Consider the following 72,089-nt stretch of genomic DNA (forward strand, 5'->3'; position numbering starts at 1 on the left):
TGCAAGAAGGAATTCAGGTGGCAGAGGTAGTTCAGGTGGAAGAAGAAATTCAAAAACTAGTGTTGTGCATGAACCAGGTCCTAGCAGTAGCAAGCATCCAGATGCTGATCCAATCATAGAAGAGGAACAACCTGATGATGTACCAACAGATGATGAGGATGAATTAATGCATCCTGAATTTGTAATGGGGAAGAAGCCAAAGGGGAAGGAAGCAGCTCAACAAGATGATTACATTTCCCCTCCAGAGTTTGCTGAGACAGATTCAGATGAGAGAGAGGAGGACAATGACATGGGTTATTCTGAGAGTTCTGATGAGGCCAGGCCAGATGTTCATTTTAACAGAGATGATCCTTCTCTTGCAGAAGGAACTATATTCTCTGGTGTTGTAGAGTGCAGAAATGCGTTAGCCACTTATGCAATCAAGACTCAGAGTGAATTCAAAATTTACAAGAGTGAGCCGGGTAGGCTAACAGTACATTGTGCATATAGAAGGTGTAAGTGGAGGATGCATGCATCCTTTCTGAAAAATACCAAACTATTTCAGGTACACTAACATTTAACTGTGCATGTTCTTTATGATTGTATGTTGTTTATGATTCTGATCCTTGTTACAATGTTTAACTGCAGGTCAAAGTAAACAGAAATCCTCACACATGCCCACGTGTGACAAGAAGACAAAGGTTGAGATCAGCAAAGTGCAGATGGATTGCAGATGCAGTTAAGAACTGGATGAGAGAAAACTCCAATATAAGGGTCACACAACTTCAAATTGACTTGAAGAAGAAGTATGGATTGCAGCTGCCATACATGAGAGTATTTTATGGTAAGCAGATGGCCATTGACAACATCTATGGTAAGTGGACTGACAGTTTTCAATTATTGTACACATTCAAGGCTGAGGTAGAGAAAGCATCACCTGGTAGTGTAGTTCACATTGATAGGCACACTGTTCAGTTTGAAAAGAATGGTCAGAGCAGGTCAAAGAGTGCTTTAGGAGAGTGTTTGTGTCATTTAAGGCATGCTAGAAGGGTTTTTAGAAGGTTGTAGGCCATATCTGGCAGTAGATGCCACTGCACTCGATGGTAGGTTCAAAGGACAACTAGTCAGTGCTTGTGCTGTAGATGCAAACAACTGGATATTTCTAGTTGCATATGGTGTGCTAGAGGTAGAAAACCTGGAGAGTTGGACATGGTTCTTTGAGCACTTGAAAAACCTGATAGGCCACCCAGATGGTCTAGTCATACACACTGATGCCTGTAAAGGATTAGAGGCAGCTGTAGATGACGTTTTCCCTAGAGTAGAGCACAGAGAATGCATGAGGCACTTAGCTGCAAACTTCACCAAGAAGTTTAAAGGGAAATTTTTTGATGAGAACTTGTGGCCCTGTTCCCTAACATTTAGCTTAAAGAAACACAATTACCATCTCAGGCAGTTGTATAGCAAGCCAGATGTAAAAGATTATCTGGATGAACATCACAGCAAGATATGGGCCAGGGCACTGTTCAATGAGAAGTGCAAGTTAGATTATGTGAACAATAACCTTGCAGAGTCTTTCAATTCCAAAATCAGAAAATGGAAAGGACTACACATTGTAGACCTGCTAGACAAAATTAGGCAAGTCTTAATGGAGAAATTTGATCTAAGGCAAAGCATTTCTGCTGGCACTTATGGAGGGCATATCATAGTCCCCAAAGTGATGAAACAGTTAATGGCAAAATCAAAGACCTTAGATATGAGCATTGTTAAGAGAAGTACTCATGAGGTAGAGGTGACTGCAATTGATAAAGAGAAGAGGGAGTGGAGGTATCCTGTTGATCTGCAAGCACAAACTTGTAGCTGCAGAAAATGGCAAATCAGTGGACAACCTTGCATTCATGAATTTTACTCTGTGCATAGATTCAATCTTACTTATGCAGAGAATTTGCCTGCAATGGAGGGGAAGCAGCAGTGGGACATTGTTGATACTGGGTTTAAACTGTGTGCACCAGTGCAAAATAGACCACCTGGAAGACCAAAGAAAACTAGGATAAGGGCACAGGCAGAAGGAAAAGGTCTTGGAGGAAGGCAAAAGAAATGCAGTAGATGTGGCAGACTTGGTCACAGAGGCACCCATTGCAAAGAGTCAATTGATCCTGCATTTGGAGAAGATGAGCATTGGGTGCAGAAAATGCTCCAGAAAATGCTCTTACAACTGCTCCAGAAAATGCTCCAGAAAATGCTCTTACAATTGATCCTGCATTTGGAGAAGATGAGCATTGGGGTGCAGAAAATGCTCCAGAAAATGCTCTTACAACTGCTCCAAGCTCTCCACCATCTGCTACAAGCTCTCTACCAACTACTCCAAGCTCTCCACCAGCTCCAAGCTCTCCACCAACTGCTCCAAGCTCTGCACCAGCTCCAAGCTCTCCAACAGCACTTGTCAGGTATGTTTTCTACTACATGTTCATGCATTCTTTGTGTAACTTCATTATTTCATACTCATCTTGATTGTTTACATGCTTCTCAGTCCAAAGAAATGTACTAAAAGAGTTGGTGAGAGAGGAACTAGGTGGGGGTCACCACAGAAGAAGGCGAAAGGCGGCAACTTTGCTGTCAGCACAAGGAGCAAAGCTGCAAATCCTGCTGCCAACACTAGGAGCAAGAGGGCCAAACTAGTGTGATCAGCTTAATGTTGGTTCTGTTCAACTAGAGTGATGAACTTCTATGTTAGATGTAATGTGTTAACTGATGTGTGTTGCTTTGCATGTTGTCAAACTGTTGTGAACTCCTGTGTAATGTGCTCATATTTGTCATGTGCTACACTTCTATGCTCATATTTGTCACTGTGCTACACTTGTGTGCTCCTATTTGTCCATGTGGTACACTCGTGTGCTCAGATTTGCCCCTGTGCTATATTTGTGTGCTCACATTTGCCCCTGGATTGATATACATTTGTGCTCATATTTACCACATGGAAACATCACTAGCCAAAAGTACCTCAACGTGCATTCATACAGGATTTAAACCACATTAACAACATAACCATTATATAAAGGGACATTTCATAAAGGCTCCAGAACATAAAGGCTCCATTACATAAAGGCTCCAGAACATAACAACATAACCTACATCAGCAAACACTTCAATAGCCTAATTTGACCACACAGAAACAAGACTAGCCACAATGCTTATGCCAAGAACAATGACAAAGCACATTGTTTCCATCAGCTCATTCTTTTTCTTCAACTTTTGCTTCAACTTCTTGTTTTTAGTGGTAAGATCCACAACCCTCCTCTCCAGATTGCTTGCTTTGATCCAACTGTGTTCAAGGGCAGCATGTAAATCCTCAAAAGCAAGCCCAACATAGTCAGTAGGAGGGGGGTCAATCCATACAACCCAATCACATTCATCGGGAAGCTGCAAAAGCATAGTTCAAAAATAATGTCAAACTGAAACCTTAGCATCAATTCGACAAAAAAATATATCAAATTGAGGGAAATATAGCACTTACATCAACTGGACAACCCAAAAAACGTCTACCAGTGCTTGCTCCTCCCCAAGCTACACGGCGAGCCGGAACTAGCCCATGCCCTGGGCATCTACGCTTCGAGCGCTCCTCAAGGGCACAGAAGATGGGATTGGGAATGAAATGCTCTGAACTAAACTGCACAATGCCGCAACCATCCACCTACAAACAAAATCGGATGCACATGGCTAAAAAATTCCAAATCCGCACAAACCCTAGATCTAAAATCCCCAAATATGCAGACTTTACTAACCTCGTCCTCCGCGGCTGAAGTCGCCAAGCACTGAGCCGTCGAGGACATGGACGCCATCTTCCTTTCCTAGCTCTCCAGCACCGAGCTGTCAAAATCGCCTGAGCAGCCGCCTCCTCCTACACTTTGTTCTTAGCGTCGAGAGGAAGAAGAAAACCGAGAGAGATAACTGTTCGGTCAGCCCCCCACATGTAAGTAGGGGCAAACTTGTCCCAAAATTGTCCCGAAAATGGTCAAACCACTTTGACTGGACGGAAACGGCGCGGAGGGGTATTTCTGAAGTGGCACCAAACGGAAGAGGGGCAAAGTTGAGCACATGCTTTTTTTAGGGGTAAAGCTGAGACTGGGGCAAGATTAGGGGGGAAAATGGAATTGACCCTTTGATGATAGGCTTAGGCGAGTGGACTAGATATTTGGCCCAGCTAGCGCCCCTTCATCATATGGATAGGAGTAGTGGCATATGATGCCAAGACGGCGGATTCAGGCATATTGTTGTAATATTTTGTAAAGTCCTCGAGAATAATCAATAAAATGGCCGCATGCATCTCCCAGATGCAGAGGCCGAGGGTCATCCTTCTTGTCTAAAAAAAAGAAATCAGTGAAGACGGTTTGCCATGCGACTGCAACCGATACACACGGACTGCGGAGTAGCGATATACAGTACAGAAGAAGAATTAAACGGAAGACAAAAACTACATCCCCGACATGAAAGCTCCGCCAAATAACGACGATCGATCATCAATGAGGGACACGTACCGGAGGCGACGCGGACAGCCCCTGCTCTACTCCTTCGGTCTCCGGATGAAGCGACGACGTTTGAAGCCGTGGCAACGAGAGGGGCGGTGTGAAAAGGATGACACTAAAGTCTAGAAGCTGTGGATGCTGAGCGAATGAGAGGCGGAGACGAGTGAAGCGAGCACATATGATTGCAGGAGCTGTGTTTTCCAGTGATGCTTAGGAGGCGAGGAATATATAGGCCCGGTCAGAGCTGTCGCGAGTGCGGCGATAGAGCACACGGGCTCGCCTGGTCCTGGTAGCGCGAGCCAACAAGTCGTTGACGCGTGTAGATGGGCAGTGAATGCAATCGTACAACGTACGTATGGATGTCCGATTGCACAGGAGTATACGGAGACGTGCGGCATAGCTTCCGGCAACGCGGATGGTAGTTTGTGTCTGTTCCGTTGGTACATAATCCTAATGAAAACGGTACGCATGCCGTCCCATATAATGACCTCGGGACCTACACGTGGCGTCATTTACCACCCGAACGCCGCGCCCACCCCCCCCACCCCCCGGCCCCAAAGCTCACCTTAACTCGGCGATGCCTGGGAAAAAAAACTTTGGCCGCCACACGAGCTCACGAGATCATGGCTATGGCGATGGCGGAGGATAATGGCTTGGACCTCCGGCCAATACGTATGTCATTATTAAGATCCAGCAGAAGTGAGCACGGATCTAACACCAACGAGTCCATGTTCATGATTTGACAGGTCGGTTAAAGCTCCTCCCATGAGCTTGTGCAGAAAACATGGGCATTTTTCCTCCGGGTGTTGCTACAGTCCTTTCATTTGACCACCTATATCTCCTCCCATTACTAAAAATCTCGTTTAGCTTGAAAAGGTTAGGCTTCAAATGAAATCACCCCACCATCCTACCATCGATGAAGACATTGTCATTGTCCTGCAACTTGACAAACGGGTTGATGTCACCAAAAATGAAGCACCGAGTGGACAACGTGCACATCTTCTGAAGAAAAATCCAGCATGTCATATTTCGATGTGCGCCCATAAACATCCCTTGGTCCACCAGTCACTTCCTTTCCACTAGTTTCAGCAATGCTATGAGACTATTCGATGTGTAGCAAGGGCTGGACAACCCGACTACCCCATGGCCCGGTGCAAATAAGAATCCCTCCACGTGTCCCAACAGTAGGCATGAAGCAGGAAGACGCCATGTGAGCACCAGGGCAATCTCATAGTTGCCTTAGCAAAAAAAATGTTTTGAAAAAAACCACCGCTAGCTGTTAAAAAAAAAGGGGGATCGACGAGAATAAAACACAGAAATGAAAAAAATCCACACTAACAAGCTAGTACATCGCGAGAGCAACTAGTTAACGAGCGCTCCTTCGGGATCCTTGCAACGATCAGCGCCACTTGGCGTGCTCTCAGCCATTCGCCACGTGTCGCGCTCTGGGCGCTCCCTCCGGGTTTTTGTTTTTTAATTTTCCGCACGCGTTTTCGGCTTTTTTTCCAGTTTTTTTGACGTTTTGGTTTTCCACCGGTCTTCCTTAGCTTTTCGACCAAAAAAATATTGGATTTTTTTTTGCGCAGCAAACGTGTTTTTTTTTCTTTCGCAAGAGTCACGGTTTGCTTCTGCGAGAGGCACGGTTTTGCTTTCGCGAGAGTCACGACCGTGCCTCTCAAAAACAAAAAAAACGCGTTTTTTTTTCCTTTTGCGAGAGAGGCACGGTTGTGCTTTCGCGAGAATCACGACCATGCCTCTCGGAAACGAAAAAACGCATTTTTGTTTTTTTTTTCTTTTGCGGGAGTCACGATTTTGCTTCCGTGAGAGGCACGGTTGTGCTTTCGCGAGAGTCACGGCCGTGCCTCTTGGAAACGAAAAAAAAACGCGTTTTCTATTTTTTTTCATTCGCGAGAGTCACGATTTTGCTTTCGCGAGAGTCGCGGCCGTGCCTCTCGGAAACGAAAAAACCGCGTGTTTTGTTTTTTTCCTTTTGCGAGAGTCACGGCCATGCCTCTTGGAAAAGAAAAAAAAAACACATATTTTGTTTTTTCTTTCACGAGAGTCACAGTTTTACTTCCGCGAGAGGCACAGTTATGCTTCGCGAGAGTCACGGCCGTGCTTCTCGGAAACGAAAAAATAAACGCGTTTTTTGTTTTTTTTTCTTTCACGAGAGTCACGGTTTTGCTTCCGCAAGAGGCACGGTTTTGCTTTCGCGAGAGTCACGGCCGTGCCTCTCGGAAATGAAAAAACTGCGTGTTTTGTTTTTTTTCCTTTTGCGAGAGTCACGGCCATGCCTCTTGGAAAAGAAAAAAACACATTTTTTATTTTTTCTTTCACGAGAGTCACGGTTTTACTTCCGCGAGAGACACGGTTGTGCTTCGCGAGAGTCACGGGCGTGCCTCTCGGAAACGAAAAAATAAACGCGTTTTCTGTTATTTTTTTCTTTCGCAAGAGTCACGGTTTTGCTTCCGCAAGAGGCACGGATTTGCTTTCGCGAGAGTCACGGCCGTGCCTCTCGGAAACGAAAAAATGCAATTTCTATTTTTTTTCGCGAGAGTCACAGTTTTGCTTTCGTGAGAGTCACAGCCGTGCCTCTCGGAAACGAAAAGACACGTTTTTTGTTTTTTTTTCTTTTGCGAGAGTTACGGTTTTAGTTCTGCGAGAGTCACGGCCATGCCTCTCGGAAACGGAAAGAAAAACGCATTTTCTGTTTTTTTTTCTTTCGCGAGAGTCACGGTTTTGCTTCCGCAAGAGGCATGGTTGTGCTTTCGCGAGAGTCACGGCCGTGCCCCTCGGAAATGAAAAAAATGTGTTTTTTGTTTTTTTTTCCTTTCGCGAGAGTCACGGTCGTGCCTCTCGGAAACGAAAAAAATGTTTTCTGTTTTTTTCCTTTTGCGAGAGTCACGGTTTTGCTTCCGCGAAAGGCACGGTTGTGCTTTCGCGAGAGTCACGGCCATGCCTCTCGGAAACAAAAAAACGCATTTTCTATTTTTTTTTCTTTCGCGAGAGTCATGGTTTTGCTTTCGTGAGAGGCACGGTTGTGCTTCGGGAGAGTCACAGCCATGCCTCTCGAAAACGAAAAAAAAAACGTTTTCTGTTTTTTTTTCTTTCACGAGAGTTACGGTTTTGCTTTCGCGAGAGGCACGGTTGTGCTTTCGCGAGAGTCATGACCGTTCCTCTCGGAGACGAAAAAACGCGTTTTTTATTTTTTTTTCTTTCGCGTAAGTCACGGTTTTGCTTCCGCAAGAGGCACGGTTATGCTTTCGCGAGAGGCATGGCCGTGCCTCCTCATAAACAAAAAAAACGCGGTTTTTTTTATTTTGCAAGAGTCACAGTTTTGCTTTCGAGAGAGGCCCGATTGTGATTTCGTGAGAGACATGGGCGTGCTCCTTTCGGAAAGGGAAAAACCCTTGCTCCCGGTTTGATTTTTTCGTCCATTTTTTATAAAAAAATGGTTCATCAAAACCTATCAACATGGGATCTAGATTTAAAAATCTCGACGCAAGAAATCCAACGGTGAAAGCGGTTCGAGATTTGAATGCACGGTTTAAGAAATAAAACGTTTTGAATAAACGAATCTACGAAAAAAGAAAAAACTCCCGGGTTGCGGCAAGTGGCACACATACAGAGCGCCACTTGTCACAACCTGGGAGGTTAGAGTGATATTTTCGGTACATCGCCCTGTCTCATCTGTTTACCGTGAAAAAAAAAGTTGCACGCCATCTAGCAAAACAAAAATCATCGCATGGCTCGAGCAGTTTCCAGTCCGTCCGGCCCTCATCACAACCCAGTCTGAGCATCCGGTACACGTTACAACAGTGCATAACGTCCCCGCCGCTTCTGCTTAGACGGCCGTCACCACGCCACGCACAAACGCCGTCGCCTCCTCATTCCGTATATCATTAAATTATCCCCTGACTACTGTACCACAATACCACATGCGCGACTTGTACCGACGCTGATCAACGCCTAGCAATACCGAGACCATGCGAGGACGAGCGCTCCTGTGGATTTTCGCGGTCAGAGAGCCATTTCATGCAAGCTGCAGCAGTATAGTACGTCCCACTAACTCCAACAGGCTCGCGGTAGTGCGCCGCGCGCCGCTTTAAAAAAGTTTTGCAGCGTCGAAAGAGCGTTTTTATACGCGGAAGAGACAAACAGGTTTTTGAGATGCAAAAAACACGGCGCCCAATGCGGCGGCCCCATTTGCAGTAGTCCGTGCACACAATCCGGCGCTTCAAATTTACAGCCCAGCAGCTCGCACGCACACCCATATTGCTAAAGTTTTTTGAGCGCGCTCTTGCTGGAACGCTGTTTTTTGTCTTCGACCCACGCAAAAAACTGATTTTTAGCGTGTGAGCCAGCTTTAGGGCGCTTGTTGGAGATGCTTTAAGCAAAGCCAGTTGTATGAGTTGCAGACCAACAGAACCATCACGGTGACACGCCGGCCAAGCGTCGGAGGCAGTAGAACAACGCCTGCCCGTTCGGCCTGCTGATGAGCCGCGGTTTCACCGCGGTGGGTCACGTGAATCAACGTGGAACCAGCGCCACTGGCGCGCTCTCTCTCCGCGGTCAAACCATGACTTGGTTACTATAACAAGACAAGAAAAAAGTCTAAAATAAACCTTGAACTTGTAGACGAAAGCTAAATCAAACCCTGGACTTTGAATCCCTAAAATAAAAGCGGACACAGTTGTTGGCTGACAGTTTGTCTCCGGTTTATTCCGGGCTGATACAAGACCGCATTGGATAACAGTTCGGACGGCGCGGTTCTAAAGTTCGTTCCGGTTTAAGGGTTGGTGTTGAAGATGCCCTTAAAGCAACTCTAGCAGACCCCGTAAAAAAATGGCCCGCAAAACGCGTTTGCGGGTTCACGAAAATCGTTTTTGCGGGTCAAAAACATACGCGGCCGAGCAGAACTCGTATCTAAACCTGCATAATTTGAAAAAAATTGTTTCGCGGGAGAAATTGCACGAACAAAGTTCATCACATACTACATTGTTCATGGCATACTACATAATTCATCACAAACTACAAGCATAGTTATACTACATACTACATTAAACTAGTACTAGGGGGTCGGATCTGACGGCGGCGAGGTCGCGGCACCTGGACGACGCCGGAGAGAAGCCGGACGCTCAATCCTCCTCGCCGGAGCTGCAGAGATCGACGTACTTCTCCGACTGCTCCTTGCGGATGCGGCACCACTTGTCCGCCTTCTCGTTGGCGGCGACGTTGTCGGCGACCGCCTGCTGCCACTCGAGGGCTTCGAGCTCCTCGGCGATGGCGGCGACGACGGGGTCAAACTCCGCGACGTAGTCCTCGGGCCCGATGACTCCGCGGCGGCCGAGCGGAGCGGGCTCCTCGGGCTCCTCCTTCACAGGGACGAAGGCGAACGGCGCCGGCGGCTCCGGTTCCTCCGCCTCGTCCGACCACTCCCTCTTCACGGGGAGGAAGCCCGCGGCGGAGGAGGAGGAGGATCCGGCGTACGAAGAATGCGCGGAGGAGAACGACGCGCGCCGTCGGTCATACTCCACCGTCTCGCGGCGGTCGAAGCTCGCCGGCGGCGAAAGCCCGCGTTGGTCCACTTCCGCGCGCCGCGCTTCCTCGCGCCGTCGGACCGAACGCGCTGCTCGCGCTCCGGGTCCCTCTCCCGGCCGGATCTGCTGCCGGAGCCGCGTCCGGAGCTCCACATTCGCCCCCACATGGCGGCTGGAGGCGGGGTAGAGGGTCTCCGGCGGCGAGAAATTGGGAGAGGAGAAAGGGGAATCAGGTGGCTTGCGGCGGCGGGGGATAGGGTTTGGACCCGCAAAAGGGTCGCGGAACCGCACTTATAGCGATGAGGGGAGGGGGCGGTTTGCGGGCTGCGGCAAAAGTTTTTTACGGGCCGGGCGAGTATGCAGGGTCTGTTCTGGCCGCAAAATTGACCCGAGCCCGCATACACCGGAATTTTTGCGGGCCGGACGTTTTGCGGGGTTTGCTAGAGTTGCTCTTAAGACTTATTGTGGCGTAATGTTCTGTATGTGTTATCTTTTAAACAATCATAGTCGTGTATGTTTATATTGTTTGGTTATCCGCAAATCTGATATGTAAAGGTTTTTTTTGGCTGCCTTGTATGGTTCAATCGTACGTTTTGGTATATGCTTTAGAGCAACTTCAATGGGTCGATCCATTCCGTCTGCCTATGTTCGTTTGGGTCCGTCCGGACAAAAATATTGGTCCAACGTGTCGACCCATTTTCAAAAGCCGTCCGCTTCGTGTCTGCGCGGATCGATTTCCGGCCTAAAATTGTGCCAAAAATGTGTCGGTGCGGATGCGCCGCACGTCTCCTCGGTGTCCGCCGCAGTCCCACTTGGCGGCCACCCGTCGTCTAATTTATGACGACCACCGACACCGGGCCCACTAGTCAGCCAAAGGAAGCGTCGTTTTTTAACCCACGCGTGCGCGGGGGGAGGGGGGCTGTCTCATCCACTCCCGTCCGCATCTGGCCCCCACCACCCCTTTCGTGCTTCCTCGCCGGCGACACCCCAAACCCTAGCAATGGACCTCTTCGGCAGCAATTCCGACAGCGGCAAGGGCAAGGGCACCCCCGGCGCCTCCTCCTCCCGTGCTCCTCCTCCACCTTCGGCAGCGACGGATGTGCAGACGTTTATTTATTAAGAGTTTGTTTAAGTGGACTTTAGCCGGGTTTGACCGGCTATTTTATTTTTAATTATGATTATGCCTAAGTTTGTGTCACGTGGTCATAGATGGGTCGGTCTCCGGTTGAGCGCCACTGCCGATCCAAATGAAAAATTGGACGCGCCTGGCTGACCCAAATGGACGAAAGCCGACAAAGCACCCGTTAGAGTTGCTCTTATAAATAAAAGCGAGACGTGAGCTGTTTTATAGGAATGGTCTCCTCGAATTCCGCGAAAGCGAGAAATTTAAGTCACCGCGAAGCTCAAAGGGCAGGAGAGGACCATCCCGAGACCCAATCCCCCGAAAACCCAGCCCCCAAATCCTCAATCCCCGGAAAGCAGCCACCGACGACCCCTCTTGCCCCCCGCTTCCATGGAGCGCATGCCGGTGCACCGCATCTCATCTGGGTGACCTGAGGCGCACCGCATCTCCGTTGGCTCCCGCTTCAATGGAGCCAAACCTCTCCGACGCAGGCGCTGGAGGTGGCGAGGACCGCCTCAGCGCGCTGCCCGGCGACCTCCTCGTCCACATCCTCCTCAAGCTCCGCAACGCCCCCGCCGCCGCTCGGACCAGTGTCCTCGCCCGCCGCTGGCGCCGCGCCTGGGCTCTCCTCCCGGAGCTCCACTTCCCCCGCGGCACTCACCCCGACAGCATACGCGCGGCCCTCACCGCACATGATGCGCCGGCTCTTGGCCACCTCTTCGTCACCACCACCACCACTGAGGTCACCCTAGAATCCGTCGAGGCATGGCTCACCATCGCCGCGCGCCGCCTCTCCGGTGTCCTGAGCTTTCAAATCTCCAAGAGATGGAACATGGCCGGGGAAAGAGGCGCCTTGAACCTGCCTTGCTTCGAGAAAGCAACCAAGGTTGGGCTCACCCTATCCTCTAATGGCCTCGCCCTGCCGCCTTCCGGCGTATTTACTCGGCTTGCAGATCTGGAGCTGTTTGGCATCACGCTGCATGGTCCCTGTACCCTCGGTGATCTTGTCTCTACACCACGGTGTCCATCACTGCGCCGCCTTTGTGTTTACAGTGTCACCGGCCTTCTAGACAAGCTCATAATTCATTCGAAATCTCTCTTACAATTGGAGCTCAATAATCTGCCTAGCTTGGAGCTGCTCGATGTGGTTGTGATAGCTCTTCAAGATTTAGTAGTAAACTCTTGCTTCAGCGATCACAGTAGACCGGTTGCAACTGTTGGTAGTACTTATTTGTAAAGGTAGGACTAGAGGGGGTGAAAATGTAAAAGTGGCTGTGTATACATAGTGTACCTGAGGAACTAACGAGAACAAGTTTTCCAGAAAAATCTTCTCCTCTCTCTCTCTCTCTCTCTGTGTGACCTTGCTTCCACCCGAGATCCACCCAAAATCAACTTTATGGCATCAGAGCAGGTTGGGGATTCATGGTAGCGTCGCGTAGATTGGCGGGGCTGAGCACTGGAAGGCGAAGGCGGAGGCTTCGGGCCTGATTTGCGGCGGTAGAGAGCCGAATCGGGTCTGCCTTTGGTTGGTTGTGAGCCTACCTGCGGCAGAGCAGGGGACCGGTGGCGGCTGTGGTGGAAGCAGGGTGGCCAGCGACGAGCAGGGTGAACGGCGAACGGACTGGAGGCAGAGGTTAGTTGTGCCCAGGAAGCGAAGTACAGCTGCTGCTGCGAAGGTATGAGCAGGACTTCTTCAGGTGAAAGGTGAAATAGGTGAGCTGGTTATTTGGGTGCAAAGCTTCAGGGCTGATTTGAGGCCGAAGTTGAGGTGCAGCTAGAAGGTAGGGCTGCAGGATTTATTCGCAGGGGAGATTACCAGTTCCGAGTTGGTGATTGAAGGTTGTACAGTGTGACCCTGAAGAACTTGCAAAATGGGAGACAATGTGAATGCTCTTGCGTCAGTTACAGCTGGGGAACTTGCAGCTGTGCTACAATCTATGGATGAGAAATACAGGGCACTCTTTGATGCGATCAGCAAGCAGGCTGGAAGCTCTAGATCAGAAATTGAAGCCAAGGAAGAGATTCACCCGTTGCAAATACCACATGTGAAGCTAGATGGCGCAGAAAATTATTCCAGTTGGGCAGAGCATGTCGAGACCATCCTAGTCTCAAGGAGACTAGAGGGCTATATACTCGGAACAGTGGAGAAACCTACAGAGGAAAATTCGAAAGAGGGCCAAAAGTGGAAGACAACAAATGCATTGGTGAGAGCTTGGCTTCTAAGCTCAGTATCATCTCAGATTGCAAAGCAAGTTGAAAGGATCAAGGAGGCCTCAGAAATTTGGAGGCTCCTCAAGGGGACATATTCAGGAGTAGGAAATGAGATGTTGGCATGTAGGATTCAGAAGGAGCTACATGAGCTGGGCCAGGGTGAGAAGACTGTTGTGGAGTATGTGTCAGAACTGAAAAGGTTGTGGAGTGATCTTGATTACTATGACCCAGTTGAGATGGAATGTGGGAAATGTGTTGAGAAATACAGTAAGTTGACTGAAAGAAGGCGTGTTAGGGACTTCTTAAATGGTCTCCATCCTAAGTTCGAAAATAGAAGAGCAGCACTTTATGGTAGTGGGAAGTTGCCCGGACTAGATGAAGCTATTGCTGCAATTATAAGTGAGGAGACTCGGCTGAAATTGGAGGCAGCGGGACCTGTGGCACAAGGTGTGTCACAAAGGCGTTCAGCTCTTCTTGCTGCAGAGAGCGGGAATTATCCAAAACCAGGGAAAAATACTTATGAGAGGAAGTGCTTCGAATGTGGTCATCCAGGACACTTGAGGGTAGCCTGCCCAGAGCTGATAGGAGGAGGCCGTGGTAGAGGCATGGACTGGCGTGGCAGAGGTCGTGGTCGCGGGTTTGATGGGCGTGGTGGTGGTCGTGGAAGAGGTATGCGACCAGTAGGAAGGGCACACACTTCTGCTGTTGTTGAGGAAGTATCTAAGACTGTGAGCATCGAGATGACAGCCGATGAGTTAGAGAAATGGCGTCAATTCAAGAATTCGAGTCTTGGTGATCCGAGGTCCTCGGAGACACAAGCATCATCTTCATCAGCCAACTTCTCTGGTAACAACTCTTATACTGTGGGATGTAGTGATAATTTTACAACAGGGTCGCAATGGTTGATTGACTCAGGTGCATCTAGACATATGGCTGGATCTAATAGGGAGTTTTATGATTACATTTCTAATCTAAGAAGGGAAAGTGTAAAATTAGCTGATGGTTCTACCCAAGAGATTGTTGGGTCTGGAATGGTCAAACTCAGTCCAAATATGTCACTTTCTTCTGTCTTGCATGTCCCTGCATTCCCAATTAATCTTTTGTCGATCAGCTGTATTACTAAAGAGCTGAATTGTGTTGCTATATTCTTTCCTACCTGGTGCATGTTTCAGGAACTTGGGACTGGAAGAAAGCTTGGGATGGGGAGCATGCGTGATGGGTTATATTACTTGGACAATGAGATATTCCCTACTATGGCTGCTACGGTGTCCTACTCACCCCTAGAAGAATTTCTACTTCAACATCGTCGCATGGGACATCTCTCTTTTGCTACTTTGGGTCAGCTCTACCCAAATCTTTATTGTAAAAATAGCAAGGAACAACTAGTGTGTGATGCTTGTCAGTTTGGAAAGCAAACTAGGAGTTCTTATTTACCATCTGATAATAGAAGTGAGGTGCCACTACAAACTATACATTCAGATGTATGGGGTCCCAGTGGGGTGACGTCAATTAATGGTTATCGCTATTTTGTTACATTCATTGACTGTTGCACTAGAACTACTTGGGTCTATGTTTTGCGTCATAAGAGTGATGTGTTTGAATGTTTTAGAGATTTTCATAATTTGATCAGGACCCAATATTGTGCATGTGTGAAGGTACTACGTTCAGATAATGGTACTGAGTACGTCAATAGAGAATTTGATGAATATCTATCAAGTTACGGAATTATCCATCAGACTACCTGCCCAGGTACATCTGAACAGAATGGACTAGCTGAAAGGAAAAATAGGCATCTTCTAGAGATTCCACAGTGTATGATGTTTGCTATGAATGTTCCAAAGTTTTTGTGGAGTGAAGCAGTGATGACTGCAGCCTACTTGATGAACAGGATGCCATCCAGGGTGCTTGGATATAAGACACCAATAGAATGTCTTACTGGGAAGACTACATATGTGGTTCCACCAAAAGTATTTGGGTGTACATGCTTTGTGAAGGATTACAGGCCTTCGGTTGATAAGCTAGATCCAAAGGCATTAAAGTGTATATTTGTGGGATATTCTAGTAAGCAGAAGGGGTATAAGTGTTGGTGTCCTTCGGAAAGGAGAATGTTTGTGAGTATGGATGTGGTATTTAGAGAACATGAACCGTTTTATGGGGAACCAACAGACTTAACTGATGTGTTTCCTGATTTGTTTACTAATGATATGTTAGACGCAGATTGTGAGATAGGGGGGAAAGATGAAAACGATGATGCAGCATCAAAAAGGATGATCATTGGGATAATTCCGGCAGAAACAGAACAAGAACCAAGAAAGGGGGAGCAATTTGATACATCAAATGAAGCCCTCCGGTGGCCAAGACCAAACGAGGAAAGGGGGATTCAGGTGTATACACGAAGAAGGCGTACTGAGGAGGAACAAATGCGAGTGTTAGAACCTGACCAGCAAGAGCAAGAGCAAGAGGCTGACCAACAAGATGATACTCAAGGTCAAACTAATGACACCAAATCTTCCTCGGAAAGTGGTAACATCCCTTCTCAATATGGTGACCTTGATATTCCGATAGCTCACAGAAAGCAACCAAGATCTAATGCCAGAAAATTGCCATCTAAATTGGATCCTTATAAAGTCTCCAACTATGTATTTTATGGTACTGCTGGTCCTTCTTATGAGTCTTTTATCGCAGCATTGGATTGTGCAGAACCCTTACCACGGGACTGGCAGGAGGCAAAATTAAACCCAAAATGGAGGGCAGCAATGCTGGAGGAGATGGCTGCTCTTGACAAGAATAATACATGGGTAATTACTCCACTTCCAGCTAACAAAAAGGTAGTAGGTTGCAAATGGGTGTTCACCGTAAAACAGACACCTGATGGGAAAGTAGAGAGATATAAAGCCAGACTAGTGGATATAGTCAAACATATGGGATAGATTATGATGAAACCTTTGCCCCAGTGGCAAAGATGAATACTATTTGAGCTTTAGTGTCAATTGCAGCAAATAATAAATGGAATTTGTGCCAAATGGATGTTAAAAATGCATTTCTTCATGGGGATTTGCAAGAAGAGGTGTATATGGAAATTCCACCGGGTTTTCATAGTCCTGAAACAGAGGGTAAGGTCTGTAATCTGAGAAAATCACTATATGGGCTAAAGCAGTCGCCGAGGGCCTGGTTTGAAAGACTATGCAAGGAGATTTGCTGCTTGGGGTATCGGCAAAGCAATGCTGACCACACACTCTTTTTTAAGCATAATCATGATCGAATTGCAATTCTTGTGGTCTATGTTGATGACATTATAATTACAGGAAGTGATGAGGAGGAGATAAGGCGTTTGAAGAAAATGTTGTCAAGGACATTCGAAGTGAAGGATTTGGGACATTTACACTACTTCCTAGGAATTGAGGTGTCCTATGGAGCACAAGGTATCTTCCTCTCACAACGAAAATACGTGCTAGATTTACTTGCTGAAACTGGGATGCTGGAATGCAAACCTACTACAACACCAATTGAGCAAAATCATAGAATTACCTCATGTGTTGGTGATCCAGTTGATAGAGGCCAATATCAAAGGTTAGTGGGAAGATTGATCTATCTCTCTCATACTAGACCTGATATAGCATATGTTGTGAGCATTGTTAGTAGATATATGCATGATCCACAGTCCGATCACCTCAATGCCGTGAATCGAATTTTGCGGTATCTCAAAGGATGTCCTGGGAAGGGAATTTTGTTTTCAAATTGTGGGCATCTAACATTAGAGGGGTATACTGATGCTGACTTGGCTGGATGTTTAGACGATAGAAGATCTACGTCGGGCTACTGCATGTTTCTTGGGGGCAATTTGATTAGTTGGAGAAGTAAGAAACAGAGTGTAGTGGCCAGGTCTACTGCAGAAGCTGAACTGCGATCTATGGCTTCAGGTTTATGTGAGCTGATGTGGTTGAGAATACTACTAACAGAACTCCAGCTGTATAAAAAGGGACCACTTCAACTGTATTGTGACAATCAGGCCACCATAAAGATAGTTAACAATCCAGTCCAGCATGATAGGACTAAGCATATTGGAATTGATCGACACTTCATTAAGGAGAAGCTAGATGAAGGAACACTTCAAATTAGTTTTGTAAAATCTGGTGACCAACTAGCTGATGTATTAACTAAAGGTGTTAGTGTTTTATCTTTTGTAAAAACATGTAACAAGATGGGGCTTATTGACATCTTCGCCCCATCTTGAGGGGGAGTGTTGGTAGTACTTATTTGTAAAGGTAGGACTAGAGGGGGTGAAAATGTAAAAGTGGTTGTGTATACATAGTGTACCTGGGGAACTAACGAGAACAAGTTTTCCAGAAAAATCTTCTCCTCTCTCTCTCTCTCTGTGTGTGTGACCTTGCTTCCACTCGAGATCCACCCAAAATCAACTTTAGCAACCATCTCAGCCCCTCGGTTGGTGACACTCGATTGGAGCAGCGCTTACGATCCTAGTGTCATCCGGTTTGGCGACATGACACATCTCCAACAGCTGAGCCCCCATCCACTAGTGGTGCATGGACATAATGTATTTTCTCAAGACCATCGTGATTGGTCGATGCTTCTGAATCATTTTGACCACGTCAGCATTCTTAATCTCGGGCTTTACTATATGCCGGTATGTCATTTTTACATTACTGTAACATGCTAGCAAGTCAATAGGGATTATAACCAAACTTGAGAGTTAAACTTCGAGAATTTGTCATTTGGAAATTTAAAATGCCTACAAAAGTGAACTTGTTTAGTTGGAGTATATGTGTTTGTCACTGAGTAGAAAATAAGATGCTTGTGTCCTTATCCAATTGTTTATATGACTTCCTGTGAACCTACTACAGGTCATAGGTTACGGCCAATTCTTGATGAAAGAGATGACAAAGTTTCCTAACATTACCATCTTGAAGCTGGAAGTACTAGCATGTGGACATTCCTTTGGAGCCAGCTCGTTCCATCTTCTAAGGATGTCTAGTGGTATAAGAGAGCTGAAGCTTAAACTTCTTGACATGCCGAGGGGACTGGAGGTAACAATATACTTAGCTTGAGGCGACTTCCATGGCTTAGCTGCGAGTTGCCCTACTCTTGTTCTTAGTTAAGGTTACATACTCATACTGATGTGAATGCAACCTGGGTTATTGACTTTGTGATCGCTTTTATTTCAAAAGAGTAGCACTTACAAGTCTGTCTGAAATGTCAAAACAAACTGATGGGTCATATTTTTAGCAAAGAAACGGGGACCCTCCTTTGATCTTGTTCAGCAAATGCAAGAATCTTACTATTTTATATGAGAATTTTTGTGATGGCTATAATAATGTTCGAAGTACGATTTCCTATATGCATAGCGCAATTATACTTTCTGTAGAATGCTTGCTCCAAAATTAGTTTATTTTCTAGTAGTACTTTGTTAATTTTGTTGTTGACATATCTAAGAGTGTTCTATTCATGCAGTGTAATTATTTCTAGTTTCATCTCTGTCTTATCTCAAACTGTAAAAAGTTAAATCTTATTACTTATTAGAACTTATATGCCAATTGTTCCAGGGACAAATTGCGTGCCGATCAGGTTGCAGGTGTGTTGAGCCATCAAACTGGGAAACCAAGGAACTCGTGCTCCGTTGCCTTGAAGAAATAGAGATCGATGGCTTTATAGGAACTGAACATGAACTCGCTCTGGTGAGAAGGTTATTCAAGTGGACAACAATGTTAAAGAGGATGACAGTACATTTCAATGACTCGGTCACTCAAAGCAAGGGGAAAGAGCTTTGCCAGCTGTTACTGAGCTTCTCTACGCCAGAAATATGTATGAAATTTCTGCACTAAAATTCCTGCAAGGGCAAAGGACACCAGTTTTGTGGCTTGCAATGGTTGTCAGTTCATAACAGCCTACTTTCGTGAAACTGAAGTATGAGACCAGCAACTTGTTTCCACTATTTCTGAGGCTGTACTCTTGTAGCTTATCTTGTTCTACTAAAACTTGTTTTCAGTATATGTGAGACTGGACTATGAGGAGCAACTTGTTCAACTCTAGTAAGTTGTTTAAGACTATTCCCAGTATTGTGAGGTCGAAGTCTAGCAACTTGTTTTCATGTTGGAACCACATTTGTGATGGTTCCTGTCATCCAAAGCTTAGCTGCAGGTGTAAAGTTGTGCAAGTTACGACCTGATGTGATGCAGGGATGGCCATTTCAACTTCAAGTGCGGCACTAGAAGTTGAAATGGAATTCCAAGCCTAAGCAAGACAGAAGATCGTACAGCATAACAATTTGGTAGCACTGATTGGTCGCTTGAGTTCTCTGCACCTACGTCGCATGTCGTTGGACCAGCAGATGGAGCGGGACGAGGTGGGGGCGCAGAAGCCGCTCTTCTGAATCGCCGGCGCTTAGCCCCTCCTCTTCCGAGGTATACTACCTGCAGACTGCAGTTGTCAGCAAAACTATCACGGTGTTGCACAAACTTCACCTATACTAAGAAAACCAAATTAAAGGGGTTTCCCAGCAATAAAAAAAATGAGAAAGGGAGAGGCACATGAGAGTCGCTCAGATATGAAGAAGAGAGAACAGACACAAGACCAAAACAATATATTTGAACAATTCCCAGGTTTGAACAATCAATCCGCACGGAGATCATGGGGCGGACTGAATAAGTCAATATAGATTAGAATGTAGTGTACGTGTAGACAATACATTGATATCAGGTCTCAAGGAAACCATAAAGTATAGACAGAACTTGGTAGCCAACTGAGTCATGAAGCAGCAATGTGAACATGGCAGGACTGTGCCAAAGCATTACAACCAACATCAACGACCGTCCACTGGCCAGCGCCGTAGACCAAAGCACCCATAGTCTATCCAACTGATTGCAGGCTGAGTTGCATCAAGCACCGTCCGACCAAGCTCAGCCAGAGTCCAAGGTTCATCGGAGTCTTCCTGCTTCTCTGTCACATGATAAAAAGAGACAAATGGATCAGAACAAGTAACTCTAAGCAGTAAGGAAACCAGATACGGTTAAATTTATTGGGTGCCAATTATTCTCATTAGGTAATCTGTAGCAACAAGTTAAACTTCAATCACGGTGTAATCTTTAACGATTGAATTGTTGTAATCTTTTGTGTGCCAAAACAGATGTATATTGGTAGCATAATGTTTTCTAAAACAGAGTGGGCTTTCTAGTGTAGCCCCCAAATGAATAACATCAAATGGAGAGGACTCGTTTTCAGAGCACAGCGTGTGATGATAAGCTCACCTCTTTGTGTTTGGATCAGAAGCAAGAACTCTGAAGCCAACAGAAAAATATACACGAACTAAACTGTAAGTAATATGGTAGACTCTCACTACAGTACCAACTAGTAACTACTAAGCAGCAAGGAAAATGAAGAAATACATTTTATCGAGTGGTAATTATTCTCATAATATAATGTGTGTCAGCAAGTTAAACTTCAGTCAGGATATAATCTATGTCAACTGAACCGTTATAATCTTTTGATGCGCTAAAACAGATGCATATCGGTACCATATCATTTATGGCAACAAGGGCCTCTGAACTTGTCAAGCAAGTGGGCAAAGATTCATGTCAAAAGTACATTAAATCGTAAGTTTAACATTGTATCTCAAGTTCTCAGCAGATAATGTCAGCACAAATCATATAAGACACCACCTTTCATTCATTCATCAAATATGGCAGGAAGTGAGTATCATTGACGGCAGCAACTATGACCATGACCAAACCAACATGAGACTAATGATTGCTGCATTTTACATGTGTGTTTTCTCGATTCTTATTCAGATCCATGACTAGCAACAAGAGTTTACTGAGACAAAAGCAAATGGTAATTATACGTACATCACAAATTTTCGTACTCCAAACATAAATTGCAAGTTGATCATCCAACAGCTAAAAAAAATGTGAAGAAAGATAATTGTAACATAACTATGCCATCACCTGATCCAGGATACAGGTAAAATGAGCCTTCCACAAAACTCTTGACATAATAAACCATCTAATATGACTATTCAACAGAAGGGCGGTTTGGGTGCACTGATAAGGCATCCCGGAACGCAGAAACCATGGTTGCATCACGAGAGTAATTCTGATACAGTTTGATCTTCTGGAGGCATAACAGGTGCTCCATGCCGACTGGTATACTGCCACCCCACTCCGCGCTATTGAGAGCGAGGGTTCGTAAGTTGGGCATGGCCCCTGCCTGAAATCCCAGGTATGCCATAATGTCTTCCTTTGAGTGAAATGTGAAGTGCTCCAGAACCAGGAATAGTCCTCTTCCCAATATAACCCTTTCTTTAGGGAGATGCGACAAACTAAATTCAAGTTTGACGAGGGAGGGAAGCTCCCCAAGAAGATGAACCTCCTCAGTTGACGTCTCCTCCACACGCAGATCGAGGATACGAAGGCAATGGAGACCACCCATCCATTTGGGAACTCTATGGAAATTCAATACAGACCCGCGACATTCCTCGATATGTTGAAAAGGATTGGATAATGAGCCCAGCTGGTTATCGACTTTAGAATGAGACCCATAGAATCGAAGATATTTGAGGTTACAAAGCTGTCCAATGGAGTAGGCCAAAGCATCAAGTTTTGGCTTCTCAAAAGACCCCACATAGATTACCAGTTCCCTAAGATCGGTAAGCTCGCCAAGACCCATAATGGCCTTCATGCTCGGATTGGTCACCATACGATATATTATCAGACTGCGTAGTGATTTCATATCCCCAATCCATTCAGGCAGCCCTTCTTCCATACCAAAACTAAGATAGGACAAGCGAGACAAATGAACTATATCTGAGGGGATGCTCTTGAGATCTGCAAAAGGTATGGCCAGCGTCTCCAAGTAAATAAGCCCTTTAAGTTCAGCTGGGAGCTGTACAAGACGTGATACTGAAACATACAAGTACCTCAGCTGAAACAATTGGCAAATAGCGGTGAGGTCAAGGGTCCCCATGACTCCACTAGAACTGTCCTGATCAATTCTGAACACCCGGAGGTACTTGAACAACAAAAGAGGAGGCATGGAGTTTCCCGACAGTGCAAATGATCGAACTTGTGATAGGCTAACAGAAATAGTTGCTCCATCACCAACAAAGGATGTCAGAGATAATCGACGAATCTTGTATTTGCTGCCATGCCTTCATAATTGTATGCCACACTTACAAAGTTATCTTCAGCGCACTTGCTTAGGATCAAGTCAAGCATCATGTCGTGTACTCTGCAACACACCTCCTCCTCCTCATTTTCATAAGGCTGAATCATGCTTCTGTTGATAAGCTCATTGAAATAACTCCTACCAACATCCTCCAGATCTTGCACATGCAAACTACTGATAAAGCCTTCAGCTATCCATTGTCGAACCAGATCATCCCTTGGGATTTCGCAATCCTCAGCATACATACCAAGGTACAAAAAACATGCCCGCAGATAAGCAGGAAGATGCATGTAGCTAAGGTTTAATATACTCTTCATCTCTTCCAAGGTAGGATTTGTAGCAGACTGGGCACCCAAAGAATCCCTTATGCTCTCCCACCCCTTCCTTGATCTTTCTTCACTTGCTAATAGGCTAGCTATTGTGATAACTGCAAGTGGCAATCCATGACACTTCTTCAAAATCTCAGCCATGATGTCTTCAAGTTGGGGTGGACAACCATGTGCAGACCCAAATACTCTATTCAAGAATAACATTCTTGAGTTTTCTTCACTGAGAGGTTTCAATCTGTACATGCCCTCACGGTCATTCTGACAGGCTACGATAGCTACACCTTCTACTCGTGTTGTAACTATTACTCTACTTCCATTACCCTCTTCTGGAAAAGCACACTTAATAATATTCCAAGCTGATTCATCCCACACATCGTCAACAACAATAAGGTACCTGTTCAAATGTTTGTAAAGGTTAGTTACATTATAATATAATATGATTAATTCATAGACGAAATCATCAAAATCTTGACAAAGTAGGTTCAAGCAAAAAGGATATATGGAATTTTCTGAGAAGCTATGAATTATCATAATGAATGAAAAAGTAATACCAAAGCTTATAATTATCCATGTCTATCACAAAGGCCTAAAAAATAAAAACATTCACAAATCTTGCATGCATGGATGAAAAATCAGTACCAGATATGTGAACTGGACATCATAATTCAATCTTTAGATTAACTATTTTCACCAAAAAGAAATGGTATGGAGGGGTATGTTTATCCTAAATGTAAAAACTTTGTCAAAACGCCCTACCAGTTTAGCACATATGTCACATAGACATTCAATAGCCCGTCTTTTAGAAACACTCTTCTTACTGAAGGCACATGGGTTTAACATGTTTCTATTACCCTAGCAATTATGGCACTGGATGGAAAACATACCAATAATTTAATCACTTTTTTCAAAAGATGTATGTTTTACATCTTTTATTTCCGACTTTAAATGTCTATCATAAACACAAAGCACCAAACAGTCAGCTTGGATGGATAAATATCAGTACAAAATGTATATTAACCAATTACTTAGCTCAAATTTAACAAGTGTAGCCCATGCAAGTGACTGCTGATAGTGAGTAATACCTTTTCTCTTTCAGATGTTCCCTTAGCTCTTTAATGATGTCGTCAACCTTGCGAGCGTGAGATGAAACGGGGTCGTTCATCCCAAGTTTATATTGTAAATTGTTGAGTAGCTCACTCATATCAGGCCTCTGTGAAACTGAAAAGAATGCCTTGCAATCAAATTGCGAGTCAATCTTGTCATAGACCTGTTTGGCAAGTGTAGTTTTACCAAGACCACCTAATCCTACAATGGATACCACCTTGAGTTTCTTCCGAGTATCCATCAACCGAGTGACAACCTCCTCCCTTGGGCCATCAATGCCCACGAGAGTATCTGCCTCCTGATATACCGCTCGCAGCCGAGGGTCAACAGGCACATGGCCAGAGGCAGGCTTCCAATCATCAATCTTATATCTCTCACGTCGATCATTCGCCTCCAAGGCAAGAGTCTTGAGCTCTTCCATCCGGTCGGCTATCCGAAGGCGTTGTCGAAACTTCTTGATGAATTGAGTAATCTTCTCTATGAAGCCTGCCTTGGCATCATCAGCTCGAAATTGGTGCACGAAGTCGTCAATACAATTCTCCATGTCATAGGACATATCCCTAACATGATCCACCCAGTCCTTGACAGTTGGATCGAGCTCATCATCCATGAGCTCGAGCTTCTGGAGGGCAGCGTTCATGGCGCTGAGTTCCTTCTCAAGGAACGAAGCCTGCTTCCTGACCCCTGTGAACTTGCCGTACTCGTCACCCATGAGTGCTTTGAGCTTGCCGATGGTCACAATTTCGCCAGCCATCTGTGAAGCAAGAGTTACTGTGGGTTTTTTCGATGAAGACATATATTTTTCAGATAATACAACAACGTCTGTGAACTAAGGGAGTGTTCGGAGTCTCTCCACTCCAGACTCCACTCGCGGAGCCGACGGAGTTGCTGAGTTAGCCTGGAGTCTCTCCACTCCAGGCTAAATTAGCGGAGCAGCAAACTAGGTGCTCCGCAGATCCCTGAAATTTTGGGGAGCCGGTGGATAACCGAACAGGGCCTAAGAGCCTGTTCGGACTCCGTTCCGGAGCGGAGCGGCAACTAGTTGTAACTTATGGAGCAGCTAAAGCGATGCTCTGCTCCGCTCCGCTCCGTGACCGAGCAGTGGAGCCGTGGAGGGCTGCCAAACACAGCCTAAGTCTGCGGATAGGTCCATGACAATACATTTTTGTTGTTGTTGAATACACGCTCCATCCCCAAAATAAGTGTCACTAAATTTGAGATACTTATTTTGAGACGGAGAGTGTAGTAAAACAATACATAGGGTTCAGAAAAATATACTGGATTTAGATGGGTTCACAACAGTACAACTCAATGGATTTTCAGATGGATTTTTTTTTTGCAAGGGTTTTCAGATGGATTCACAACAATACAACAACACATTTGGGCATTTGGCAGATGGGTGAATTAATAAAGTGCTAAAATTTCTTATAAGCACTAAGTACAGCGTAAGTGGCACTGAATCTACTCATCTGAATGAACCACCTGATGTGGGCACGTAGATGGGGATGTCGGGAAGGCTCCGCGGATGAAGGAGAGGAGGCGGACGGGGATCGGGGAACGGGCGGCGGCGAGCCGGAAGCGGATGAGGCGGTCGGGGAAGGACGCGGGTCTGGATTGTGTGTGCTGGCAAGGAGAAGGGGAGGCGACGCTGGAAGGAACTAGGTAGGGGAGATGAGCCGGTCAGTGGGAGCGAGGAGTGAGTGGTGACTGGTGAGGAGTGCTTTCACGACAACCCCACGCGACGACCGACACGACGACTCGGCTGCCTCGCGAACCAGACCCACTTCCGCACGTTCTCCCTCACGGCCCAGCCCACTGACTAAATTTAAGAAACTGCAAATAAATCACGTAAGAACATTTCCATAGAAAAGAACGTAAGCACTTATACTGTATCATATCCCGTCAAAAAAAAATATACCAACAGATTAGAGCAAGCTGAGGGGATAAAAACTTAATAGACCATATCACTACTTTTTACAAAAAATTATTTGGTCCACCAGATAATTCTTCTGTTTCACTTAATATTCATAATCCCATTAGGATTCAAGAGGGATGTGAAAAAAAATTAATGGAGGAATTCTCTTTGGAGGAAATTAAGAAGGTTGTCTTTAAAATGGCACACAATAAATCCCCTGGACCAGATGGCTTCACTGCTGAATTTTATCAGCATTATTGGAGTAAATTGCACAAAACCACCACTTTGAAGACTAGATTTGCGAAAAACACTATAATACATTTTTTTTGCAAAAAAACACCATGTCTACGGTAATCTTTTTGCAAAAAACACTGATCGGCGGATCTTGCTCAGTTAAGTGAGTTTATGACAAATGAGGCCCGTCAGTCAGGCCAACATGGCACAGCCTAAGTAACGGCGACATTGGCTAAAGTTATCATTATGTGTGGCCCTGTGGGGTCCACCTGTCATTGAAACAAAAAGAAAAAAAACTGATTCGTCAACCTCCCGTCGCGCTCGCTCCTGCCGCGCACGCTGCTCGCCGCAGCCGCCGCGCCTTGCTGCTCGTCGCGGCCGCCGTGCCTCGCTGCTGCCGCGCCCGCTGCTCGCTGCTGCCTCCGCGGCCGCTACTCGCCGCCGCCGCACCTGCTGCGTGCTCGCTGTTCGCCGCACCTGCTGCCTGCTGCTCACTGCCGTTGAAGCCGCGCTCGCTGCCTGCTCGCTGTTCGCCGCACCCGCCGCGCCCGCTGCCTGCTGCTCACTGCCGCGGCCCGTCCCAACCCCGACCGAGGTCGCCCGTCCTGCCCCCAGACGAGGCAGAGCCTGCCATAGTCGTTGCACACAAATTGTTCGATGGAATGCCCAGGAGAGGCTTGTTAGGCTGACAAGCAGGCCCCATGTCCAGCAAACGTTTTCATGTAACGGTGTGAGAAATTGGTGCCACGTCAGCCTGACTGGCGGGCCCCATTTGTCATAAACTCACTTAACTGAGCAAGATCCGCCGATCAGTGTTTTTTGCAAAAAGATTACCATAGACATGGTGTTTTTTACAAAAAAAATGTATTATAGTGTTTTTCGCAAACCTAGCCTTCAAAGTGGTGGTTTTGTGCAATTTACTCGCATTATTGGGATCTGGTGAAACTTGATTTAAAAGCTTTGTTGGATAACTTTGCCAATAGGAAAATTGATATTAGTAGACTAAACTATGGGATTATAACCCTAGTTCCAAAAGGGACAGATGCTAATCAAATACAGAAATTCAGGACAATTTGTTTGCTAAATGTCTGCTTCAAAATCATCATAAAAGTGTTAATGAATAGGCTGAATTTGGTAGTTGATGATGTTATTTCTCCTGTTCAAACTGTTTTTATTAAGGGCAGGTATATTATGGAGAGGGTTTTGATCCTTCATGAGGCTTTGAATAGCATAAAAAAGAAAAAACAAAGTGCTATGCTTCTGAAAATTGATTTTGAAAAGGCCTATGACAAAATCAAATGGTTCTTTCTTTTTCAAATGTTGAAAGTGAAGGGATTCCCAAATAAATGGATTGATTGGGTCATGGAGACTATTAGAGGGGGGAATGTTTGTGTCAAGGTTAATGAGAACCTAGGAAAATACTTTATCACCCATAAAGGATTGAGACAGGGGGACTCTCTATCCTCTCTGAACTTTGACCTGGCTGCTGATGCCCTGGCAATTATGTTAGACAAAGCCAGAGAAAATGGGCTGGTGAAGGGGGTCCTGAATGAATACATACCAAATGGGGTCAATATGTTGCAATATGCAGATGATACCATCTTCCTATTGCAAGATGATACAGAAAGTGCACACAATTTGAAATATATTTTATGTCTGTTTGAGCAAATGTCTGGTTTAAAGATCAATTTTCATAAAAGTGAGTTTTTTTTGTTCGGAGAGGCTATTGATAAGAAAGATGAATATGCTAGAATTTTCACATGCCCAGTGGGTGCCTTGCCCATGAAATATGTAGGGCTGCCTATAGATAAGAATAGAATTTGTAACAAGCATTGGAAACCTCCAAAGAGTAAGATGGAGAAAAAATGTACAACTTGGCAAGGCAGATTGCTTGCCAGTGCAGGGAGAGTTACATTGATTCAGTCAGCTCTCACAGGCATCCCGTATTTTATGATGTCCTTCTATGGGCTTCCCATTGGGGTTGAAAAATGCATGGATTTTTTCAGGGCCAGACTTCTATGGCAAGAAGATGATCAAAAAGGAAAATACCATTTGGTGAAATGGTCTGAGGTCTGTAGGCCAAAAGATATGGGGGGCCTGGGGATCCAAAATCTTGCATGCATGAACAAAACATTGCTGAGTAAATGGTGGTGGAAATTATATACAACTGAGGGGCTGTGGCAGGACATTATTTGGAAAAAATATATTAAGAATAGAAATCTGGGCACTATTCAGGCCAAACAGGGAGATCCCAGTTTTGGAGGGATATACTAAAACATAGAGACCATTTTGTTTCTTTGTGCAAATTTAAAATTGGGAATGGAGATAGAACTCGCTTTTGGGAAGATTGGTGGATTGGCACTGGTCCATTAAGCAAAAATTTCCTAGGCTTTATGATCTTTGTTTTGATAAGAAGAAAGCAGTTAAAGAAGTTTTTGACAATGATCTAGATAATGTGCAATTTAGAAGAACTTTATTGGGGGACGCTAGAGAGCTATGGGGACATATTAAAGAAGCATGTAGATCGGTGACTTTGAATGAGGATAAAGACGAAATAAAATGGTCTCTGACTAAAAAAGGAGTGTATACTGTAAAATCTTTCTACATGCATATGATTGAAAATGGTGTCAAATATCCTCATATGTATATGTGGAAGATTAAAATGCCACCCAGAATCAAGGTGTTCATGTGGTTTGCTCTTAGGAAAAGTATCCTTACAAAAGATAATTTGCTTCATAGGGGTGGAAAGGAGATGATAAATGTCCTTTTTGTGGACGTAAAGAGAATATAAATCATCTTTTTCTATCCTGTTCAGTTGCTAGACTATTGTGGAACATTTTAAAATGTGCTTTCAATCTGAGAGACATTCCAGAAACCCTGAAAGCTACTATGAAAACCTGGGTAAATACATTTGGGAAAGATGAAAAAAGTTTGGTCATGATAGGTGTTTCAGCGATTTGCTGGACTATCTGGAAATTAAGAAACAATGTTATTTTTGACAACAATAGGGTAAATGACCCCTATGTTCCTGTTACTCTGTTTCTCAAAAATTTAAATGATTGGAATATTTTGCAGACAAATCCCGCAAGAAGTAAGATGATGGAGGCTGGAGTGAAGCAAGTAAGTATGGTGGCAGAAGAAGTGTTCAAAGCAGCCCGTGGGTGGCGCCTGGACTGGGAGAATCCAGGGGTGATCACAGGAAGACCCCGTTGCTGCGATGAAAGAGCTTCTGCCATTACTTCTAGCTTGCTTTCTTTTGCTTTTCAGACAGTTTATGGTCTTGTATGAATCTATGATAAGACTGTAGTCCTGATGTATGCCTCTGTTCCTAATAACAGAGTTGTAAGTGTTCCGGGGACTGGATTTCTCTCTGAATTCAGGCCTCGGACCACTCGCGTAGGTTCTTTTGCCTTGAGGGTTTCGGGAGGGGAAGGGATGGCTTTTCCTCCTTCCTTAGTTTGGCAATTGAAATTTCGTAGGGGAGTGGAGTGTTATGCTTTGTCTTTTAGTTTCTCTTTCTACCCTGTAGTAAGACATGATGATTTCTTTTAATGGAAATCGGAGAGAATGCTCTCTTTTGTCAAAAAAAATATTGTATCATATATTCTCAAAAAAGAAAACATACATTGTATCATGCTAAAATCACACATACTGTAGTCTATGATTTTTTTTCCTTGAGAAAGATGCACGACGGGTTTCATGGTTTCTTTAGCTTAGCTATCTACGGTTGTTGGTCCATCATTGGTCTTTGGTTCGGCCCTATAACCCTATTATGTGCACTTTAATAAAAAAAATATCTTTCTTTTTATACATGTGAATGTGATAGGTGTTGTGTTTCCCAAAAATGTGGTCTTGGTGAACATAATGACTCAAGTCGACAAGCACGCTTAATTTGGTGTGTAATTCTTTCTTTCTGTTGTGTTTTTTTTGTATTCCAATCCCACACATCAAGCAACATGGTCAAAAAGAGGTGAGGAGGTGTTCTACTCCATGTCTTGGCGAGATGTAACCCTGCAACACGTCTATGAGTTTGGCGACTAGCGACGCACTGGCGCGTCGAAGTTTATGCTTTTCCTTCATCATTAAAGTCTCTTTTCAGTTTTCAGCATGTTAATATTAATTTAAGGGTGTGGAGGTGTGTCTCCGGTGGATCTATTTCTGGCGGATTTGCTCGGATCCCGTCGTTGTTCGTCTACGTTCGTGTGTCTTCGGGTTGAATCCTTCCAACCTACGTTATTCTTCATCTGCGGCGGTTGCTGTTTTGGTGCGCTGGTCCTATGGCGCCTTAGCACGACGACTTCCCGACTGTCTATTACAACAAGTTGTGCCCGACTCCGATGATGAAGGAGTGATGATGGCGGCGCGCCTTCGGCTCGCTTCAGTGCTTGTAGTCATCGCTAGATGGTCTACGGATCTGGATGTAATTTTTATTTCTGGTGTTCGTTGTGCTGCCATGATTGAAGATGAATAGATCGAAAGTTTTTCGCAAAAAAATATATATTAATTTAAGGGTGTGGCTATGTCTCAACCAACTGAGCCTTAACCACATCAGCATGACGTATTTGGTTTGTTTGATTTTCCTACATCACATGGTTGTTGGGGGTTGTTGTTTTCATTTTTCTTTTGGGTTGTGCTGGTTGTCATCTGTATTTGTGTGTGCTGTTTCGGTGTTTTTTTTTGGGATGGTCTTGTTCACAAGCCTTTTATTTATTGTTTTATTTACCTTTTATTCATTGGAGTGTCGCCCATCCTGGACCGCCAACAAAAACCACGCCTCCAACTTGGGGCCAAGCAGGGGCGGAATTGGGCCTGAGGCAACTGGGGCTATAGCCCCAGGCTTGGCCCATCTAGTAGGCATACATTCATTAGTTTCTTTTTTATATTTATATACATACAAGGCCCAGCCCCAGGCGTGCAAGCACAGCCCCATGTTCAGCCCACGTAAGTTCCCACTTCCCAGCCCAATGGAGATGTCCTATGCCACGACTCGAGACCACCACAGTTGGTTTGGTTAGTAGCGATTTCTAAGGAATCAATCGTCCAGTGTTTCGCCTCATCTTTCGCCCAATTGATCAAAAAACGTCTCCGTTCACAGCTGTGTCGCCTCAGCCGCTCGCCGTTTCCCACGGGACAGATCGGCGTCCCGCGTCTGTACTTGCGCCCAGGCGGCTGGTGCTTGTCACTCAGAGCACGGATCATCGCCTCGTCGACTCCTAGCAGTGCCCTCCGGGCTCCAGCCCTTCTTCCTTTTCATCTTCAAAATCGGCTAGACAGCAAGACAGGACAGGTAATCTTCAGTTTGTTGTATCTGTCATCTAATTTTTCCTAGTTTTCTTTCTATTTGCCCAAGTCAATGAGTTTGTGACATTCAATTATATTACTTTAATCACTTCTATTTCATTGTTATTTGTTAACAGGAAATATTGTTCAAAATCCAAGATGAAGAGGATTCGAACAATTGAAGAGGAAATATTGTTCAAAATCCTTGATTCTGCTTTGTCACTATAGCAACCGTAGAAAGAGCTTTCTCAGCTATGAGCATTGTCAAAACTGAGTTGCGGAATAAGATGAATGATGAATGGATGAATCATCGTTTGGTGTGCTATATTGAGCGTGATGTATTTGCAAGCATTGATGATATTAAGATTATACAGTGCTATCAAAAAATGAGGAAACAAAAGGGGCTACTACCTCGTGCACTTCGTGACAATGGGTTTTTTTTTTGCAAAATATCATACGAACAATTGATTTAAGTATATGTCCAGTGTCTTAATTTTAAATACTCGATTTTATGTTTGCAGCTCCAGGTCTTTCTACTATTGCTGGTGAAGAAACAATTGCCTAGAATTAAGCAAGTCTTCATCAATTTGGTACCAAACAATGTTTGTAAAATGCACTTTGTTAAATTATTTGTTTTATCGAATTTTCTCTCATGGTAATAAGGAATTTACATTTCATCTTTAATGTGAATTTGTGCCATACTTCTAGCACATGTTGGTGTGCATGCTATTTGACGTTATTTTTAGTCAGTTAGTTTTAGCCCTAGGCTTTGAGAAATCCTGACTCCGCCTCTGGGGCCAAGCAGCTGAAAGTTAACGTAGTATTTTTCATTTGCGAAGTAGTCTGCATTGTTGGATAATGATAATAGATTAGTTATCTCGTGTAGTACATGAGTACTAGGAAATAGTATTGTGTGAGTATGTGGCCTTTTATTGGAAGTGAAATTTAGATAAAATCACAACTTTGACACCTTCAGGCTAAATTTTTAATAAAACATAAACTATTATTTTGCTTGAACAGAAAAATCATATGAGAATAAATGTTGTTAAAATTTTAAATATCTACCATGCGCATATTTTTTCCTGTAGGTAAAATATTGATATGAATAAATGAAATATTTCCCTATATTCCAAAAAGTGTTGTGAGAATAAATGTTTGTGCATCTGTAAACATATGTTCATGCACACACACACAAAATGTTCACAAATATGAAAAATAAGTGTTTATTAATTTTTCTAAATGTTCATGAAAGACTCAAAAGGTGCACATACATTCCAAAGAAATTTTATGAAATTTTAAAAGCATACTAGCATATTTTCAAAATGTTTGTGTAATTCTAAAAAATGATCGCCTTTTAAAAGTAAAAATTCATAAAAGGTTAGGTAAAAATGAAACAAAACACATGCAACCGTGGTTGCGCGTGGGTGTGCGAGAGGTGGGGTATTGTGGTTGCGCGATGGTGACTTCGTACAATCTCAAGATGCTATGCCGGCTAAATCTCTCGGATGTGCTCATAGGAGTACGGTGTGCGAGCGTGTGTTCATACGGGTGACTGTATGCTCGTGTATGTGAGCGACTTTGATTCTACTTTGTTAAAAAAAAGGACCACTCGCATTGCCTCAAAAAAAGGGACCACTCTTTTTTTAGGTTTAAAACAAAATAACACGTCCCGCCTCAGGGCAATTCTCGACTCACTTCTATTGGGTTGGTCCAGTAGCCGGTTTGTCTCCTTTTTCCTCATAATTTTATTTCATAGTTTGTTCGTTTGTTCATTTTCCTTCTTTTTTTTCTTTTGTCCTAATTTTCAAAATATTCAAAATATATATTGTCCAGAATTACTTAATAATAATGTTCTGGCCCGGTGATTCACAGTTAGAAAATGTTCATGCAGTGCAAAAAACGTGTTCACGCTAATTTTAAATTATTCGTACCACTAAAATAAGTTAGTGATATTTAACAAATATATGCGCATTTGAAAAAATGACATTTAAAATATGAGTGACATTTAAAATATTTATGCAATGTAAAAATGTTCATATAATTAAAAATGTACTTTTCCATTCTAAAAATATTGTGACTTTTAATAAAAAGCAGTATTATAACTTCTAAGAAAAAAATCGTGACTTTTAGAAGAATAATTGTGACATTTAAAAAATGAGTGACAATTACAATATTTATGCAATGTAAAAAGTGTTCATGTAAAATAAAAAAAAAAGTGTTATGTTCCATCCAAAAGAAAAATTGTGACTTTTAATAAAGAACAATATTATTAGTTTTAATCATAAACAATATTATGAATTTTAAAAGAATGTCCACGCATTTCAAAATAATAATTGTGACATTAAAAATAGGAGTGACATTTACAATATTTTTGCAATGCATTTTTTTCATGTAATTAAAAAAGTGTTTTGTTCCATTACAAAAATACTGTGACTTTTGAAAAGAATGTTCAGGCATTTCAAAATTACTTTTGTGACATTTTAATCAAATGTATATAAAATTTCGAAAATTTCTTAGTACCATTTAAAAAATTATAGTATTTCTCGAAAGTTTTTGTGTTCAGAAATATTTTCGTGATATTTTTTTTAATATATCTATGAAATCTAAGAAAGTTCTTACCTAATTGAGAAAAATAATCTTACAATAAAAAAATGTACACGAGATTTTAAAATATATTTACTGAATGTAAATAATGATTGTACAATTTAGAAATAAAATATTCTAATTTAAAAATATTAATACATCTTAAAAATTGTTCGAACACATAAGAAAATGTTTAGCTTGTTCTAGAAAAACGTCTATGGTATTTATGAAAAGCAGTTAACCATATATTTGGAAAATTTTCAATGGGTATTTGATAACTTTTGAATGTGTATTTCGGAAAATATTGCAGTGTGTAATTGAAAAATGTTTAATTTGTACCTACAATATGTTCAACCTATATTTCAAAAAGTTTGTATGTATTTACAAAAATGAAGAAAATAAGAGAAAAATGAAAATACGAAAAGAGAAGATAGAAAAATAAGAACAAAAAACCGTATGGAACCTTCTAAAACCGGCCCATAGAAGCTTCCGTAAATTGCTCCACAAAACTATTGTAGGGTGATATAATCATCGCGGGTCAGTCATGGTAGCGAACACGTGCAAAACCCTCTTGTCCTACTTCCCGAAAGAAAGCCTGTTTTAGCAGCACTGACCCAGGGCCTGATTTCAGTTGCAGCCGCGGATTACTTTTTTTTTTTTGCGTGGTTATTTTGCGGATTACTTTCTTTCGGTTTCGTTTGGACTGGGAAAAGAGTGAAAAAATATCAAATATGTCAAGTTATGAAAGGACAAAGCATATGCACATATATATAGTAGACAACACCATTGTGAAATACAGTAGATGGTAGAACAACACGATAAACTCTGGGCTGAAAGACAATAACAAAGTAGTTAGAAAATAGAATGACAAAGTTAGCTACTGTACACCAAGATAAAAATATCGCAACAAATAATTGGATAGTTTTTCTGCATGTGGAATCAATGTGATAATTGCTGCATGAACCTTCTTTCAGCTGTGGGGAAGGATAAAACCTTTTTATCTCCCCCAAAAAAGATATATCTCCATCGATAAGGTTTTTCGAAAATCTGATGGCGCGTGTTTATTCTTTATTTTTTGCGAAATCTATTATGATTGGAAGGGGTTTTGCCTTAGTGTGTTTCAGAATATATAGGTAGAAAATCGAAATGGTTTTGGCATTTTTCCGTAAGAACACAAACGAATATGCCCGGATTTTATTTTTTGACCGAGAGTCCGTCCTCCGTTCATGCGTGCGCTCGCCAGGTGGAAGAATGCACATCCAGAAGTTGTGCCACCATCTTACACAAGTTACATATACTTGGCGCTCAAAAAAATAAAGTTGTATATACTTGAAGTGAGATAGAATTAAGATGCGATGCATATCCAATTGGGTGCTAGTGACATACCCCATGGATCGCCGGCCGCACATAGCTTGGCCGCCACGATGATGCACATCTCTTCTTCACATCCATAGCTAGCTTCCCGAAGCATTCTCCTTTCTTTCTTTCTTTCTTTCTTCACCTCCATTTACCCTCCCGCGCAAATATCCCTAAACCTTCCCTCCCCATGGAGGCGGAGCACGACTCCATGGGTGTAGCTTGCAAGCTAAGCTACACTTCTTCCTACCTACACGTATGCATCCATGCATGGTCGGCCGGGTTAATTCCATACAGCAATCTCGTCCTTCCTCCTTCCTCCTCAGAGCCCAAGCTTCGAATCAACCATATCGCCATGCCAACACCTTCATATATATACACGGCGCATCATGCCAACCATCCCCTCTCATCTCCCCTCTCGATCATCAAAGCGCCACAGAGCTAGCTAGCACCACTCTCAGGCCAACGCGATTCCTTGCCTACGCTTCTTCATGGCGGCCACCGGTACCAAGCAGCAGCAGCCCACGGCAACACCGGTGGCGACGGTGGTGGACCCCAAGTTCGAGTGGGCGGAGAAGGAGGGCAGCTACGTGCTCCGCCTCACCCTGACGGGATTCAGGAAGGAAGACTTCCGGGTGCAGGTGGACGGCACCGGGAAGCTCACCGTGCGAGGGGCGACCAGGCCGAGCGCCGGCGGCCCGGGCTCCTCCCTCTACAGGGTCTTCCAGCTGCCCGCAACCGCCAGCCTTGATGACATCGCCGGCCGCTTCGAGGCCGGCGTGCTCACGCTCACCGTGCGCAAGCTCGCCTCTTCCGGTGCCGGTGTGGCCAAGGACAAGGAGGACGGTGCGCCGCCGACGTCCACCGAAGAGATCAGGAGCAAGCCCACGAAGGAGGCTGCCAAGCCGACGCCACCCGCAGAGGTTGGCGGCGCCGAGCCCAAGGAGAGCGTGCTCAGCCGGACGACTCGGCAGGTCGCCGAGCGCGTTCAGCGCATGGAAGAGGAGGCCAACAGACGCAAGCAAGAGGAAGAGAAGAAGCCAGCACCGGCGGCGAAGAAGGACCAACACCCGAGGCCTAAGGCTCCTCAAGCGGCAACAGCAGCTGCGGCGACACCCGAGAAGCAAGGGTCTGCCATCGGCAAGAAGGACAAGGCGGCAGTTGACCGGGAGAGCCTGGAGGACAGGGTTAGGTTGTGCGGTGACGGCGAGGAAGTGAGGGCCAAGGCAGCTGCCACGCCGACAGCCATGGACGCGAAAGCGGAGCACGAGAAGAAGGCGGCGGCGGCGACATGCACCGCCTGGAAGGAGCGCATTGTAGGGGAGCTGAAGGGGCTGACAGACATGAAGTGGGCGGACAACACATTCGAGATTGCGAGGAAGAACAAGGAGGTGGTCGCCGTCGGCGTCGCCGCCTTCTCGCTAGGCTTCTTCGTCTCCCAGAGGCTCTTCGGTAAGTGAGCAGCAGCAATGCATGCGAAGGATGACCATCTCACATACACCAACAGTTGGCACGTAATATGTACAGGCTATTGTTGTGTTAGTAAAATGTACATTAGTGACTCAACAACCATGTAAGCTATTGGTGGCATCAATCAAAGTGTGTACAGCATCAAAGTATATTTGTGGAACAATTCCATACCACTTGTTAGAATAAATCCGAGGCGCTTCGTCGATCTACCGAGGACCAAGCAATCACACAAGCACGACACCGAGATTTGTTAACGAGGTTCACCGATATGGCTACATCTCCGGGGCCTGACTACGGGCGCTCCTTCCCATGACACCGTCACAATACCGCACCCTGGCCGCCCAGGCGCCGGCACACGCCGCCGGCTCCCCCGCGTGCCCGTGCTATTATGTTGGCATAGGTTACATCGTGTGTCTACTCCCGCTATATGAGAGGCCTAGGATACAAGTGTCCTACTAGGACACGACTCCATATCCTATCTAAACACAATACAACTACAAGTCCAACTGTAACCTACCTTGTACAATAGTATTCGACACAACTCTAACAAACTCTACCTTGGCGAATATTCTCCACCACCTTGAATTCGTCCATGCGTCAAACCTCCATGTACATTGGACTTGAGATACACCATGAGCACCGCTACTATTCCCAGACTCCATGTGACTCCACCTGCAACTGTAGTCCCTTCTCGTCTTCTTCACAGTCAATACTTAAGCAAAATTAAGTTCCTTATTACTCTACTTTGTGCTTCCAACTTCTGGAGAATCCGTTCAACGCCATCACACACCGACCACTGTCTGCGTGAAAGTGAACAACTCACATATTGGATGCCACATATAAGAGTTACCTGAACTCAACGTCATCACTCTCCTTAACTGTATGTCTGAAACTTGAAGGAATTTCACCGTCACCCTGTGTCATCCTGAGTCAAATTCGCAGTTGTCTCATCCTTTTTTTTCCCGGATAGTCTCTGGCATATCCCACAGCTATAGCACTCCGCCTCCTTCTGTACTTGTCATCCGCACTTTGCCATGTGCACCGAACACCACAGAATATACGACCATGTACTCTCTCAGCTTTTGACAATTTCAGACTCTCCGCCACTTTCTCAGATTCTCCATGGTCAACTCCTATCCATCTTCCGGCACCGATAGACCCAGTCACCAACTTGAATCCGGTACTCATCAACACTGCTTCAGCACCCCTTGCACAATTTGTCTGACCACATGTCTGACCATTAGTGCCTTGGCCTGTCGCTGTGTCACCGTGCTTATTGCACGCCTCGCCCCTATCACCGCGTCGAGCCTCTGCTGTCCTGGTCGAGTCTCCCGGGTAGCTAGCCCCCACTGCCTCAACCCCCACTGCAGAGAACCATCGATCATCACCGACCGATGCCGAGTATCACGTCTCCATCAGACCACTGGTACCCAGTCCGATCCACGTGTCTCTCACTATCCCGCTGAAATAGGCTTCGACTCTCCGTTAACTTACGCCGTAGCCCCTCCATCAGCTCAGAGTGAAGTCATCCATCAGACTCCAGCTCCACCTTCAACATGACTCCATGTAGCTGCGCCTTTGCTACCCCGCGCCTTGTCGACTTCAAGCTCTCATGTGTACACTGCCTTGAATCAACCCCGCGCCTTAGTCTTGTCGAAACCGCACAAGCCCTCAAGCCTGCACCACGTGTTTCCACACCCCAGAAGTCGGCCACCATCAGCATCACGCTCCTATGTCATCGTCGCTGAAATCACCGCCGTCTTCTGTTTTGACCGACATCCATCAGACTGTCCAGTCCGACCCAGCCGAAATAACCCGACTGCAACCATGCTCTACCCTGCGTGGTGTCCGCCCACACATCTCCGTGCATTGCTTGATGCCCTGTGTTTGCATGATCTTGCCACGACGCGCTTCAGACTCGATCCTCCAAGCCTTATACGCACGTCGCCATCCTCGTCGCACACATCCATCTTCATCAACTTGGCGTTCCGCTACACAATCAAGCAATCAACACTTGAGAAAACATGTAGCCATCAGACCAAAAAATAACCGTGGATCCACCCGCCAACTCCTGTTGATCTTATATGAACATGCGACGCCGCGTCTCGACACACCTTCATGCTGCCATCACGTACAATCCATGTACAAAGCAAAGAAAGTCAAAACAACATCCCTTGTAGCCTTCTCCGTGTAAAGAATTCCATGTCCACCACACCTGGCTACTGTAGACTTGATTTACTATCTTTCCTGCTCATCAATGCACGCATCATGGTGTTCTTTGACACCCTTTTTTTCCCAACAAATCTCATGCCTTGCTCCTGTCAGACCAATTTGCTCGCAGCCGGCTTCCCACGCGGTGTCTTGCATCACGCGGCTCCCAAACAGCCCAGCCTGGGCCTCGCAGCCATAGGCCATTGTGCCTCATGCCTTGCCCGCCCGCCGGCGACTAGGCCTCACGTCCTTTAGTGCGTCGGTCACGCCCGCACCTGAACCGCGGACTTGCCGCATGCCTGGGCATCGAGCGTTCGGCGTACACACCCTGACAAGGGAGTCCGCACGTGCCGCCAGCCAACATCGCATCTCGCCAACAACAAGACGCCGAGAAGTTCAGCTTCAGCACGATTCTGCCGAGATCCGCATCTAGCATGCTGCCGCTGCAATTGTCGCCTGACAAACGCATCCGCCTCGTGCGTCCTAATTGCTTTTCATCTGACGATCTCCGAACGTTGCCGAGGTCCTCCTGAAATCGTGCGAACCCGCACGTTCACCGTGACCATCCGCCGGTCTTCGTCGCTTCCTCTAGATCAAAGACTCCGCAATCTCGAACATCGAACCTTGCTCATGATACCACTTGTTAGAATAAATCCGAGGCGCTTCATCGATCTACCGAGGACCAAGCAATCACACAAGCACGACACCGAGATTTGTTAACGAGGTTCACCGATATGGCTACATCCCCGGGGCCTGACTACGGGCGCTCCTCCCCATGACACCGTCACAATACCGCACCCTGGCCGCCCAGGCGCTGGCACATGCCGCCGGCTCCCCCACATGCCCGTGCTATTATGTTGGCATAGGTTACGTCGTGTGTCTACTCCCGCTATATAAGAGGCCTAGGATACAAGTGTCCTACTAGGACACGACTCTATATCCTATCTAAACACAATACAACTACAAGTCCAACTGTAACCTACCTTGTACAATAGTATTCGACACAACTCTAACACCACTCTCTCTGCTATTGCTTTTCAGCAGCTAAATGAACTTGCACCAATTGTGCAGCAACTTGGAAATTCTGCTGATGCATGGAGTTATGACTTATGAGTGGAAGTCTGGCTTATTTTCTGTCAGTAAAATGTATAAGCAAATGATAGGACCCTCGGAGGTACACCACCTGTTTAGGGACTTGTGGAAGGCTGCAAGCAGAACCGGGCATAAAATTTTCTTCTGGCTCCTTCTATATCACAGAATCAGCTCTAGAAATCTCCTCAAAAGATAGAACTTCCTGTTACAAAGCTACGAGTATGCACTCTGCCAAGAGCAAGTTGAAGAAACATCCTTACATCTACTCTGGGATTGTCAGTTTGCATTATCATGTTGGGACATCATTTCCCCAAGTAGACACAGAGGGATATCTGTTTTTGATGACATCCTCCTCCTCAAACAAGCCTTCCCACCACAGATCGCCATGGACATTGTTGTCATGGGATGCTGGAATATATGAATGCAGAGGAATGGGGAAAAAATTCATAACAATTCCCCGAGCCTGGAAGCATGGAAGCATGGAGTGCACCACGATCTATCTCTAGTTAAGCATAGAACTAAAAGCAAAAACATTGTCTGTCTAGAGCAATGGATGAACTCCCTCTTATCTTAGTTCCCAGCAACTGATTTAGTTTTCATGTTAGAGAAAACGGGAGTTGGATAGTCCGCTTGTACTCTTTTTTCTTTTCTTTTCTTCCTTTGTACCGGGGTAAAAAAAACAAAGTATGTATATTCAGACAACAAACATGGAGTCAATCATCATATCTCGTCTTATACGACCATGAATTATATGACATTGACTCAAAAGCATATAGTACAAAATATATGATGAAAAACCTAACTTCATCCATCCGTCCCTCACCTCTACAACTCCCTAGCATCGCCACAGTCATCAAGTCTCCGCTATTCATCGACCGTTCTTGACCCTGCAATCTCAACCTATAATGTGGTCCCTATGTGGCCCACTCCAAACCTCCCACCGTTGGCTACTACCTCATCATTGCAACAACCAGTGACCCTTAGCCGAAACCAGATGCTATTTCTTAGACCATGGTCGCCCACCTTCAGCAGCATCCAGGTCCCAGCACAAACTCCACGGCAACTATCCTACTCCCCCAACTCTTTCCTACAAAGTCATTGGGAATGGCCTTGTTCCTAGTAACATTTCCATCCCCAACTTTCTCCTTTCACTGCTCCTTTTCATTGTGCCCTTCTTGCACAAAAGCTATCTTTTGTTGTGGAGGAGGAGCTCTATATTTCTTCTTGTTCATCGTCTTCTTCTTCTTCTTCGAGTAAGGATCAAACCCAATTCCCTCCTTAGAAACATATTCCCTTCGATTGATTAAAGGTCATTAAGGTTATTTTCCCTTTGAATGCAAGACACAAACCTTTTCTCCGCTGATATTTCAACTTCTTATTCTCCTCAAGGAGCAGTCGAGTGTAGAGTTAGAAGAACAGGCATCATAGTGAATATCAATGGGAGCAATGCTGGCAAGAGACTTAAAGGTAGATTCTTTAAGTGGAGCATATGACTCGGTGAGAGCTATGAGCTCTCATTTGACAACATTGGAGCTTTTCTCAAGGAGCTCAAAGCCCTCAACAAGCCTAGCATGGTCAACTTGAAGCATATCATGTTTACTCTTTATGTCACTTGACACCTCAAGTTCACTGGCAAGAGAATCACTGGTTTTAACAAAATCAATTTCATAGCCAATAATGTATTCCTCAAGGGAAGCCTTCATGACTCCCAGTTCTTGGAGTTCATGCTCAAGGAGTTTGACTCTCTCTTTTTCCACTATAAGGAGGTTTTCAACAGTCTCAACAAAGTCACCGTGCTCAGAGAGTGTCTTCAAGAGATTGCCAAAGAGAGCACAAGTCCCACCATGAAGATTTTTCTTAAAAGGTCATTGATGCATCCACGCCATCCTCCTCACCACCATCACACTCATCCTCCAACCGCTCACAAGGAGAGTTGGGCATGAAAAGAGGTGGGTTAGGGGAGTCAGACTTTGCTATTACCTCTTTAGCCATGAGGCAACTATGAGTGATAGGCTCAATCTTGTTGGGTACGTCAAAGAGGTCGCTAGAGGAGAAGGATGGCATGGATTGCACGGCTATGGAGACAGTACCCACATTCTCCTCGTCCTTGTTCTCATCGTTGTTGGACATGTACTCCTCATGGATTGGCGCCTTGACATCATTTTCTCTTAGAGAACTTGGAGAATATATTTTCTTTAGTACAACCTTATCTGACTTGTCTTCTCTTCAAGGGACAATCCACAACAAAGTGTCGAGACTATCACAAGTATAGAAATTTCTTCTCCGAAAGGATCTTCCCTTGAGATTCTTCCCCTTGTTAGCCATGATGCCTGAATATTTCTTAGTCATTTGCTGAGCACGACGTATCATCTTCTTGTTCAACACATTTCACTTCTTCTTCTTAATCTCTTGAAGCACGCACAACCACCTTCTTAGCCTTCAAAGGGTGCATCGTATATCACAAGAAGCCACATTTTAATGGATATGTCGTGGACTCCCCTACCGAGGGGCAATGTTAAGATCAATCATAGCCTGCTACCTCCATGTGAGCAGGTGCCGCTAGGGATTCAGTTACCGGGCAAAAAATACGGTTACCGCCTGATAACTATGAATCTTGGCACCCACATGAAATCGCTTTACAGAGAAAATATTCCGATTTTTTGAATTTGAAAGAATTATAAATGAATTTTGTTCAGATTGAAAATTCATTAAAAATATCCACCCGGTATTTTTTATTACAACGGTAACCGGAAATATCAGTGCCGCATGAGATTTTTTCCGCATCCGGAATCGAAAACTTTTGTTTATGTCCTCTCATGCTCCCGTGCATGCAGTTAAGACGGCTTGAACTTTTCTTTGTTGAATCCGTATAATAACTGTTTTTTAGATGTTCGGTATAATAATTATTGAATGAAGCTCCTTGTCCCTTTCTTCGCAAGGAAGGATAAACCTTTTCATCCCCCTAAATAAAATGAGATTTCTACATTGGCATATGTTTCCAAAATTCTCGTGAGGAACCCGACCTTTATTTTGTTTGGAGGTTTTTTTTCTAAAGAATTGGCTACAAGCCAATCGATTGAAAACATAATTTGGGTCAGAAATCAACTGAAAATATAATTTGGGTGAGTCAACTGACCCAAACTTCTTCTTTCAGCCTGAAGAAAGAAGGGGCGGCAGGAGTAGCAATCGACAGCACCCGACGGTGTTAGCAATAATCTTGAGTTTAGTGTTAGGCAAGTGCTAGTTAGATGCTACTTTGCTCGCTGCCGTGTAGTAGTACGTATTGGAGTCAACCTTGACGTAAGTGTGGGTTGTGATCGGGAAAAATATTATATGGAATCAGATTTTGCGGTTAGCAGGTGAGACCCATCCTGATGGATGACACGTGGCATTCACAAATAAGGATGGCAATTTTATCCATGGATGTCTGACCCGAATGGATAGGGTTTGGATATGCTTTTGTGTCCATGGGCGGCGCCCAAACCCGATCCGATTGTTCGTGGATAGGGCATGGATATAATCTTGTACCCATGGATATACCCAAACCCGACCCGATAGTATGACTTAATGGGGGAAAATCTGCTATCCCTGCCCCACGGTCGTATGTCCCACAACAATTTTACATTTTTTATCTAAAACATGCATAGGAAATTACACAATCCCTATCGTAACTTTATTTAGTTGACATTCAATCCCCTCTGTAACATACTCCAACACCTTCTCTTATTTTTACCTCCTTCTTAAATGACTCGTCATTCTCATCTATTAGAAAAATACTAAATGATCTTAGGTCATTAGTGGATGTTTGATTTACCATAAGTGAAGCCTAGCCTACCACGAGGTGAAGAATGAAAGAGTTTATGTTAATATTGTGTTATGTCTTATTTATATGTCTCAAGAGGACCCAATGGATATCCAATGGGTATGGATATCCATCGGATTTGGACATGGACACAATTTTTCACCCATGGATTTTTTCATGGGCGGGCAAAAACTGTCTTCATGGACATGGATATGGATTTGAGATTGTTCAACCCGTTCCAAACCCGACCCATTGCCATCCTTATTCACAAATCACAAAGCATCTAATCTCTCTTCTCTGATTTTAAATGAGGGGTGGGGGATGCTTTGTGATTTGTGAATGCCACGTGTCATCTATCAGGATGGATCTCGCGTGAGATCTGGTCTTATAGAATTCTTTTCCGTTGTGATCGTATCCGGCTTGTAATTAGCTTGCATGTCGAGTCGTCATAGTACTTGGCCCGTATGAGCGTTGGAGTCTAGTCCGGTTAGGATTGTTGTCATCGTGTGATAGTAGGTTTAGGTCATGGTCGGTTGGACATGTATATATATATACAGCCCTACGTGAGAGTTTGTAACATCAATCGGTTGGGCATTGTTGTCCTCGTTGTTGCCCCTTCTGCGTCTACGCCGACGTCTTGGAGTGGAATTAGGGGTATCCGCTGTGTAAACGTCGTAGGTGGATACTGCGGTCCACTTGCCAGTGTTTACCATAGGCGGAGTGTGTTCTGTAGGGCCATTAGCATCTTCATCCATGTCTGTGGCCTCGTCATAGTCCCACACGTCGGTTAAGTCATCGACTGTGGCAACTAGGTGGGTGGTGGGTGGGATGTAAATTTCCCTGTTGTCGGTTTTAAGTCCGATGTTGTCGTAGACCGAAGTCTTGTTGTCCGAGATTGACATTCTCTGGATACGATCTAGCATCTCATTTATGTGAGACAGCTCTTCAGGATCCATGGCCTGGCTGTAGGCGGGGCTGACTCGAAGTACGCCCGGCTAATAGGTCGGTATGGTTTCGGCGCCGAGGAGATCCGAGGGTGACTCCGGATCCAGCGCCGTTGTCGGTTCTACATCTGACATGTCTTAAGAGATAGGGACTGGACCAGAGTCTGAGCCGATGGTCGAGGCGAGATCGCCTGGAGTTGTCATGTCGGGGTGCTCTAGCGACGCCGAGGGGTTTGACCCGACATCCATGAAGGGGATCGGATCCGACGTTGGACCTCCGATGTCTGCTGAATCCTCAATCCGGCCGGGAGTCCAGCCTGACAGGATGAGCTCGCCGCGAGAATCTGTGACGTATTCTAAGACTAGCCACAGTGGGAGTAACTTTAGCAGTAACATCGAGTCCAACGCAGCAAATTTGTTTATGTGGCAATGAGTTAATGAGGAAAGAGGTAGTTTCAGTAACTTAGCTAGTTACTGTAATATCACATGTCCCAATGCAATATGAGTCTATAACCTAATAAATGAAGCTTTGCATGTTACCACACTTATGTTACTATCCACTATGAAGGTAGTAACATACTCTATGGATATATGAATGTTAATAGTGTATGTTACTCTTTATTATGGCTAGTCTAAGCCTCCAAAGATCACGATCTGGTCCGAGGCGTAATTCTCGACAGAAGCCAAATGACCCGTCAAGTCGGCTCAAAAAATCATGCTACCAAACACAAAAGGTTGTCCGGGCATGTTGGCCGGTTAGCGACTTGCATGCGTGACTACACCCGCTAAAACATCCCCATGTCTCGTGGCCAAAAACATCACCATTGGTTTGAAGTGTTTCTCCAAAAATGTTACACCTGCAATGCAGAGAGGCTGATTCGAACCAAGGACCTTTTGGCACAAGTGGGGAGGACTTCACCACTGCACCAGGCCTACCCTCTTAAAAGAAAGAAAATATAAAATAAATAAATAAAATAATATTATAGGTATGTTTAATCCTAAATTAATCAAATACAAATTTAGAAAGGAAAAATAACAATACACAACTATGTGTAACATAAAAACATCTACTTTCTCTAGCCTTATGATCCCCTATACTAAAAAAAAATGAAGTTTCCTAAAAAAAATCGTGGCATTGATATTACATATTTTTTATAATATACAAAAATAAGCATGCAATAATGTTTTTTTTGCAAAAGAAAGTGTTTCCTAAAAGTAATGGATTAGTAACATCAGTATTACCCTTGGCAAATTTTAACGTGCTCCCTCTGGCCCCCTCTTTTTGCATATGAGGTAAGAAGGTAAGAGTTAATCGGGCCATTAATTAATGAGATCAACAGCCCAGATCTATTATATACTCTTATCTCTCATGTGAAAATAGGGGATAAGAGGGAGCGTGTTAAAACGGCTCATTACCCTTACAAAATGAACTGAAATAAAACATAAATCAAAATAAAAAATGAAATTTTTTTAAGAAAAAATTGAATTAGCGGTATTGGTATTACCCTTTTAGAAGAAAGAAAATAAAAACAATAAAGATTTCTAAGAAAGTATGAAACCCTTTAAGAAGAAAGAAAACAAAAGATTAAATTAAAACTTGCACACAACTTTGCACTAAATTGCACTTTTTGCAATATGCAAAGAATCGGCATATAATAATGCATTTTCGTGTTCCATATAATTTACACACATATTATTTGGTGCCTGCACGTATACGTACACACACACAAATAAAAAGAGGTTTTCTAAGGAATGAATTAATGACATTGGTACTACCATTCAAGAATAAAGAAAGTGAAAACAATAAAGGAAAACAATGACAAAATGTTCACACAATTTAGACGAAAATTGTGTGTTTTTAATAATATGCAAGATAAGAATACAATAGTGGTACTCTGCAAAAAAGATGTTTAATACTACCTCCGATCCATAATATGTGTCGCGGTTTTGAACTAACGGTAGTTCAAAACTACGACACACATTATGAATCAGAGGGAGTAAGAAGTAATGAATTAATGGCATTGGTATTACACTTTAAAAAGAAAGAGAATGAAAAATATAAAACAAATTCGAAATAAATAAATTTTCTATGGAAGAATGAACTAGTGGAATTAGTATTACCATTTAAGAAGAAAGGAAATGAAAAAAGAAACAGTGAGGTAATTTGTACAAAAAATACATAAAAATTGCGCTATTCTAAAATATGCATGAATAAGCATATAAAAGTGGAACATTTACAAAAAAAATCTAAAAATGATTCAATTAGTGTCATTAAAAATAATGAAAATAAAACTAAAACAATATCAAAATAATGATGTTTTCTAAGAAAAAATGAATTAGTATATTTTGTATTTCCCTTTAAGAAAAAAAATACAAAACTTACAAAGAATAATCATATAGCAGTGAAATTTGGGAACATATTATATAGTATCTGTGTGTATATAGATACACCCACCCTACATCCCAAAAGTACTCACAAAAGTAAAAAAAAATAAAAACAACTAATAAAGATAAGGAAGAAACAAAAGCAAAAATGCATTAAAAACAGAAAAAAAAAAGAGAAAGAGGAAGGTTATTCGCTCTGGAATAGGCTTCGGCCCGTTAAAGAATTGACTGCCCCAAATATGTATTTAGGCAAGAAAAAAAAACAGCCGAAAACAACACGCTGACCGTCCTAGAATAAAAGTACAGGGATCTTAAATCAGAAATGAACAGCCCAAAAATCGACTGACCTAAAATTAATTTTGAGGCGATTTACATATAGCTAAAATGTTTTTCTAAGCGCGGCACCATTTTTATGCAGAAAATCTCAATAATATCGACAGAAAAACATAATCAAATTATGCCAGAATATAAAATTCTAAGTGATGAGAAATCGAGCATCCTGAAGTCGTGCCACCATTTTTTGACAAGTTATACATAAGTGATGTAAAATTGAAGATGTCCAATCGATGTGAACACGGTGCTGCACACGCGGCCGGCGGACGATGACATGCACACCAAGCAAGCATTCCTTCTTCACCTCCATAGCTTAACTTCCCTCGCTTCTGAATCCGTAGATTTAGATCCCAAAACCTTTCCCCACCCAAGAGGCCATGACTCCATGGATGTAGTACTAGCTTGCAAGCTAAGCTACACTTCTTCTTCATACCTACACTACACTAGACGTATGCATCCATGGCCGGGCTCTCCTCCTTGCTCCTCTAGATCTCCTCACAGCCCAAGCTTCGAACCAACCAAACATTCCATCCGTCACCTACGTCGTATATATACACGGCGCATCATGCCACCCTTCTCATCTCATCTCTCACCTCTCCATCATCACAGAGGACAGAACCACAACCATCCATCCACAGAGCTAGCTAGCATCTCACTCGCAGGCCATCACGATTCCTTCCCTACGCTTCCTCATGGCCGCCACCGCCACCAGGCAGCAGCAACAGCCGGCGGCGGCGGCGGTGGCGGACCCCAAGTTCGAGTGGGCGGAGAAGGCCGGCACCTACGTGCTCCGCCTCGCCCTGCCGGGCTTCAGGAAGGACGACTTCCGGGTGCAGGTGGACGGCACCGGGAAGCTCACCGTGCGCGGCGCGACCAGGCCGTGCGCCGCCGGCGGCCCCGGCTCCTCCCTCCACAAGGTCTTCCAGCTGCCCGCAACCGCCAGCCTCGACGACATCGCCGGCCGCTTCGAGGCCTGCGTGCTCACGCTCACCGTGCCCAAGCGCGCCGGTGCGGCGCCGTCCCCACCGACGAGCATCGAGGAAATCAAGAAGAGTGAACCCGGTGCGGCCACGGAGGAGAACGCCAAGCCGACGCCACCCACAGAGGTCGATGGCGCCAAGAAGATGCCCAGGGAGGAGGGTGCTGCCAAGCTGACGCCACAAGCAGAGGTCGATGGCGCCAAGAAGATGTCCAAGGAGGAGGGTGCCGTCAAGCCGCCGCCGACGCCAGCCTCCCACCAGCTGCCATCCAAGGACGGCGGGGCTGGAAAGAAGGAGACCAACGGCGCCAAGCAGCCGGCCGCTACCAGGGACGACGGCGGCGAGAAGAAGGAAGCCGTCGTTGGCACCGAGCCCAAGGAGAGCACGCTCGGTAAGACGACACGTCAGGTCGCGGAGCATGTTCACCGCATGGAGGAGGCCAAGAGGCGCAAGCAAATTGAGCATATGCCGGCGCCGGCGGCGAAGAAGGAAGAAGAAGTGAAGCCCAAGGCACCCCAGCCAGCAGCTGCTGCGATGACACCAGAGAAGCCGGCGCCCAAGGCAGAGGTTGCCAACGGCGAGAAGGCCAAGGCGGCGGTTGACCGGGAGAGCCTAGCGGAGAGGGTGAGCCAGCGCGGCGAGGAAGAGAGGGCCAAGGCTGCTGCCACGGCGACGGCCACAGAAGCGAAAGCGGAGCAGGCGAAGAAGGCGGTGCCGTCGACATGCACGGCCTGGAAGGAGCGCATCGCCGGGGAGCTCAAGGGGCTGGCGGACATGAAGTGGGCGGACAACGCGGTGGAGATGGCGAGGAGGAACAAGGAGGTGGTCGCCGTCGGCGTCGCCGCCTTCTCCATCGGCTTCCTCGTCTCCCAGAAGCTCTTCAGGAAGTGAGCAGCGCTGCATACGTAACATACACAGACACTGGGTAAATATGTACCGAACTAAGCTATTTGTGTGATCAGAGTGTACAGAGACATGTAAAGATATGTGTGCAAGTTAAGTGTGTACATAGAGACAACCAAAGCTGACTGAAGATTGATGTGCAACATACACCTTCGGATTGGTGCTTTTATTCACACACAAAAAAATCATACGGCAGTGTGTTTCTCATGGTACCAGCAGAGTATCAAGTTTTCAGAAGTTACATCACTTCTGAAAATTTAATTCATTTGGTTGAACTAAGCAAGGTCGTAGGATATCCGAAGTTTCTAAATTTGCATCCTTACTTTTCTCTATGGTAATCCTAACTGGCGAACGTTCACTGAGAAGGAACTCCCAGCGAATCCCATTGCGGTTCTTTATTTACTTTTCTATGGTAATGATAACTGCGAACGTTCGTTGGGAAGGAACTCCCAGCGAACGCCCTCGCAGTTCTCCTAGAGAAGTTGCCACCCTCCCAGCTAGTGTTCACCAAATAAGAGGGTCCTTTTTCTATGGGACGAAAACAGTACACCTGTTATATGATGTCATTCACAAGAGGTGGAACGGGACCCACACACACTGACAAATATACCCTTCTTGCATACAACCGCAGCATATGGATAATGTGATACCTTCACACAATGCAATTAAGCTTCCAACTGCTCGATCCCAAAAGGTACGAAATGCTAGTCTGAATCTATAAAATGTGACAGTCTGAACCTTAGGGTAGTTTTCAAACTTCCATGTGAACTTTCCTTGTCCGGCACACATTTATTATATGTTCACCATAACCGAAGAAACCGTCACCGAAAGAGCTGAGGAACTAGTTGTCACCATGATGTCACATGCTTACTGCAAGCCTGGTAGTACAACAAATGTTGACAACAACAACAACGAGAGGCAACTAGAAGATCACTCGACAATGTCCAACGGGTCTCGAGTTGGTCTTCAGGGTTTTTTCTTGAACAGCCATATTCTTGTCAAAAGCCAACTTCGACCTGAAACAATGGAAAGGAATGATATCAAGCATGCAAAACCCAGGTACACTGTAATATGCTAATATGCCATATGGTTTATTGTCTGTAGTCTGCACCTAATCTGCTATCCGATAATTATGTATCACCCAGGTACACCATGTAAATGACAGGCATTATGGATATTGTAGTGTAAATCACTCACAAGTAGATGCTTTTTCTTATTTATGAAAATCCATTAATGCTCTAATTAACGCCTTTCTTATATTTATGCAAAACCCTTATTGTACACCTGCAAAGATATCTCAGGGACACAAATATCGAATCGACTAAAATCTGACACTGACACATGTTTTCCAGAGAATGTGAAAGCTATTAAAAAAAGAATATCCATAACATTCATGCTTACCATACTGCAAACCAAAGCTTTTGACTGATCCAACATAAATCATTCATGGTCTGGATTGCCTTTTAGCTTAAGCTCAACTTCTAGCTCCTTGTGCTTTAGCTGAAGTTCCAAACGCTTGTTCTCGAGCATCATTTCTTCATTCTCCGATTCCATCCTTTCAATTTCCCTGTCCTTCTTCCTCTTGAATCTCTCCCACTTTAGACGTTGCTCTGTTACTTCCAGTTCCTGTGCTTCAATCTGCAAGCGACGTTTCCGAAGCTCTATTGCTTGGGAAGCCAGTTCCTTCCGCACAACAGACAGGTTGGTTCCATCCGTAAAACCATTGTTGATATCCAATGCGATGCCATGGGGATCCAAACTCCCACTACCATCATTCGAGCTTGAGGTGAGAAAACCTGCATCACCATGATCCAATGCATGACACATCCTTTTATTCATGGAAGGATCCCTCATACTGTGATGAACTGCTTGATGCTCTTCGTCATGATCCTCGTAATCAGAATCTGCACTATGGTCATCTTCTTCAGCATCTCCACTTGCATCCCTCCTTGGATCATGCTCCTCTTTACATCTAAGAGCAACCTGTAGTGAGTGCTGAAGTGCAAGATCTTCGGGTAAATTCACACGGTTGTTGTTATGATAGGAACACATCATCTCATAGAATAAATGCTTAGAGTTCAATATCTTCCTTGCATCTTCTTTCATCTTATCGGAAAGATTATTCATGCAATCAAGGAGTGCTGGATTATCCACAACATTGCAAGCAGTACCACGACCAAGGATATCCGTAAGCCTTTTGTATCTCTTGTTGAGGTCATTGAACTTATCCTCGCACTGCTGCGGTGACACATTGCAGCCCCTTTCGCCCATGACCTTTGATATTGCTTTCCACTTGCCCTTCTTCTGCATTACTGTAATGTTCCTCCTCCCGCCGCCCAAATCCGCCCCAGGATCCTCCCCCGTGTAAGATGCTGCGGTAATCAAAAGCTTAACCATCGAACCAGTCCACTTCATCCGATGCCATGCTGAGCCTTTCTTGCCCTTGCCACTCTGGGCATCAGTAGCATCCTCAGTCATATCATGCTCCTCGTCGTCACTGATGGAGTTCTTTATGAGATGGTTGTGCTGCTGCTGCTGCTGGTGGTGATCCTTTTTTCCATGTTCTACAAACTGAAATCCGGATCCGGGGTTATCATGTTCTGTAGCCCGGTTGATAGGCATTGTGAAACTCCCTGGCATCTGAGATTGGTTAAATAGATGTTTTCCTGAGCTTGGAGCATGCATTTGCAAGGAGTTACCATGTAGATTCAAACTAGCATAAGGAGTTCCTTGCGTCGTGTTTCCAGGAGGTAGGTTACTGCGGTCCATTTTCCCAAAATAATCACCCAGGCAGTTGAACTTCTTGTCAATACCATACAAAAGGTACAGGAGGTGCCACAGGTCTTCACTTCAATATCACAATATAGCCCTGCATAGTAATTTGGACAAATTGTCAAAAGCCCTGCACATGCATATTTGCACATCTGTATACTTCTCAATGTTGCCACAACCAAATATTTAACTGACTACCTAACTACTGCAAGCATCAAATGAAAAGGCTGCCATGTTAGGCATGTCAAGGCACTAACAACCTACAGAACAAAAAGGTTATACAATATCATAATATAAGATGATAGGTTTAAAACATAACCATAACATCGTCGGTCATAAGCTGCTGCGGTGAATAGAGTTTGGGGCAGACAGCCTGTATGTCTGACGCGTATTCAAATATGATACCGCATACAAAAAATTAGCGTTTTAGTGACAAAAAACAGGACAGCTGTTATCTCACTGACAATTAAACCTTTCTTGTATGCATTCACCATATCTGGATGATAGCTTCACTGTGTCCTATGAAGTTCGATATGCTAGTCAGAACCTACAAATGTGGCAGTCTGAAGCTAAAGATTGTTTACAAACTTCCATGTGAATTTTTACTTGTCTGGCATGTATGTTCATAGGCAATGGTTATCTTGCAGTTTGATCAAAAAAAGGGACATCGTGGGTCAAACAGAAACTTAGACAGGACTGAGTTACACTGCTAATTGAGTCCAGTTGGGTCGTGTGCATAGATGAGACGGACAAATAAACACAGATGGATTTAGGTGCCATCCAACGGTCTATATAACTGCAATAAAGGCTGCTAGACATGATTTCTTGATTTGCAAATATACAAGATATTAACTTACGCATGCAAGGTAAATCCCAGCAGTTCATCACAAAGGAATTGAAAAGGGGGGAGAATGCAAACATTACAATAAGAACACCGTATATGTCATGATGCTTACAACCAAAGTAATTATACAGATGTAGACGTAGCAACATCTCCTCTATTTATGACACATAATCTAGACTGTTCGAAGTTTTGGCTCATAAACTGTGGCATGCTCTTTCAACGGGAGAAGATGAAATTACTGAAAGAAGAGAACTGCAATATATAGGAAAACTGCTGTTTGGCAACAGGGCAATAAGTTCGGTTAAGCCAGCAAAACTATATCAAACCGTAGCATAACCATAGTGGAAGGCAAAGCCAGCTGAGGTGGAACCAATGTTCAGGGTAACTGTAACTTGTGGCTGCTCGGTCGGGTGAGGAGTAGGGATTAATCGGCGAATCAGCCTATTAACTGAATTTACGTGCTTAGTATTCGGCTAGAAATTTCCATTCCGCTCTCTTTGCAAAATGGGATTGCATAAGTCCTGTTCCAGTACCCCTGTAAGGCTGTAACCCTAGACCTACACCTGCTGTACCATTTCCATCCTATACTCTCTACCGTATGTATGCTACACCTTGTATCTACTCTACTCAGCGATGGACCTGCAGGGGCAGACATCTATAATCAAACTGGTGGAAATCAAGGTTGCTGAGCGATGCGGCACCACAGTACTGCTGCTGCTGCTGCTGCTCTTACCGTCCACGGTGACCGCCGCCTCCCTCCTCCCGCTTCCGCGCCGAGGCCTGTCCGCCGCGGCAAGCTACCACGGCACCGGAGCCTTCGCGCCTTCTCCCCGGTCGCCGACGGCCGGCGTCCTCGAGCGCGCCAGTCCCCCGGCCGGCCGGGCACTCCGGTAGATCGGCTGAGGTGGATGGTGGTGAGGGAGGGTGGGAGGGAGAACGGCGGGCGGGCGGAGGAGGAGGATTCCGGCGCCGGCGAGGGATTGGGGATCGGCGTTGGGGTGGGGGAGACGAAGGAGAGTGGGGCCCTCGTGTGTTTTGTTTTCTCCGTTCGGGCTCCAGATGCGACGGAATATGCCCAAGCAGCTGGGTTTGGGCCGGACATGAAGATGCGGGCCGCTTCTGCGCGTTGAGCCGGCCGGGCCGGAGATGAGACGAGGCTTCTTTTTGTGCGGCCCAATCTACGCAGCCTATATTCCCTCCTCAAAATATCTCAAAAAGAAAAACTCCTCCTAAAAGAAATATCTCAAAAAGAAAAACCCCTCCTAAAAGAAGAGCCTATATGCCTTTTTCTCCACCTTGAGGATGGCGGCCATGGAGCTATGAGAATCTAGCAACATACCCCACTTGAGATCAGATGTTTGGTCGGCGTCGTTTCCTTTCTGTAGGCGTCGCCGAGGAGGCCCGAGAGGCGCGACTAGTGTGCGAGTCCATGTCAGTGGTCACAGCTCAGCTAGTAATTTGACTATTTCTCAGAAAAAACTACTAATTTGACTAGTGCGTGACTCATGCTTTTTTTTTGAAAGGCGTGACTCTATGATTGGATGTTCTTTATGTTCGTATCTTTACCTCTTTTACTTTAGTTTAGAGTCTACAAAACTTTTCAGGCTAGTAAAATAATTTTCTACCCCAATACATTTTGGAGGCCACTACGCGTCGGCCGGCGGATCTTCCGCCTCGCCGGTCGTTGGATGTGGCATAATCGTGTGGCTCAACGTCTCTTTTTACTTCGCAACAAAGGTCTTGTTGCGGAAACATTTACAATAAATATTATGTCGTAGAATATATTTTTTGCAACATATGATGTGTTGCAGGATTTTTTTTTTTGCAACATAGTTTTTGTTGTAGATTTGTTTTTTTGCAATAGAGGTTTTGTTGCAGTTTTTTTTGCAACAGAGTTGATATTACAAAAGATTGTCTAAGTTGCAGTCGTCGTTCGCTGTTATGGTTGGGAACACCACCATTGTTGCGGGATAAGATAAAGGACACATGGTTGACAAGAGAAATAACGGAGTATGTGTGCGAGCGTGGCCGGTGAATCTTTTAAAAAGGTCTGTCGGCTCACGAGCCATCGGATCAAGTGGATTGAGCGACCAAGCGTCACTTTTTATCATTGCAACATAGGTCGTGTTGCAGGAAATTTTCTGCATCATGGGTCATGTTACAGAATTTTTGCAACGTATGTCAAGTTGCATTTTTTACAGCACATGTCTTTTTATAGTTTTTTTTGTAACAGAGTTTTTGTTGCAATTTAATTTTTTTACAATATGTTTCTGCAACATAAGTCTTGTTACAATATGTTGCAGAAAATATTGTAAAGGATAGTGAACAGCGCTCAGCGGTCACGTTGATCGAAAGAAAGAAAAAGATGAAACCGTCCAGGCAGGACACGAGTCACATGAACGAGCCGGCGGATCGCACGCGAGCGTCCGCCGGTTGAAGCCAAGCTTTTTCCATACATATTTCTCGCTGATCATTCCAACATTTTATTTAATAAAAATAGGAAAAAGTGAACTCTTGATACGTAAAATTTTCAACGTGAGTGTGAGCATTTTGCTAATATAGATGAGCTTTTTAATGAAGACTGAGATTTCTGAAGAACGTTTTATTAGGATTTTCTTTTTTTTTGAACTACAAAACATTATTAACGTAGATGATCATCACTAGCATCGCCACAAGCTCTTCCCCCGGAAGTAAACAATACATACAAAATAAATGGATAAAAATTGTACTCATTGAATAAAAAAATAACTATTTGCATAACCACAGTGTTACGTTTTGCCGCTTCCGCACAACGCCGCCCTCGGAACATTCGATCTTCCCATGATCGCCACCGGAGGTCGTGCCGCCCGTGCCTAGAGTTTATCTGCCAATCATGTTGATCGGCTGTTCTAAAAAGTCTTCCTTCTAATCTATTGATCCAGGTTTTTTTTTATCGATCGACTAATCGGTGTCCCTTTTTGATTTTCCGATCTGTAAATCGGTTTGCGTGGCCCACCGCCCCGTCGGTCCTAGTGCGCAGCTACTCCAACCTTGACGGCGACTACACATCAAGCGCGGCCGTGGCACCCGAGGGACGCCCGCATCCGTCCGCGCGTCGCTCTCCACTGAGATCGGCTTCATGCAGGACGCGTCCATGCACGTTGTGCAGCGTAGCTGCGACGTCCGGCAGCTCGTCCGCGCCGCGTGACCTGTGGGCTGTGGCCTGTGGCCCTCAAGCATCCCGCGTTGGCGCACGCAGGCGTGGATTGTAGGTCGTCTTCCACGCAGCCTGTGGCCCTCAAGCATCACGTATCCGGCTAGCCACCAAAGGTCAACAACCGGCCAAACAACAACTGAACTCCCTGGCATGCCGTCTCCACCAGCGCAGGAAAAGCACACGCAACACGAGTCAAAAGACGGCAGGCGACAGGGAGATGGGCGCGCACCCGGCCCACACGCCATGGACTTCTGAAGCCGCTGGCACGACGAGGGACAGAACGATGTGAGCGGAAGGCAGCATGACGCGTCGCGGGCGTATCGGACGTCTAAGATGCCCTGCGCAGAGAGGTAATCAAGCATCGTTTAAAGGAGTAATGTCTTTCAATGAATCTAATGCTTGAAGTTTGAGTGCTTAATACTGTTATTAAATGGTTCGTACTAGTCTGGTCAGCTATAGTTGCATTTTTCTCATTATCAGAAGGTTATTAATGAATGAGGCAATTGGTGCAACATGAGAAAGTGAACTATGGGCTTTTCAGTTTACAACTGGGTTTTTAGGATTCTCGAGCCAGCTATGTGCGTCACTGGCTGCTCAAGGGGAAGTGTGGAGTTTGGAGTTTCCAAGGAAGGGGCCCAGCAGCACCTAGTGTGATGTGATGTGATATGATTCGATTTTGTTGTATTGAAAGGGGTTAAAAATTGAAGGCTTTGATTTTTTTTGAGTAATAAATATCATAATAGAAGAAGATTTGGATCTGGATCCACATTTGAGTTGCTACCCGAGAGGTACTAAAAGTCAACTCCGGCTCATGGCCGACTCATCATGGACCCACGGAGCCACCACCGTGGTGAGGGACGGAGCGACAGAGCGGACGATGGGGAGGGCTCCAAGCAGGCAGCATGGATGCCCTGTGCAAGTGGGTACTCCGGCATCCTTTAAAGGAGTAATGTCTTTGCATGAATCTCATGCTTGAAGTTTGAGTGTTTGATACGTCTTCAACGTATTTATAATTTTTGATTGCCCCATGCTATATTATTTACTGTTTTAGATATTATTGGGCTTTATTACCCATTTTTATATTATTTTTGGGACTAACCTATTAACCGGAGGCCCAGCCCAGAATTGCTGTTTTTTGACTGTTTTAGGGTTTCGAAGAAAATGAATATCAAACGAGCTTCAAACGTATTGAAACCTTCGGAAACGTGATTTTCTCATCAGATAAGATCCAGGAGACTTGGACCCTCCATTAAGAAAGCCACGAGGCGGTCACGAGGGTGGAGGGCGCGCCCCCTGCCTCGTGGGCCCCTCGAAGCTCCACCGACGTACTTCTTCCTCCTATATATATCCACGTACACCCAAACAATCAGATACGGAGCCAAAAACCTAATTCCACCGCCGCAACTTTCTGTATCCACGAGATCCCATCTTGGGACCTGTTCCAGAGCTCCGTCGGAGGGGGCATCGATCACGGAGGGCTTCTACATCATCATCCAAGCACCTCCGATGAAGTGTGAGTAGTTTACTTCAGACCTACGGGTCCATAGTTAGTAGCTAGATGGCTTCTTCTCTCTTTTTGGATCTCAATACAATGTTCTCCCCCTCTCTCGTGGAGATCTATTCGATGTAATCTTCTTTTTGCGGTGTGTTTGTTGACACCGATGAATTGTGGGTTTATGATCAAGTCTATCTATGAATAATATTTGAATCTTCTCCGAATTCTTTTATGTATGATTGGTTATCTTTGCAAGTCTCTTCGAATTATCAGTTTGGTTTGTGTTGGGGATTGTAGCAGAAATTTAAAATTTTCTACGCATCACCAAGATCAATCTATGGAGTAATCTAGCAACGAGGGGAAGGGGAGTGCATCTATATACCCTTGTAGATCGCTAAGCGGAAGCGTTACTAGAACACGGATGAGGTAGTCGTACTCGTAGCGATTCAGATCGCGGTCGATTCCGATCTAAGCGCCGAACAACGGCGCCTCCGTGTTCAACACACGTGCAGCCCGGTGACGTCTCTCATGCCTTGATCCAGCAAGGAGAGAGGGAGAGGTTGGGGAAGAATCCGTCTAGCAACAGCACGACGACGTGGTGGTGGTGGAGGAGCGCAATACTCCAGTAGGGCTTCGCCAAGCACTACGAGAGACGAGGAGGGAGAGAGGTAGGGCTGCGCCTTGGGAGAGAGAGACTCGCGTGTTGTGCAGCCCCAAAACCTCCACTATATATAGGAGCAAGGGCAAGGGGAGGCGCCCTAGGGTTTTCCCTGGGGGGGCGGCGGCCAGGGCAGATGGGATCTTCCCCTAGGGGGGCGGCGGCCAGGGCAGATGGGATCCCCCCCTTGGGTGATTTGGCCCCCAAGCCAGGAGGTGGGAACCCTAGATGGGGCGCCCCAAACCCCTGGTCACGTGGGAATAGGTGAGGGGGGCGCACAGCCCCTTAGTGGGCTGGTTTTCCCCCTTCCCTTGGCCCATGAAGCCCCCCAACACTTGTCGGGGCTCCCGAAACACCTTTCGGTCATGCTGGTCATCACCCGGTACCTCCGGAACACTTCCGGACTCCAAAACCCTTCGTCCAATATATCAATCTTCACCTCCGGACCATTCTGGAACTCCTCTTAACGCCCGGGACCTCATCCGGGACTACGAACAACATTCGGTAACCACGTACATACTTTCCCTATAACCCTAGCGTCATCGAACCTTAAGTGTGTAGACCCTACGGGCTCGGGAATAATGCAGACATGACCGAGACATCTCTCTGGTCAATAACCAACAGCGGGATCTGGATACCCATGTTGGATCCCACATGTTCCACGATGATTTCATCGGATGAACCACGATGTTAAGGATTCAGTCAATCCCGTACACAATTCCCTTTGTCTACCGGTATAGTACTTGTCCGAGATTCGATCGTCGGTATCCCGATACCTTGTTCAATCTCGTTACCGACAAGTCTCTTTACACGTTCCGTAACACATCATCCCGTGATCAACTCCTTGGTCACATTGTGCACATTATGATGATGTCCTACCGAGTGGGCCCAGAGATACCTCTCCGTTTACACGGAGTGACAAATCCTAGTCTCTATTTGTGCCAACCCAATAGACACTTTCAGAGATACCCGTAGTGCACCTTTATAGCCACCCAGTTACGTTGTGGCGTTTGGTACACCCAAAGCATTCCTACGGTATCCGGGAGTTGCACAATCTCATGGTCTAAGGAAATGATACTTGACATTAGAAAAGCTTTAGCAGACGAACTATACGATCTTGTGCTAGGCTTAGAATTGGGTCTTGTCCATCACATCATTCTCCTAATGATGTGATCCCGTTATCAATGACATCCAATGTCCATGGTCAGAAAACCATGACCATCTATTGATCAACGAGCTAGTCAACTAGAGGCTTACTAGGGACATGTTGTGGTCTATGTATTCACACATGTATTACGGTTTCCGGTTAATACAATTATAGCATGAACAATAGACAATTATCATGAACAAGGAAACACAATAATAACCATTTTATTATTGCCTCTAGGGCATATTTCCAACAGTCTCCCACTTGCACTAGAGTTAATAATCTAGTTCACATCACTATGTGATTGCAATGAATCCAACACCCATGGGGTTTGTTCATATCTTGCTTGTGAGAGAGGTTTATTAGTCAATGAGTCTGAACCTTTTAGATCCATGTGTGCTTTACAAATCTCTATGTCATCTTGTAGATGCAGCTACCACGCGCTACTTGGAGCTATTCCAAATAACTGTTCTACTATACGAATCCGGTTTACTACTCAGAGTCACCCGGATTAGTGTTAAAGTTTGCATCGACGTAACCCTTTACGACGAACTCTTTTACCACCTCCATAATCGAGAAAATTCCTTAGTCCACTAGTTACTAAGGATAAGTTCGACCGCTGTCGTGTGATCCATTCCTGGATCACACTTGTACCCCTTGACTGACTCATGGCAAGGCACACTTCAGGTGCGGTACACAGCATAGCATACTGTAGAGCCTACGTCTAAAGCATAGGGGACGACCTTTGTCCTTTCTCTCTCTTCTGCCTTGGTCAGTTCTTGAGTCTTACTCAATATTCACACCTTGTAACACAGCTAAGAACTCCTTCTTTGCTGATCTATTTTGAACTCCTTCAAAATCTTGTCACGGTATGTATTCATTCGAAAGTACTATTAAGCGTTTTTGATCTATCCTTATAGATCTTGATGCTCAATGTTCAAGTAGCTTAATCCAGATTTTCCATTGAAAAACACTTTTCAAATAACCCTGCATGCTTTCCAGAAATTCTACATCATTTCTGATCAACAATATGTTAACAACATATACTCATCAAAAATTCTATAGTGCTCCCACTCACTTCTTTGGAAATACAAGTTTCTCATAAACTTTGTATAAACCCAAAATCTTTGATCATCTCATCAAACCGTACATTCCAACTCCAAGATGCTTACTCCAGTCCTTAGAAGGATTGCTGGAGCTTTGCATACTTGTCAGCATCTTTCAGGATTGACAAAACCTTCTAGTTGTATCACATACAACCTTTCCTCAAGAAAAATGTCGAGGAAACAATGTTTTTTACATCCTATCTGCAAGATTTCATAAATAATGCAGTAACTGCTAACATAATTCCAACAGACTCTTAGCATCGCTACGAGTGAGAAAGTCTCATCGTTGTCAACTCCTTGAACTTGTCGGGAAACATCTTAACGACAAGTCGAGCTTTCTTAATGGTGACACTTACCATCATTGTCTGTCTTCCTTTTAAAATCCATCTGCACCCAACAGCCTTACGACCATCAAGTGGTTCTTTCAAAGTCTATACTTTCTTTTATACATGGATCCTCTCTCGGATTATATGGCCTCGAGCCATTCTTCGGAATCTGGGCCCACCATCACTTCTCCATAGCTCGTAGGTTCATTGTTGTCTAGCAACATGACTTCCAAGACAGGATTACGTACCACTCTGAAGTAGTATGCATCCTTGTCGACCTATGAGGTTTGATAGTGACTTGATCCGAAGTTTCATGATCACTATCATAAGCTTCCACTTCAATTGGTGTAGGTGCCACAGGAACAACTTCATGTGCCCTACTACACACTAGTTGAAGAGACGGTTCAATAACCTCATCAAGTCTCCACCATCCTCCCACTCAATTCTTTCGAGAAAAACTTTTCCTCCAGAAAGGACCCGTTTCTAGAAACAATCACTTTTGCTTCCGAATATGAAATAGGAGGTATACCCAACTATTTTTGGGTATTCTATGAAGATGCATTTATCCGCTTTGGGTTCGAGCTTATCAGCCTGAAACTTTTTCACATAATCATCGCAGCCCCAAACTTTTAAGAAACGACAGCTTAGGTTTCTCTAAACCATAGTTCATACGGTGTCGTCTCAACGGAATTGTGTGGTGCCCTATTTAAAGTGAGTGTGGTTGTCTCTAATGCCTAACCCATAAACGATAGTGGTAATTCGATAAGAGACATCATGGTATGCACCATATCCAATAGGGTGCAGTTGTGATGTTCGGACACACCATCACACTATGATGGTCCAGGCGGTATTAGTTGTGAAACAATTTCCACAATGTCTTAATTGTGTGCCAAACTCGTAACTCAGATATTCATCTCTATGATCATATCATAGACATTTTATCATCTTGTCACGATGATCTTCAACTTCACTCTGAAATTACTTAAACCTTTCAATAATTCAGACTTGTGTTTCATCAAGTAAATATACTCATCATCTACTCAAATCATCTGTGAAGTAAGAACATAACGATATCCACTGTGTGCCTCAACACTCATTGGACTGCACACATCAAAATGTATTACTTCCAACAAGTTGCTTTCTTGCTCCATCTCACTGAAAACGAGGCCTTTCAGTCATCTTGCCCACGTGGTATGATTTGCATGTCTCAAGTGATTCAAAATCAAGTGAGTCCAAACGATCCATCTGCATGGAGTTTCTTCATGCATATCTACCAATAGACATGGTTCGCATGTCTCAATCTTTTGAAAAACGAGTGAGTCCAAAGATCCATCAACATGGAGCTTCTTCATGTGTTTTATACCAACATGACTCAAATGGCAGTGCCACAAGTACGTGGTACTATCATTACTATCTTATATCTTTTGGCATGAACATGTGTATCACTACGATCGAGATTTAATAAACCATTCATTTTAGGTGCAAGACCATTGAAGGTATTATTCAAATAAACAGAGTAACCATTATTCTCCTTAAATGAATAACCATGTGGCGATAAACATAATCCAATCATGTCTATGCTCAACGCAAACACCAAATAACAATTATTTCAGTTTAACACCAATCCCGATGGTAGAGGGAGCGTGCGATGTTTGATCACATCAACCTTGGAAACACTTCCAACACATATCGTCAGCTAGTCTCCGCAGCCTTTTATTTCGAGTTACTAACGCTTAGCAACCGAACCGGTATTTATTACCCTGGTGCTACTAGGAGTACTAGTAAAGTACACAATAATATGACGTATATCCAAAATACTTCTGTCGACCTTGCCAGCCTTCTCATCTATCAAGTATCTAGGGTAGTTCTGCTTCAGTGACCGTTCCCCTCATTATAGAAGCACTTAGTCTCGGGTTTGGTTCAACCTTGGGTTTCTTCACTAGAGCAGCAACTGATTTGCCGTCTCATGAAGTATCCCTTCTTTCCCTTGCCCTTCTTGAAACTAGTGGTTTAACCATCAACAATTGATGCTCCTACTTGATTTCTACTTTCGCGGTGTCAAACATCGCGAGTTGCTCAAGGATCATCATGTCTATCCCTAATATGTTATAGTTCATCATGAAGCTCCAATAGCTTGGTGGCAGTGACTATGGAGAGCCATCACTATCTCATCTGCAAGATTAACTCCCACTCGATTCAAGCGATTGTAGTACTCAGACAATCTAAGCACATGCTCAATAATTGAGTTTTCTCCCTTAGTTTGCAGGCTTAAGAAACTTGTCATAGGTCTCATACCTCTTGACGTGGGCACTAGTCTGAAATTCCAATTTCAGTCTTTGGAACATCTCATATGTTCTGCGACGTTTCAAAAACGTCTTTGGTGCCACAATTCTAAACCGTTAGTATTACCTACTGAACTATCACGTAGTCATCAAAATGTGTATGTCAGATGTTTCCCAACATCTATAGACATGCTCGAGGTTCAACACACTGAGCGGTGCATTAAGGACATAACCCTTCTGTGCAGCAATGAGGACAATCTTCAGTTCACGGACCCAGTCCGCATAATTGCTACTGTCAACTCTCAATTAAATTTTCTCTAGGGACATATCTAAAACAGTAGAACCAAAGCGTGAGCTACAACATAATTTGTAAAGACCTTTTGACTATGTTCATGATAATTAAGTTCATCTAATCAAATTATTCAATGAACTCCCACTTAGATAGACATCCCTCTAGTCATCCAAGTGATACATGATCTGAGTCAACTAGGCCGTGTCCGATCATCGCGTGAGACGGACTAGTCATCATCGGTGAACATCTTCATGTTGATCGTATCCACTATATGACTCATGTTCGACCTTTCGGTCTTCTGTGTTCCGAGGCCATGTCCGTACATGCTAGGCTCGTCAAGTTAACCTAAGTATATTGCGTGTGTAAATCTGGCTTATACCCGTTGTATGCGAATGTTAGAACCTATCACACCTGATCATCACGTGGTGCTTCGGAACAATGGACCTTAGCAACGGTGCACAGTTAGGGGGAACACTTTCTTGAAATTATTGCGAGGGGTCATCTTATTTATGCTACCGTCGCTCTAAGCAAATAAGATGTAAACATGACAAACATCACATGCAAATCATAAAGTGACATGATATGGCCAATATCATCTTGCGCCTTTGATCTCCATCTTCGAGGCGCGGCATGAAGACCATCATCACCGGCATGACACCATGATCTCCATCATCATGATCTCCATCATCGTGTCTTCATGAAATTGCCTCGCCAACTATTACTTCTACTACTATGGCTAACGGTTAGCAATAAAGTAAAATAATTACATGGCGTTTTCATTGACACACAGGTCATAAATAAATTAAGACAAGTCCTATGGCTCCTGCCGGTTGTCATACTCATCGACATGCAAGTCGTGATTCCTATTACAAGAACATGATCAATCTCATACATCACATATATCATTCATCACATCCTTTTGGCCATATCACATCACATAGCATACCCTGCAAAAACAAGTTAGACGTCCTCTAATTGTTGTTGCATGTTTTACGTGGCTGCTATGGGTTTCTAGCAAGAACGTTTCTTACCTACGCAAAACCACAACAGTGATATGCCAATTGCTATTTACCCTTCATAAGGACCCTTTTCATCGAATCCGATCCGACCAAAGTGGGAGAGACAGACACCCGCCAGCCACCTTATGCATCAAGTGCATGTCAGTCGGTGGAACCTGTCTCACGTAAGTGTACGTGTAAAGTCGGTCCGGTCCACTTCATCCCACAATGCCGCTGAATCAAGATAAGACTAGTAACGGCAAGCAAATTGAACAAATCATCGCCCACAACTACTTTGTGTTCTACTCGTGCATAGAATCTATGCATAGACCTAGCTCATGATGCCACTGTTGGGGATCGTAGCAGAAATTTAAAATTTTCTACGCATCACCAAGATCAATCTATGGAGTAATCTAGAAACGAGGGGAAGGGGAGTGCATCTACATACCCTTGTAGATCGCTAAGCGGAAGCGTTACTAGAACAACGGCGCCTCCGCGTTCAACACACATGCATCCCGGCGACGTCTCCCATGCCTTGATCCAGCAAGGAGAGAGGGAGAGGTTGGGGAAGACTCCGTCCAGCAGCAGCACGACAGCGTGGTGGTGGTGGAGGAGCGTGGTACTCCAGCAGGGCTTCGCCAAGCACTACGAGAGACGAGGAGGGAGAGAGGTAGGGCTGCGCCTTGGGAGAGAGAGACCCGTGTGTTGTGCAGCGCCAAAACCTCCACTATATATAGGGGCAAGGGCAAGGGGAGGCGGCGGCTAAGGCAGATGGGATCTCCCCCTTGGGTGACTTGGCCCCGAAGCCAGGAGGTGGGAACCCTAGATGGGGCGCCCCAAACCCCCTGGTCACGTGGGAATAGGTGAGGGGGCGCACAACCCCTTAGTGGGCTGGTTTGCCCCCTTCCCTTGGCCCATGAAGCCCCCGAACACTTGCCGGGGCTCCCGAAACACCTTTTCGGTCATGCTGGTCATCACCCGGTACCTCCGGAACACTTCCGGACTCCAAACCCTTCGTCCAATATATCAATCTTCACCCCCGGACCATTTCGGAACTCCTCTTGATGTCCGGGATCTCATCCGGGACTTCGAACAACATTCAGTAACCGCGTACATACTTTCCCTATAACCCTAGCGTCATTGAACCTTAAGTGTGTAGACCCTACGGGCTCGGGAATAATGCAGACATGACCAAGACATCTCTCTGGTCAATAACCAACAGCGGGATCTGGATAGCCATGTTGGATCCCACATGTTCCATGATGATTTCATCGGATGAACCACGATGTCAAGGATTCAATCAATCCCTTACACAATTCCCTTTGTCTACCGGTATAGTACTTGCACGAGATTCGATCGTCGGTATCCCGATACCTTGTTCAATCTCGTTACTCGCAAGTCTCTTTACTCGTTCCGTAACACATCATCCCGTGATCAACTCCTTGGTCACATTGTGCACATTATGATGATGTCCTACCGAGTGGGCCCAGAGATACCTCTCCATTTACACGGAGTGACAAATCCCAGTCTCGATTCGTGCCAACCCAACAAACACTTTCGGAGATACCTGTAGTGCACCTTTATAGCCACCCAGTTATGTTGTGGCGTTTGGTACACCCAAAGCATTCCTACAGTATCCGGGAGTTGCATAATCTCATGGTCTAAGGAAATGATACTTGACATTAGAAAAGCTTTAGCGGACGAACTATACGATGTTGTGCTAGGCTTAGGATTAGGTCTTGTCCATCACATCATTCTCCTAATGATGTGATCCCGTTATCAATGACATCCAATGTCCATGGTCAGGAAACCATGACCATCTATTGATCTATGAGCTAGTCAACTAGAGGCTTACTAGGGACATGTTGTGGTCTATGTATTCACACATGTATTACGGTTTCCGGTTAATACAATTATAGCATGAACAATAGACAATTATCATGAACAAGGAAATACAATAATAACCATTTTATTATTGCCTCTAGGGCATATTTCCAACAGTTTGGCCTACTAGATTGGTTGTTCTTGCCATGGGATAAGTGCTTAGCTTTGGGTTCGATCTTGCGATGTCCTTTCCCAGTGACAGAAGGGGCAGCAAGGCACGTATTGTATCATTGCCATCGAGGATAACAAGATGGTTTTTTTATCATATTGCATGAAACTATCCCTCTACATCATGTCATCTTGCTTAAGGCGTTACTTTGTTTTTAACTTAATACTCTAGATGCATGCTGGATAGCGGTCGATGAGTGGAGTAATAGTAGTAGATACAGACAGGAGTCGGTCTACTTGTCTTGGACGTGATGCCTATATACATGATCATACCTAGATATTCTCATAACTATGCTCAATTCTGTCAATTGGTCAACAGTAATTTGTTCACCCACCGTAGAATACTTATGCTCTTGAGAGAAGCCACTAGTGAAACCTATGGCCCCCGGGTCTCTTTCTCATCATACCAATCTCCATCACTTTATTATTGCTTTGCTTTTTTACTTTGCTTTTACTTTGCATCTCTATACCAAAAATACCAAAAATATTATTTATCATCTCTATCAGATCTCACTTTCGTAAGTGACCGTGAAGGGATTGACAACCCCTAAACGTGTTGGTTGTGTTGAGCTATTGTTTTTGTGTAGGTACGAGGGACTCGTGCGTAGCCTCCTACTGGATTGATACCTTGGTTCTCAAAAACTGAGGAAAATACTTACGCTACTTTGCCGCATCATCCTCTCCTCTTCGGAGAAATCCAATGCAGTGCTCAAGAGGTAGCAGTGTTTAATAATGATGAATTATTAAGTGCGTTGTACTAGTCCTTTTATCCCTAGATGCATTTTTGGAGTAGTGCGTACTGTTGGAAATATAAGCATCTTTTCGATTAGACTAATCCACGAGTAAACAGTAAACATAGCAATGACAGTATGCAACTCATACCAATACCTAAGCATCTGAGCATGTAGAGTACATAGATTCGAAACATCGATGAACACAACATATACGGCTAGCAGAAGAACAAGTTGAAGGAAATATGCCCTAGAGGCAATAATAAAGTTATTATTTATTTCCTTATATCATGATAAATATTTATTATTCATGCTAGAATTGTATTAACCAGAAACATAATACTTGTGTGAATACATAGACAAACAAAGTGTCACTAGTATGCCTCTACTTGACTAGCTCGTTAATCGAAGATGGTTATGTTTCCTAACCATAAACAAAAGAGTTGTTATTTAATTAACGGGATCACATCATTAGGAGAATGATGTGATTGACATGACCCATTCCATTAGCTTAGCACCCGATCGTTTAGTATGTTGCTATTGCTTTCTTCATGACTTATACATGTTCCTATGACTATGAGATTATGCAACTCCCGTTTGCCGGAGGAACACTTTGTGTGCTACCAAACGTCACAACGTAACTGGGTGATTATAAAGGGGCTCTACAGGTGCCTCCAAAGGTACATGTTGGGTTGGCGTATTTCGAGATTAGGATTTGTCACTCGGATTGTCGGAGAGGTATCTCTGGGCCCTCTCGGTAATGCACATCACATAAGCCTTGCAAGCATTGCAACTAATGAGTTAGTTGTGAGATGATGTATTACGGAACGAGTAAATAGACTTGCCGGTAACGAGATTGAACTAGGTATTAAGATACCGACAATCGAATCTCGGGCAAGTAACATACTGATGACAAAGGGAACAACGTATGTTGTTATGCGGTCTGACCGATAAAGATTTTCGTAGAATATGTAGGAGCTAATATGGGCATCCAGGTCCCGCTATTGGTTATTGACCGGAGACGTGTCTCGGTCATGTCTACATTGTTCTCGAACCCGTAGGGTCCGCACGCTTAAGGTTTCGATGACAGTTATATTATGAGTTTATGAGTTTTGATGTACCGAAGGAGTTAGGAGTCCCGGATGAGATCGAGGACATGACGAGGAGTCTCGAAATGGTCGAGACGTAAAGATTGATATATTGGACGACTATATTCGGACATCGGAAAGGTTCCGAGTGATTCGGGTATTTTTCGGAGTACCGGGTAGTTACGGGAGAAGCAATGGGCCTTGATGGGCTTTAGTGGGAAGAGGAGAAAGGGCCAAGGAGCTGCTGCGCCCCCCTCCCCTCTAGTCCGAATTGGACTAGGGAAAAGGGGGCCGGCCACCTCTCCTTCTCCTCCACTTCCTTCTCCCTTCCTCCCCTCTTGGTGGACTCCTACTAGGACTTGGAGTCCTAGTAGGACTCCACATCCTGGCCGCACCTAGCCTTGGCCGGCCTCCTCCTCCTCCATCCTTTATATACTGAGGCAAGGGGCACCCCATGAACACAAGTTGATCCACGCGATCTTATTCTTAGCCGTGTGCGGCGCCCCCAGCCACCATAGTCCTCGATAATATTGTAGCGGTGCTTAGGCGAAGCCCTGCAGCAGTAGTACATCAAGATCGTCACCACGCCGTCGTGCTGACGGAACTCTTCCCCGACACTTTGCTGGATCGGAGTCCGGGGATCGTCATCGAGCTGAACGTGTGCTAAAACTCGGAGGTGCCGTAGTTTCGGTGCTTGATCGGTCGGGCCGTGAAGACGTACGACTACATCAACCAAACGCTTCCGTTGTCGATCTACAAAGGGTACGTAGATCACACTCTCCTCTCGTTGCTATGCATCACCATGATTTTGCGTGTGCGTAGGAAATTTTTTGAAATTACTGCGTTCCCCAACACAAGTAACTAAGGGATGAACAAATCTTACCTTCCAGTTGCCCAAGCCAACGCGGTGGCAGCGGCGGCAACCTCGGCATCGTCCGTGGTCTTCTTCTTGATGGCGGCGTCTTCGACCGTGGTGTCAATGTAGGGGAAGTAGTGGAAGTAGAGGAGGATCCTGACGGGGACAGAGTGGGAGCAGTCGCGTCGGGACGCTCCCCAAAAACCTTATTGTCGTTCTCTCGGGCAAGATCTCAAACGACAGGTTTCCGGAGGCACTTGCTCTCCCGACCAATCATGCACGCGATCGTCGGGATGGGATCGCTGGAAGCAGCACAGACATAGGAACAATAGATGACAGCTAGTATTGTGCGGGAGTGAGTGAGTAAGTTAGGGTTCACTCCATTGGCCATCGCTTCCTTATATAGGCTGTCAAGTAGATGGGTCTGGGCTCAGGCCCACGACCGAGTCTGGCACTATTGTAGGGGCTCGTCAATTAATCTAAGACGGTAAGAATGGCTCCCACAAAGACAGTGGTGGTCTCCCTGAACACCTTCTCCTGTTTAGGAGCAATTGTTCCCGCGGGATCCACAACACCAACCCATAATTTGTTCATAGCTGTGAGTCACAAGGTTCTCCTCGTCTGCCAATGCTTAAAATGCGTTCCAGTAAACTTTTTCGGTTTCAGTGTAGAGGCGAAGCCTTGAATCAAAAAGTGCCTACCATAAGGTTTTTGAATTGTTGGAAATATCAACACCTTTTCGATTAGACTAATCCACAAGTATAAGTAAGCATGGCAATGACAGTATACCGCTCATACCGATACCTAAGCATATGAGCACGTAGAGTACATATAATTATAACATCTATGAACACACTATATACGGCTAGCACAAGAACGAGTAAATGAGGGATGAACAAATCATACCTCCAGTTCGCCAGGACAACACGGTGGCGGCAGCAGCAGCCTCGACGTCGTTTGTGGCCTTCTTCTTGACGACGGTGTCTTCAATGACAGGAATGGACCAGGAGCAGTTGCGTTCAGGCACTGCCCAAAAACCTTATCGTCGTTCTTCCCGGCAGGATCTCGACAGGTTTCTGGAGGCACCTTCTCTCCCGGCCAACCGTGCACGTGCTCGTCGTGATGGGATCGCCGGAAGCAGCACAGAGTGAGGAACAATAGATGGCGGCTAGGGTTGTGCAGGAGGGAGGGAGTGGGCTAGAGGTCACTCAACTGGCCAGCGCCTCCTTATATAGGTCGTCAGGTAGAAGGGCCTGCGCCGAGGCCCACGGCCGAGCCTGCGAACAACCCACGGTCGAGTGGCGCTACTGTAGCATCTCGTCAATTAATCCAAGATTAATTAACCATTCTTGACCGACAAAAATAAGGCTCGGCTCATTCCCGCGCCGGTGCGAGGCGTGGTGGGCGGCGGCGGCGGAGGAGCATGCGTGTACAACCCCTTTTCCCAAGCTCCCAATAACATGTGGTAGAGCAGGTCTTATAAATGAGTCTCACTCTCACTCCAGTAGCAGTATGATACTAAACTTTTCACCACTTGCCATGCACCTAAATGGATCTTAGGAATTAACTAGTAGGAATTATTGTCTTATATGACCCAAAGCTCATCTATAATCCGAGACGTACTTGCATTTTTCTCATCACAAAGGTTCTTAGTTAATGAGGCAATTGGTGCAACATAAGAAAGTGCACTATGGGCTTTGAGTTTGCAACTGCGTTTTTAGGATTTTCGAGCGAGTGGCCAAGGAGAAGCCTGGAGTTTGGGCTCTGAAGGGGCCCAGAAGCATCTTGTGTGATGTGATGTGATTCGATTGGATTAGATTTTGTTGTACTTGAAAGGGATTAAAAATTGAAAGCTTTGTTTTGTTTTGAATAATAAATATTATCACAGAAGCAGATTGGATCTGGATCCGCATGCATGTGAGTTGGTACCCGAGAGAGGGAGAGACTGCTGCGCATGCACGGCACTGCTACCAGAGAGAGGGAGACACTCCGGCAATGGCGGAAGGAGGCATGATCCAAAGACCCTATAAATGCAGAGCAGCATCTGGATTCATCCATCCACATCATATCTCACTAGTGGTTGGGGCGCGCCTCTGCGCGCCTCTTGAGACGTTTATGTTCTCAGCATATTGGTCTGCCTTGTTAGGTCCGTAGTAGCAATTTGAGTTAAATATGTTAGTTGCCACTTCTGACTTGGATTGATGAAACGAGAGGATTATTCGATTGGATTGTTGGAGATATATAACATTATAGCTTAGATGGATCAACCCAGAAACAAAGATAAGGTCATGTGCGTATGTTATAAGAGTTCATACCATGACTGATCAATCATACGTACAAACTGAATTTTGCTTACATCGTAGCTTAAAATCTTACAAAGATTCATTTGGCCTCTTCGCACTTCTAGCAACAAGTCACAAATGTACCACATAATATGATTCACAAACAAAGTTTCTGATCTCTTACAACACCCTTCCATTGAAGCCTGCAAATATCCCTTTATTTTAATACAAACAGTTAGTGTAATTATTTACACGGAAATAGAACAAAAAGTATGAAGCAGACGTAAACCAGCAAAGGCGAGCATTTGTAGTAATTGAAAGTAACATCGCACAAACTCGTATATGTGGAATAATATGGAAACATATTAATCTTCTTGAGATCTTCCTCCTCTCCTTCGTCTGATTATGTGTCCCTACAGCAGCAACTTAGTGGCTTCCACAAATCAAAGTGATAGAATAAAGAGCTAGATGTACATGCCCCATTTTACAGTCA

At 44.8% G+C, this 72,089-nt stretch overlaps 3 protein-coding genes and 1 pseudogene across 3 annotated transcripts; 2 read left to right on the forward strand and 2 right to left on the reverse strand.

Moving 5' to 3' along the window:
- Nucleotides 1–20,351: 20,351 nt before the first annotated feature.
- Nucleotides 20,352–25,686, reverse strand: LOC123070640 (disease resistance protein RGA5-like; annotated as a pseudogene).
- A 10,085-nt stretch (nt 25,687–35,771) lies between these two features.
- On the forward strand, nt 35,772–36,967 carry LOC123183153 (protein RESTRICTED TEV MOVEMENT 2). The gene has a single exon (XM_044595899.1). It carries the CDS (start codon nt 35,843–35,845, stop codon nt 36,809–36,811), a length of 969 nt encoding a protein of 322 aa, XP_044451834.1. The 5' UTR covers nt 35,772–35,842; the 3' UTR covers nt 36,812–36,967.
- Nucleotides 36,968–48,078: 11,111 nt separating this feature from the next.
- LOC123070653 (triadin) lies at nt 48,079–49,683 on the forward strand. Its single transcript, XM_044493947.1, has one exon. It carries the CDS (start codon nt 48,281–48,283, stop codon nt 49,457–49,459), a length of 1,179 nt encoding a protein of 392 aa, XP_044349882.1. The 5' UTR covers nt 48,079–48,280; the 3' UTR covers nt 49,460–49,683.
- Nucleotides 49,684–50,069: 386 nt separating this feature from the next.
- Nucleotides 50,070–54,099, reverse strand: LOC123070646 (stress response protein NST1). The gene is made up of 3 exons (XM_044493934.1): nt 53,821–54,099; nt 50,873–52,340; nt 50,070–50,487 (listed from the first exon to the last, which is right to left on the reverse strand). The coding sequence occupies exon 2, from the start codon at nt 52,238–52,240 to the stop codon at nt 50,912–50,914; it is 1,329 nt and encodes a 442-aa protein (XP_044349869.1). The 5' UTR covers nt 52,241–52,340; nt 53,821–54,099; the 3' UTR covers nt 50,070–50,487; nt 50,873–50,911.
- Nucleotides 54,100–72,089: the final 17,990 nt, after the last annotated feature.

Source organism: Triticum aestivum, chromosome 1A (genome assembly GCF_018294505.1).
Source record: "Triticum aestivum cultivar Chinese Spring chromosome 1A, IWGSC CS RefSeq v2.1, whole genome shotgun sequence".
NCBI classification, from domain to species: Eukaryota; Viridiplantae; Streptophyta; class Magnoliopsida; order Poales; family Poaceae; genus Triticum; species Triticum aestivum.

Bases quoted from the DNA above. Each gene is read 5' to 3' on its own strand.
- LOC123183153 (XM_044595899.1), top strand. From the start codon at position 35,843: ATGGCGGCCACCGGTACCAAGCAGCAGCAGCCCACGGCAACACCGGTG.
- LOC123070653 (XM_044493947.1), top strand. From the start codon at position 48,281: ATGGCCGCCACCGCCACCAGGCAGCAGCAACAGCCGGCGGCGGCGGCG.
- LOC123070646 (XM_044493934.1), bottom strand. From the start codon at position 52,240: ATGGACCGCAGTAACCTACCTCCTGGAAACACGACGCAAGGAACTCCT.